Raw genomic sequence first — 72,089 nt, forward strand, 5'->3', positions numbered from 1 at the left:
TTGTTTGGGGATCAGAGTTATGTAGGCCTCCTTCCAGGAGTTTGGGATTTTCCCTTTCTCTTGTAAAATAGCATTCATTACTTCCCTTAGCTGCTCACCAAGTGATTTATAATACTTAGAGGTTAACCCATCCGGTCCTGGAGCTTTACCTTGTTTCATCTTTTATATTGACTTTTGGATTTCTTGATATATTATTGGGGCGTTTAATTGTTCTCTTTCCTCTGAAGATATCTGTTTACCTTTATGAATTTCCAAATATCTTTCTATCCTTTTTATATATTCTTTTTCTTTCTTGTAGAGTTCCTTATAATATCCTTGAAAGGCTCTTCTTATTTCTTTTGGATCTTCAGTCCCCTATCCTGATTTTATTAATTAAATTTTGACTTTGACGTTTTCTCAGCTGCCATGCCAATAACTTCCCAGTTTTGTTTGCTGATTCAAAAATTTTTTGTCTCATTAATTTTACTTTCCATTCCACTTCTTGATTTACCAACACAGAATACTGAATTTGTAGCATTTTAATAGTCTGTTTAATTTGTTCATCTTTTGCTTTTGTCAATTTTTTCTCATTTTTCATGAGTTGAACCAGAATTTCTCTTTTTTCTTTTCCCTTTCTTTTTTTTAAAGACTATTTTGCTGAATTAGGAAGCCTCTCATGACAGCCTTACTCGCATCCCACACAGTGTCTAAGTCAGTTTCTTTATGTAAATTCCATTTAAGATACTCCTTTATTGTCTCTTTCGCTTTCTCTACTGTTTTTGGGTTCTCAAGTAAAGTGTCATTCATCCTCCATCTAAATGAGGATAGTTCTTTCCCTTTTAATTCTATGTAAATTGAATTATGATCCAATAAAGTTTGCGGGGTAATCTTAATTTTGTTTACTGTGGAAATCAATTCTTTATAAACCCAGATATAGTCTGTCCGACTCGAACTTTGATGGGGCTATGAAAAAAAGTGAACTGTTTTGTAACTGGGTATTTCCACCTCCAGATATCTATTAGACCAAAATTCTCAGCCAATTCAAAAAAAGTCTTGGGGAGCTTACCCTCATTTATATATTTTCTTTTTGAAGTCCTGTCCATTTCTGGCCTTACCACTCCATTACAATCCCCCATCAAAATCATCTTCTGATCCATAAACTCCATCAGTCTTTCCTCTAATCTTCCAAAAAATTCATCTTTATTTCCATTAGGGGCATATATTCCCACAAGAATTATCTTCTCACCCTGTACTGTAATTTGCACCACAATCACTCTCCCCTCCTCATCTATGGAAATCAATTTGGGATCTAATCTCTCCTTAACATTAGGACCACCCCTCTTTTTTTTTAACATCAGAAGTTACAAACTCTTTTCCCAATCTTTTGTTAATCAAAATGTGTCTATGTTTTTTTACAACACGTGTTTCCTGTAAACAGATTACATCGACATTCTTTTTTTTTCCAAAACATGTTCAACTTTAGTTCGTTTTGATTTTTCATTAAGTCCACGAATGTTCCAAGTAATCAATTTCAACGTCATTTCTTTCTCTTATTTGTTAAAGATAGAGAAAGTTAAATTTGGGTGGTTTTGCTAGTGACCTGTTTGTCCCCTCCTCCTCCTCCTCCTCCTCCTCCTTCTTCTTTTTCTCCTCCTCCTCCTCCTCCTCCTGCAGCTTCCCCTTCTTCTCCCTCTCCTCCTCCTCCTCCTCCTCCTCCTCCTCCTTTATTTCGTTCTTTCTTTTTCTTTTTTTTGTTTTCGTCTTTCCCATGGAGGTCTGCTCTAGTGGCTCTGGGCCCGACAAGGTTTCCTTCTATTTTGCCTAATTTTTTCTCATATCTTCTGGATAATTTCTTTACCTCTTGCAGATCTGTCAATCTGAATCTTTTATCCTTATTGTAAAAAGAGATTCCTTCAAGAAACTCCCATCTATGTTGGATTCCGTTTCTCTTCAATAAAGTCACCAATTGTTTATATCCATCTCTTTTTCGTAGGAGTCTAATAGGAACCTCTTTAAATATAATAATTGGTCTGCCATCAATTAATAACCTGTTATTATAGCTCATCTTCAAAATTGCATTTCGCATCTCTAATGAATTAAAGATCATAAACAGTCTCCAGGTAATTTTTTGGTTTTGGCTTTTACAGATCTCACCTTAATTCTGAACACATTCTCTATTGTGTACTCAATTTCATCTTCCTTCATGTCCATCTACCTTGCCAACACCTTAATCGTTTTTTGTTTTAATGTCCTCATTTGGCTCTTCAATAATCCCTCTAAATTTTAAGTTTTTCTGTTTCTGCCTCATCTCCATCAGAGCCGTATTGTCCCAGATCTGTTCTTGCATTTTGCTAACCTCAACCAGATCTTCTTTTATTCTATCTGTCTCTTTTCTATTTTCCTTGACTTCTTTCTGAGTTCGTTTAGCTAACTCTTCTGTTGTTTTAGATCTAACTGTCAAATTTTACTTGACAATTCCCCCACCACTCCCTCTATTTTCTTATCCAGGGTTTCTTGCACTTCTGCCAATTTTTTTCTCCATGTGTTGTTCATTTTGTTTAAATTCTTCCTTTAATTTTAGCCAAAGGACATCCAAATCCTTAATTTATTCCTGTTTTGACTGTCTTCAGTCACCTGGGGTTCCTCCATTCCCCCCCCTTTTTCCCTGACATTTTTAAACAGATAACTCAATGTTATATACTTTCACCACTAGGCGGAGCAGTTACACCAGAGAGCCAGAAATTGTATTTGTCACCACTTATAGTTTAAACAGTGGCCCCTAGGAGTCCTTCTTTCCCTTCTCTTCACAGTGACTTTTAGTTCTTATCTTAACCACACACTTCAAAATTCACCCCTTTAAACATATATCAACTGTATATCAAATATTTTTCATACTGTATACTTTCACCACTAGGGGGAGCAGTTACACCAAAGAGCTAGAAATTGTATTTATCACCAATTATAAACAATGGCCCCTAGGGGTCCTTCTTTCCCTTCTCTTCACAATGGCTTTTAGTTCTTGTCTTAACCACACACTTCAAAATTCACCCCTTTGAACATATATCAACTGTATATCAAATATATTTTCAAACCGTATATCAAATATTCTTTCAAAGAAAAGGAAAAGGAGAAAAATAGGAAATGGCACACATCAAAAATATATAGACATTGTCCCAGATAACATCACAATTTAAATGTCCCCTTCCTCTTCTGTCCTCTTCTGCCCTCTTCTTCCGCCTCTTGTGGGCTCAATCCAACATATGAATCCAAATAAAAACCCATACAAGTCCATATAAATCCATATAAATCCAAATATAACTGTAATCCAATCAGGGAGCCAAATTGTTAATTTTCTAGCCACTTGAAGGCTTAAACCTCACAGAGTGTTTAAATATAGAAAGATTTTCCCCAGTTAATCTTTCTTTCTCCCTTCGTACTCCAATGGGGATATGAGAATAGTTACAATTTATTTTCAAGCCTCTTCTATATCCATTTAATCAAAGGGATGTGTGAAAACATAGGTATTCCTGCAGCACTTTAAAACTCTAGCTGCTCCACTTTCCTTTGTCAGTCTCTTCCGATGTTGCCTTCTCCCCCTTTGCTTTATATAAGGATTTATACAAAGTATAAAGCTCTGGGCTGAAGATTAAAACGTTACTGTTTCTCCAGCCAAGTCACCAAGTCTTTGCAAAAGAGGAGGAAAAACAAAGTTCCTTTTGAACTCTTATCTTTCTTCTAAAGTTGTAAAATGATAATTGCCTCAGAACACTGCCTCTGAGGACTTTCAGCTACACTTACTCAGCATGGAACTTTCACTTCCGTCTTGTTCTCATGTCTGTGTTCTCTGCACCATCTTAACACTGCGGCCAGGATGGACTCCCTTTTTACGTCCCTCAGCTGATCAAATTATTTGAACTCCTTCCAGTAGACAGATTTCAAATATATCTTGTTTCTTGGAATTCAAGTTCCTTGTGGAAGTTTAGCACTTTTCATCAGAACCCTTAGACTGCACAGCGTGCGGTAGGTGCTTCCCCTTTGTGCCTGCAGCTCTATCCCATCCTCAGATTCTTACTTAAAAACCCGAGAAGCAGGAGAGCACTTCTGGGCACCGCTGGGTGCTCTGCCCCCCAAGGTATTCCCCTTGAGGTTTTGAGGTCTGTAGAGCCCTTACAAACCTCTAAACCCCACGCTGCTCGGAATTACCAGAGCGGTTGTTCTGCGCTTCTCTTTTGATGTCCGTGCCAAACCGGAAGCTGGGAGGCACTCATGTTTAGTTCTTTTTCTAGAAAAATAGCACTGTGGCATAGGGTAACTGCCTGTTCACAATGCATCACCATGGTGTTAGCCAGGAAACCCAAATTCAAAGCTAGTGATACTTGGCTGTCAGATTGGTTGGTGAGTATGTATTGTCAGTGTGTTGGTTGAGCTTTAATAACCACAGTCATCCCTTTCCCCAAAGCCCCAATAAAGAACTCATGCAAAGGTTATTCTTTGTGTTACGCAGATCTTCCTTATTCATTTCAAAGGCTCACATTTAAAGGCTGTGCAACTGAAGACTTGTGTGCCCTTGATGGAAAAAACATAACATTCGGTGGCTTTGGACTGATTCAAATTGAAGCAAAATGCTGGAATGCTGAGATATCCACAAAGAAAATCGACCTTGAGGGGTAGATACAAGACAGCAAAGCTCTCCTCCTTGTTAATTCCACCATTCATGGTAGCTGCAGAAGAAACTGGGAGCCTAGTGGTGAGAAGAGGAGCTCAGGCCTCATGGGTTTTCTTTTTCACAATTAGTGAAATTCATCATAAAAAAATAAACTCATCTGGCACATTGAATGTGTATTCTATATCTCTATGTTTTATATAAGCAGAATGTGTAGCATGCTGATGTGATGGGATGATGAGCTGCTTGTGCGTAAAATCGTAGTCCCTCAGAGTCTGTGCAAGTTCACAAACCTCTGTCTGTGACAGAGCCCCTCAGACATGGCTGCTCTAGTCACTTGCAGATTCCGACAGTGGTTGCTTTCGGAATCGCTTCCAGCATAAAAGCTCCTTAACGGAAACACGTCTTCTGGACTCGTGGCGTGACAGTTTCCGGCGAGGAGTGGGTCTCCCTATGGGAGGTCCAGAAACCTCCCCACTGTTCTCGCTGGACGTGTCCCTGAGCCCTCCCTCTTGCTCGCTTTCCCTCAGAGATCCACCTCTCCCCCTGCTGGTTCCTGCTTCAGCTGCTGAGTCTCTCCCAGCCTCCGTGAGCCCTTCCACCAGAGACTCACCTCTCCCCCTGCTGGTTCCTGCTTCAGCTGCTGAGTCTCTCCCAGCCTCCGTGAGCCCTTCCACCACCTGTTCCTCCGATGGCAGTTCCCTGACATCCACCTCCCCTCCAGGACCCCCTTCACCCCCTCCCGTTCCCTCTCCTCTAGGCGGTGAGGAGGTAAAACCCCGAAAAGAATCCTCTTCATCTTCAGACGTCTCGAACATTTCCCTCCATCGGTCGCCATTCCGGCTCGCTGAATCCTCCTCCTCCTCGGAATCTGTGAATCCCTCCAACTCCTCTTCCTCATCGGTGGTAGCAAAGTATTCCCTCCGGAACCTCGCTATAGGCTGAGGTTTACGTGGGAACCTCTGATGGAAAGTTTCTATTAAAACCTCGTCATTGACGTCCTCTGCCATGACCCAGGTGTTTTCCGACTCCAGTTCCCCTTCCCACATTACCAAATACTCTACTTGATCTCCCTTCCACCTGGAATCGAGGATCTCCGCCACATGGTTGCTGTGTTCCCTGTCCTCCATTGCTGGTCCCCGAGTAACCCTCCCTTCTCTGTCCCCTTTATACGGTGACAGCAACGACCTATGGAAAACTGGGTGCAGCTTCATGTGGTTAGGTAACCGGAGTCTGAAAGCCACTGGTTGACCTGTTGCGTGACTTCAAATGGGCCCAATTTTTTGGGTCTTAACTTCTTACAACCCCCTTTGAATGGTAACCCTTGAGTGGACAGCCACACCTGGTCCCCCACCCTAATGGTTTCACCTTCCCTTCTGTTTTTGTCTGCCTGCTTCTTATATTCCTCCTTGGCCCTGTCTAAGTTAAGTTGGAGCTGACGATGGATCGCTTCCATTTCTTCCACGAACTGTTCGGCAGCTGGAACGCTCCATCTCTCCCCTTCCCCCCCTGGGAAAGCCCTGGGATGGCACCCGTAATTAGCCAAAAAGGGGCTCATCCCTGTGGACACGTTCTCCGCATTGTTGTAGGCAAATTCCGCCAACGCCAGCTTCTCCACCCAATCATTCTCTCTGTCATTGACATAACACCTCAAATATTGCTGGAGGATGCCATTGGTTCTTTCCGCCTGCCCGTTGGTTTCAGGACGCCGGGCAGTCGAAAAATTGACCTCTACATGCAGCAAGCTCATGAGCTTCCTCCAGAACCTGGAAGTAAATTGTTTCCCTCGGTCTGAAACCACCCTCAAGGGGGCGCCATGCAACCTAAACACATTTTCTACAAACAATTTAGCTGTTTCTTCTGCCGTGACAGCATGTGAGCAGGCTATAAAGTGGGCCATTTTGGTTAACAGGTCTACCACAACCATGATGGCTGTTTTCCCTCTGGCCTTTGGCAGATCAGTCATGAAATCTATTGCCACTGCTTCCCATGGTCTTTCAGGTGTGGGTAGCGGTTCTAATAACCCTGCCGGCGCCCGCCTCTCCCCTTTGGCTCGCTGGCATTGGTCACAACCTCTCACATACTCCCGCACATCTTCCCTGACCTTGGGCCACCAAAATTCCCTGGTAACCAGCCACATGGTTTTGTGTTGCCCAAAATGCCCTGCTGTGGGGCTATCGTGCAGCTGCTTGAGTACCTTCCCCCTCAACTCTCCGTCAGGTATATATAATGCTCCCTTGTAATACAACGCCCCGTTTCTCTCCTCAAAACCTCCGGGTTTATCTCCCTCCCTCCTGAGACCCCTGAGTTTGTCCTGGGCGTATTCATCATTCTCCATTCCCTCTACCAGTTCTCTTTGCCCCACCAATGCCGCCCCACACACCCAGCGGTCCTCTGGAATGACATGTCTTTCTTCGGGTGCTCCCTCCCCCTCCAAATATTCAGGTTTGCGTGAGAGAGCGTCCGCCCTAATGTTCTCTGGGCCTGGCACGTAACAAATCTCAAAGTTAAATTTGGAGAACTCCTGAGCCCATCTCAACTGCCGTTGGTTGAGCACTCATGCCGTTCTCCAATACTCTAGGTTCTTGTGGTCAGTGCACACTTGCACCTTATGTTGTGCGCCAATTAGCAGGTGCCTCCATCTCCGGAAAGCCTCATGAATGGCAAGTAGTTCTCGGTCATACACCGTGTAGTTCCTCTCGGATTTGTTCAGCTTTTACGAAAAAAAGGCACACGGTCTCCACTCTGACTCCTCCTTTCCTGGCTGCAGAAGAAGCACCGCCCCTATGGCTCTGTCTGATGCGTCTGTTTCGACTCTCATCTTTTTTTGTAAATCCACATGCAGAAGTTGTTCTTCAGAGGCGAAGGCCCTTTTTAGTTCCTCAAATGCTCGCTCCGCCTCCTCAGTCCAAACAAATTTCTTCTTACTGCTGAGACAGTCTGTAATTGGCGCCGTCAGGTGAGCAAAGTTTCGGATGAACTTACGATAAAAGTTCCCAAACCCTAGGAACCTCTGCACATCCTTCTTGGTTTTGGGTGTTTTCCATTCCAGCACTGCCTGGACCTTGCCGGGATCCATGGCCAATCCCTTGTCTGACAGGCGGTACCCCAGGAATTCCACCTCCTTAGTATGAAACTGACACTTCTCCAGTTTCACCCACAGCTGGTTGGCTTGCAGCCTGCTCAACACTTCTCTGACGTCTCTCACATGCTGCTCCTCATTCTCAGAATACACCAACACGTCATCTAGGAAGGCCACGCAATTCTTGTAAAGCAAAGACCCCAGTACGTGGTTCATAAACGATTGGAAGCACGCCGAGCCTGCTTGTAGACCGAAGGGCATAACTAAATATTCAAATGCCCCCAAAGGGGTGAACATGGTGGTTTTCCATTCATCCCCTTTCCTTATACGTATCAGGTTGTACGCCCCCCTTAGGTCCAGCTTTGTAAAAATCTTTCCCTTCTGCACCCTGGTCAAAATGTCGTCAATCCTGGGCATAGGGAAGGCCACTGGTTCTGACACTGCGTTTAAAGCCCTGAAGTCACACACAAGTCTCGGCTTGTCCGTATTTTTTTTTATCCACAAAAAACACTGGGCTACCTCCCACCGCTCTTGACTCTCTGATGAAACCTCTCTTCAGGTTCTTGTCAATGAACTCTCTTAGCTCCTGCATCTCTCTGTCTGACATGGCATACAACTTGTCTACAGGGAGCTGTGCCCCAGGGAGTAAATTGATTTGACAATCAAAGGGTCTATGCGGGGGTAGTTGGTCAGCTTCCCTTTCGCTGAACACGTCGCTGAGATCTGCGTATTGTCGTGGTACCTTCACTTTCTCCGTTACTTCCGTCCCTGCTAGGGTAGCTTGGGCTCCTGCTGAACCCTTTCCCTCCTTGCAGTGTTCTAAGCAATGTGCGGAACCAAAGGAAACCACTCTCTGATGCCAGCCCACCAGCGGATCATGTAACGCCAGCCAGCTCATCCCCAAAATAATGGGAGCCCCTCCCAAGGTGGCCACATTAAACGCTGTCAGTTCTGTGTGCCTTGCCACCTTCATTATCATTGGGACGCTCTGCAAGCTGACTTCTCCTCCCAACAGCTCCCTGCCATCGATCGTGGTCACCTGCAGGGGGTTGCTTAAAGGGATCGTCTGTATCTGGTGTTCAGCTGCAAACTCTTTGCTCATGAAATTGCAGGAGCTGCCTGAGTCCAACAGCGCCTTTATCTTTAGAGGGTATCCGTTTTGCAGCTCTAGTGACACTTCTATCACTAGGGCAGGTTTAGGAGGTTCTGGCGTGGGCACTTTCACTGCTCTTTGGCCTGGCTGCTGTGCCCCAACGGTGGCAGCCAGGCGTTGGCTTTTACTTGCTCCGGTATTTCCTCCACTCCTCCCTCAACAGCTCCCACCATCCCTTGCCATTCCTTCCTCTGGGGGCAGACTCTGGCAAAGTGACCTGGCTGTTGGCAGAGATAGCATTTCTGGGCGCCTTTTCCCTCCTTCTTTCCCCCCTCACTGGGCTTTGAAACTGCGCACGTGCGCGCTGTTCCGGTTTCCATCGGCTCTGCCGGCGGGAAAGTTGGCTCTGGAATGTCTGGAATGCGGAACTCCTTCCAACGTTCCCCCTTCCCTTCCCGCCTCTCCAAGGCTCTCGCCTCCTGGCACGCTCCTATGGTCAGCGCAGATTTGGTCAGCTGATCCATAAAAACCGCCCTGGGACTCCGGGAAAGTTCGTCTTTCACAGCCGAAGCAAGCCCTTCTTCAAATAGCATTTGAATGGGTTCCGCCGATAAATCCCACCCCAATCTGTGAACCAGCATGGTGAACTCAGTCCAGTACTCACGGACAGATCGGCTCCCCTGCTTGCAATCCATTAGCTGTCTGCGCACCACTCCCTGCTCAATATCGCTGGAAAACATGAGAGCCATTGCACAAAAGAACTTCATGGTGTCCTTTAGGACGTCATTATTCGTTGCCATCAGGGGTCTAACCCAGTCCCTCACCCCCCTTTCAAGATGCCCAATCACGAAAGCAACTCGCGATTCCTCGTCAGGGAATTCATCAAACTGCACATTGAGGGCATATTGCATCTCTGTTCTAAAGGCATGGTAGTCCTTGGGGTCCCCCCCAAACTTCTGCACCAATCCTGGTACCTTTCTGGTGAACTGGGTGGCTTTCCCCTTTTTGTCTCCATCCTGAGCCCTTCTCTCCTCAAGCCTCGCCGTCTGCAGCGCCAGTTGGATCTCCAACGCCCGGTACCTTTCTTCCAAGCTTGGACCAGCTCCAACTCCTGCTTCTCCGGTTCCGGCTGGGTCACTCATGATGCCTTCTCCTGCACAAACAGCTTACAGGGACTGTCGGAATGCTGTGATGGGATGATGAGCTGCTTGTGCGTAAACTCGTAGTCCCTCAGAGTCTGTGCAAGTTCACAAACCTCTGTCTGTGACAGAGCCCCTCAGACATGGCTGCTCTAGTCACTTGCAGATTCCGACAGTGGTTGCTTTCGGAAATGCTTCCAGCATAAAAGCTCCTTAACGGAAACACGTCTTCTGGAATCGCGGCGTGACAGTTTCCGGCGAGGAGTGGGTCTCCCTATGGGAGGTCCAGAAACCTCCCCACTGTTCTCGCTGGACGTGTCCCTGAGCCCTCCCTCTTGCTCGCTTTCCCTCAGAGATCCACCTCTCCCCCTGCTGGTTCCTGCTTCAGCTGCTGAGTCTCTCCCAGCCTCCGTGAGCCCTTCCACCACCTGTTCCTCCAATGGCAGTTCCCTGACAGCTGAGAAAGGCATTTGAAGTAAAATATGAGAATTTGCATGTTATTTTGTTCAGCCCCACTTGCATGCCAAGGCCCTGCGACCCTTACAGACAATAATTACACAGAAAGAATTATTTTCATTTATGGGTTCTAATAGGCCACAGCTTTATTGTTTACAGATGCGGGGGGTTTGGCTTAGGCACTGGGTGAAGCCAGACTATATCTTGACTACCACCCGCCTGCAGGGTAAACCACCAATAGGGGGAGCCCTATGATTTACATCAATTAGGGAACCTCTGAGGTCTCCCCATTGGGGGAGTGACATTCCAACAGCCCACGTCCAGGCACTGGACAGAATCCACACCCCCAGATTCCTTTAAGAGGATACCCTTAGTGAGGAGGGGCAGGCGAAGGCTACACCCTCCCATCCATCCAAACAAAGCCTTACCCAATGCATAACTTTACAAAGTTGTGTTGATTGCTTCCAGATAGGCAAAAAACAAATGGCTGGTGTCACCCAGCTGATCTTCTTTCCGTTGATCTTCTTTCCTGACCCAAATAAATTATTTCCTTTTCCTTTTTACACAAAAATTATAAAAGAAGCCAACTAATTTTTATTAATAATAAATGGCAATGGCAATCCAGATATTATAGAAAATGCAGACAAGCATCTATTGAAAGTGATACTACATTTACAAGCTCACCACAAGCAAGAATACTAGGGTGGGGGTCATAGCACAAGGGAGAACAAACAACAGCAAACAACACAGGGGGAGGTCCATTGTCAAGGATGTAGTCAAAGAAATAACTTTACCTACACCTTATCTCATAATAAAAGAAAAGGAATTAATTTAAATAAAAACAAAAACAAGACGGAGAAAAGAAAAAATCGAGGGGAAAAGGAAAAAGGAAAAGGAAAGGAAAGGAAAAAGAGAAATCAGCAATATATTTTCTCTAATCAAACACAATAACTTTACCTCCAATAACTCTCACAACCATTTCTCCATATTCAACAATAATAAATCTTCTCATCTTTATCCACAGTTGTTTCGCCACTGTGATAATATAGAAAAATCATATCCCATAGTTCTTTACTCTAATGTATTTAATGTATTCATTAATTCACACCCACTTTTGTCCCTTCCATTCCCATTTCATTCTCCATCTCATCAATCAATCCTCTAATTATTTTTCTTTGCTCATAAAGCAATTGCGAAAGGATGCCAACAGTGAATGGAATGTCAAGCAATGCATTTGGCATACTGAATATTCTTGATCTTAGTTACAATTCATTCTCCCTCTTAATATCTTCACAGTCTCCACCTTAATAATTTCAATATCACATTTCTATCTTCATTATTTCTCAACTTTATCTCTTATCATACCACATTCTTTTCTCACAGAGGAAATGTGTACTGTAGAATAAAAATTACTTTCATTTGAGAAGTGACACTTTGACCCTGCTGCCTGCAGATTGCGAAGCCCAATGAGCCTCAGTTCTCCTTCCTTTTTTTTAAAAAAAACATTTATTACTTTTCCAACAATTTAAACACTACAAAAAAGAACAATACAATACAATACAAAAACACTACATAACTCTAACACATTAAACTAACAAAACAAAAACCGTTTAAAACACATCAAACAATTTCAATATCTTATCTTTCATTCACTTATTTCAATGACCTCCTCACACCTCCCTTTTTGTATTCCACTTCTGTTAATTGTTTCAGCAATTGCTTTCCATCTTCCCCTGTTTTCTATCCTATAATTATCTTAACACATTCTAACATTATTTTTTCCATTAATACTCTATTAATCTATTTATACTTAATTCCTTATAACATTTCTACTAAAGCCATATAACTCCATTCCAACATTTTTCTAACATTCATTAATTTTACAGTATTTCTGTACAGTGGTGCCCTGCAAGACGAACGCCTCGCAAGACGGAAAACCCGCTAGACGAAAGGGTTTTCCGTTTTGGAGGTGCTTCGCAGAACGAATTTCCCTATGGGGTTGCTTCGCAAGACGAAAAAATCTTGCGCGTCCCCACGGGTTTTTTTCGCTCCCCCCCTTTTCCTAAGCCGCCTATCAGCTGTTCCGCTGAAAACCCGCTTAACAGCTGATCACGGAAAGCCGCTAGACCGCTGTAGCGCTAATCCACAAGGCTGTCAATGGGCTTGCTTCGCAAGACGAAAAAACCGCTAGACGAAGAGAATCGCGGAACGGATTCTTTTCGTCTTGCGAGGCACCACTGTAAATAGTCTTTAAACTTTTTCCAGTCTTCTTCCACCGACTCTTCTCCCTGGTCTCGGATTCTCCCAGTCATTTCCGCCAGTTCCATATAGTCCATCAACTTCATCTGCCATTCTTCCCGGGTGGGTAAATCTTGCGTCTTCCAATACTTCACGATAAGTATTCTTGCTGCTGTTGTTGCATACATTAAAAAAGTTCTAGCCTTCTTTGGCACCATTTGGCCGACCATGCCCAGGAGAAAGGCCTCTGGTTTCTTCAGAAAGGTATATTTGAATATCTTTTTCATTTCGTTATAAATCATCTCCCAGAATATCTTAATCCTTGGGCATGTCCACCAAAGGTGAAAGAATGTACCTTCAGTCTCATTACATTTCCAACATTTATTGTCGGGCAAATGGTAAATTTTTGCAAGCTTGACTGGTGTCATGTACCACCTATAAATCATTTTCATTAAATTTTCTCTTAAGGCATTACATGCCATGAATTTCATACCTGTGGTCCATAACTGTTCCCAGTCAGCCATCATTATGTTATGTCCAACATCTTGTGCCCATTTAATCATAGCTGATTTCACCATTTCATCCTGAGTGTTCCATTTCAACAGCAAGTTATACATTCTTGACAAATTCTTGATTTTTGGATCTAACAATTCTGTTTCCAATTTTGATTTTCCTACCTGGAAACCAACTTTTTTGTCCAAATTGTATGCCTCCATTATTTGGTAATAATGAAGCCAATCTCACACTTTGTTTTTCAATTTTTCAAAGCTCTGCAATTTTATTCTGTCTCCATCTTGTTCCAGAATTTCCCAATATTTCGGCCATTTGGCCTCCATATTGAGTTTTTTCTGTGCCTTCGCTTCCATTGGTGACAACCATCTTGGGGTTTTCTTTTCTAACAAATCCTTATATCTTATCCAAACATTAAACAATGCTTTTCTAACAATATGATTTTTAAACGCTTTATGTGCTTTTACCTTATCGTACCACAAATATGCATGCCAGCCAAATGCATTGTTGAAACCTTCTAAATCCAACACGTCAGTGTTTTCAAGAAGCAGCCATTCTCTCAGCCAGCAAAAAGCAGCTGATTCATAATAAAGTTTAAGGTCTGGCAGGGCAAATCCACCTCTTTCTTTGGCATCAGTTAATATATTAAATTTTATTCGAGGCTTCTTGCCCTGCCAAACAAATCTGGAAATATCTTTCTGCCACTTCTTGAAACAATCCATCTTATCCAAAATTTGCAATGTTTGAAACAAAAACAACATCCTTGGCAACACATTCATTTTTATCACAGCAATTCAGCCTAACAATGATAATTTCAAATTTGTCCATATTTCTAAGTCCTTTTTCACTTCAATCCGACATTTTTCATAATTATCCTTAAATAAATTCACATTTTTGGCAGTCATGTTAACCCCTAAATATTTCACTTTCTTAACCAATGTTAGTCCTGTCTCCTCCTGAAACTTCTCTCTCTCATTCACAGTTAAGTTTTTCTCTAAAACCTTAGTTTTCATCTTGTTCAACTTAAAACCTGCTACCTGTCCGAACTCTTGAATCAGTTCCAATACCCTTTTAGTACTAGATTCTGGCTCCTGTAAAGTCAATACTAAGTCATCAGCAAATGCTTTCAGTTTGTACTGTTTAGCTCCCACTTGTATACCTTTAACCTCTTGGTCCTTTCTAATCATATTTAACAAAACCTCGAGGACCGATATAAAAAGCAATGGAGAAATTGGGCAACCTTGTCGTGTCCCTTTCTCAATCTTAAACTCTTCTGTCACTACATTGTTCACAATTAATTTTGCCTTTTGTTCTGAATAAATTGCACCTATACCATTTTCAGAACCTTGACCTACCCCCATCCCCTGTAGATTCTTCTTCATAAAACTCCAAGAAATGTTGTCAAAGGCTTTCTCTGCATCCACAAATATCAAGACTGCCTTAGTATTGATATTCACTTGTAGTTTTTCTAGAATATTAATTATATTCCTCATATTGTCAGACAAATGTCTGCCCGGGAGAAAGCCCGCTTGGTCTTTATGAATTTCTTCTACTAATACCTTTTTTTTAATCTTTTAGCCAAAATATCTGCAAAAATTTTGTAATCCACATTAAGCAGCGATATGGGGTGGTAGTTCTTGAGCTGTGTCTTTTCAGTCTCTGTTTTCGGTATAAGTGTAATGTAAGCTTCCTTCCACGACTCTGGTGCCTTTCTCCCTTCCAATATTTCATAGAATCATAGAATCATAGAGTTGGAAGAGACCACAAGGGCCATCGAGTCCAACCCCCTGCCAAGCAGGAAACACCATCACAGCACTCCTGACATATGGTTGTCAAGCCTCTGCATAAAGACCTCCAAAAAAGGAGACTCCACCACACTCCTTGGCAGCAAATTCCACTGTCAAACAGCTCTTACTGTCAGGAAGTTCTTCCTAATGTTTAGGTGGAATCTTCTTTCTTTTAGTTTGGATCCATTGCTCCGTGTCCGCTTCTCTGGAGCAGCAGAAAACTGTTGGTTTCTGCTCTCTTCACTGTGCAGAGAAGTGCTTGTCACAGGACAATGTTTACATTCCACAGTCAGAGTACTGTTGGGTTTTCCCACGGGAATGGGAAGCTGGATGTGACGTACACTGGTTTCCTGTTTTTCACTTTTTTCTCTCTGTGTTCTTCATTCCGAGGAGAAGGACGGTTGCTTCTCTGCTCCCGCAGAGGCAAGATGCATGTTTGTAATTTATCAACTCTGAACTGAAAATAAAGCAACTTTAAGCATGTGGCACGTACTGTTCGTCATTCCGTTGTGCACAGGACTCTGCAATAACAACATTTTGGTTATCGGGCCCAGAAAGACGTAAATCAAACTGAGGAATGCCGGCAGAGGAACAGAGGAACGGATCGCGTTATCTGCTCTGCGCGTCAAGTTTGATTGATGAAGGTATGTGCTCATGCTCCGAGCAGCCTGCCAGTTTCTAGTTTATGCCTTTATGGCTGGAATTTGTACTTTTAAAGCCGTTTTGCCGCGATACAGGCTTTAAGGCACAAGCTCACAGGCTTGTGGTGGCTGAGAAAGCGAAAGTACTTTTTAAAAGTGCTTTTGGAAGAAGCTGCTGTACTGTGACGCAGCTTGTTTAAAGCAGCAATGATGGCTGAAGCAAAGCTGGTTGATGCTTTTGGGATTCCTAAGCTCAATAAGAAAAATTACACGGAGTGGGTGCAGTATGCAGAGGCAATTCTGCGGAAAGAAGGTCTGTTTAATGTTATTACAGACAACCCCCCAGCTCCAATTACAGCTGAATGGACTGCTAAGGATTCCAAAGCAAGGGGAACGCTTACGTTGATAGTATCCCCAGAAGAGCTCTGTCTGTTGCGTGGAAAGACCACAGCCAGAGAAATTTGGGAAACATTAAGAGAAGCGCACTTGAGGACAGAAGCAGGTTCCTCAATGTACTACTATGCCAAGCTGCATGGTATGGCTCTTGCTGAAGGTGGAGATGTGCGTAAACACCTGATGGAGATGCAGAATCTGAGACATGAGTTGCAACAGAGAGGACTCAACTTTCCAGAGGCTGTGTATTCCTTCATGATACTACATTCTTTGGGTCCAAGTTGGGAGTCCGTTGCCACTCAGATTGCTGTTCAGCCAACTGCTCAGCTCACAGTAGCCTATGTTACTGCCGTGATCCAGAATGAAGCAGATCGCCGGGGTGCTAGCTGCATGGAAATGGGGGAGACTTCACAGACGTCATCCCAGAGTGCAGTGGAACCACCAGAGGGCGCCAAAGCTTTGAAGGCAGTGAAATGCTACTCGTGTGGACGTCTAGGCCATATGAAGAGGGAATGCAAATATCCCAGGGCCAAGACAGAGCAGCGCAGCGGAAACTCATCGCGTGGAAAAGGCCAAAGCAAAGGCAAAGGTCCGGTGTCCAGGACAACGCAGCACAAGGCAATGGTCTCACGCTTCACTCCAAAGGTTGCAAAGGTCCAGAAGACGTCTAGATCTTTCTTCGTTGTTGATTCAGCAGCTACCCACCACATGTGCAACGATAAGAGACTGTTCGTGTCTTTTACACCGCAGGAAGGTGCGATTCACCAGGCGGATGACCACACGATCCCCAGTCAAGGCTACGGAACTGTTGTTCTTCACAGTTTGGACTTAAAGATACAGGATGTACTGTATGTTCCAGATGCCACACACAATCTTCTAAGTGTGATGCAGCTGAATGAATGGAACATTGACGTTTCCTTCAAGAACAAGAAATGCACCATCACAAAGAAAGACGATTATGTATTGCATGCTGAATGTCTTGATCGTTTGTTTGTTTTATATTATGATGATGTTGTGCAGAATGAGACTTGTTGCATTGCAGGTTCTAACAAAAGTTTGCATGCAGGATGTATTCATGATTTTCACAGGAAATTTGGTCATTTGCATTTTGAGGCAGTATCTAAAATGCCTACCTTGGTTGAAGGTATGACTATTAAACCCTGCAGGTACCACATGAAGTGCAAGGCATCCGCAGCAAACAAGGTGAAAATGGCTGCGAAAGGTAAGGTGTCTAGTAGGCAAGCTACAGAACCATACCAGATTGTTTATGCTGATTTAGTTGGTCCACTATCGCCCTCTTTGGGTGGCAATAGGTTCTTCATGGTTCTCATTGATGCATTTTCCAGGTATATTTACGTGTACAATCTCAAGCAGAAATCAGAGGCTTTTCCAAGGTTCAAGGAATTCTGTGCTTGGTTGAAAAATGTGCATGGTAAGAAGATAAAAATTCTTTTCACAGATCGCGGGGGAGAATTCACTTCTCAGCAGTTTGAAGCTTTTCTGACTGAGAAAGGAATTCAACACGATTTGTCCAGTCCTCGCTCGCCATGGCAGAATGGACTTTGCGAAAGGGCAAATCAGACATTGCTTCAAGGGTTAAAAACCTTGCTGCATGATGCCAATCTTCCAGAGAGTTATTGGGCCGAAGCTCTCTCGTGTTTTATTTACAGTTACAATCGCAGGTTATCTTCAGCGATTGGTTGTACCCCCTATGAGAAGATGTTTGGCAAGAAACCATACATCAAACACATGAAAATTTTTGGTTCTGACATGTGGATTCATTCACCACAAAGCTCCAAATTAGGCAAGCGTGGTTTGCATGGTATTTTTCTAGGTTATCAGAAAGGTTCTTACAGAATAATGATGACTGACTCTAAGACAATTAAGCTCACAAGAAGTGTTGAGTACAATGCCAAGTGGGGGGAGAACGTGGGAATTTTCCAATGTTATCCTGATGACAGTGATGAGTCTGAGGATAAGCAACAGCAACCCACACCCACTGATGAAGGTTCTGATTCTGAGTCTGAAACTGAATCGGATACTTCAGAGGATTTCAAGAGTGCGAAAGCCTCTATGCGACCCTCTGAAAGCTCTGATCAGGAATTGGAAGAACCATTGTTCACAATAGGTCACTTTTCTCCTAAGAAGGAAGAGGAGAGTGTTGAAGACCAAAGGCTAATTCGTAGGTCACAAAGAGCCACAAAAGGCAGACCTCCAAAGAGATTTGCTGATGAATATGCTAAGACAGCAGTAGCAGCTGTTAAAAGCTCCAAGAAGGTATTTGAACCTTCAAGTTTCCAAGAAATCCAGGATTTGGATTCTAAGGAAGCTGAGCCATGGTTAAATGCCATGAAGGCTGAGCTTGATTCCTTGGAAAGGAACAAAACTTGGGAGCTAGTTCCAGTAGTTCCAGGAATGAAACTGCTTGGAAGCAAATGGGTCTTCAAAGCGAAGACTGATCAAAATGGCAAGATAGTCAGACACAAAGCCAGATTGGTAGCCAGAGGTTTTGCACAGGTACCAGGTGAAGACTATCACGAGACCTACTCACCCACTGTGAGATATGAGAGCATTAGGCTTATGCTCAAGCTAGCTGCAGAGGAGAGTCTACACATTAGTCACCACGATGTGAATACAGCATTTTTGTACGGATCTCTAGGTGAATCACTTTATATGCTTCCACCTGATGGCGTACAGGTAAAACAGGGATTTGTTTGTGCTCTGAAAAAGTCCCTTTATGGTCTCAAACAAAGTGCACAGTGTTGGCACACAAAACTCACTGAAGCATTGTTTTCTCTAGGTTTTCAACAAGGGAAAGCTGATCCATGTGTATTTGTCAAAGAGGAAGGGCAAAAGAAGCTGTATTGTTTGTTTTATGTTGATGATATTTTATTCTTTTGGAAAGATGTCACAATGTACAATAACGCCCTAGCTCAACTGAAAGAGCACTTTGACATGAAAGATCTTGGTGAGGTAAACAACTACCTATCTCTGGAAATAGAAAGAGATCAAAGTGGTAACATTCTAGTACACCAGTCACGGAAAATTGCTGATGTGTTAAGCAAACTGAACCTGATGGATGCTAACCCTGTAGACACACCGATGACAACAGGTTATCAGGTAGAAGACACTGAAGAAGCATTTTCTGACACTACACTGTACAGAAGTGTGCTAGGCAAGCTAAACTTCATTGCCAGATGTTCAAGACCTGACATTGCTGTTAGCTGTAATTTGCTAAGCAGACAAGTCAACAATCCTACTGTTAAGGATTGGAAAGCTCTGAAACGCATAGCACGCTATTTGAAAGGCACTATGCATTACAGACTAAGATTTAACAATCAGAAGTCTGGTGGTCTTGAGATTTTTGCAGATGCAAATTTTGGAAGTGACACTACAGACAGGAAAAGTACGTCTGGAGTTTGCTACATGTACAATCAGGGTCTATTTGATTGGTCATGCAAGAAGCAAACAACAGTTAGCTTAAGTACTTGTGAAGCTGAACTGAATGCACTGTCTTATTCACTTAAGGATTGTGAATGGTTGTTACAATTGTGCAAAGACATGAAAATTCCTGTCAAATGTCCAATCCAGGTTTACCAGGACAACAAAGCATGTTTGGCTTTGCTGAATTCGGAAGGTTGTAAGCAAAGCACGAAGCACTTGCAATTGAAGTTGCAACATGCTAGGGAACATATTCAGAAGGGACTCGTAACGGTGTCCTATATGCCAGGTAATGAAATTCCTGCTGATGTATTGTCCAAGATTGTATCAAGGGATCAACACTGTACCTATGTACAGAAGTTGGGTTTGTACTGATATTGTACGAACACGCTGCCCAGTGATGTTCACGGAAAGGGGGAGGATGTTGGTTTCTGCTCTCTTCACTGTGCAGCGAAGTGCTTGTCACAGGACAATGTTTACATTCCACAGTCAGAGTACTGTTGGGTTTTCCCACGGGAATGGGAAGCTGGATGTGACGTACACTGGTTTCCTGTTTTTCACTTTTTTCTCTCTGTGTTCTTCATTCCGAGGAGAAGGACGGTTGCTTCTCTGCTCCCGCAGAGGCAAGATGCATGTTTGTAATTTATCAACTCTGAACTGAAAATAAAGCAACTTTAAGCATGTGGCACGTACTGTTCATCATTCCGTTGTGCACAGGACTCTGCAATAACAACAAAAACAACCTTTCTCCCTCCTCTATGTGACATCCTTTTATATATTTGAACATGGCTATCATATCACCCCTTAACCTCCTCTTCTCCAGGCTAAACATGCCCAGCTCCCTTAGCCGTTCCTCATAAGGCATCGTTTCCAGGCCTTGGACCATTTTGGTTGCCCTCCTCTGGACACACTCCAGTTTGTCAGTGTCCTTCTTGAATTGTGGTGCCCAGAACTGGACACAGTACTCCAGGTGAGGTCTGACCAGAGCAGAATACAGTGGCACTATTACTTCCCTTGATCTAGATGCTATACTCCTATTGATGCAGCCCAGAATTGCATTAGCTTTTTTAGCTGCCGCGTCACACTGTTGGCTCATGTCAAGTTTGTGGTCAACCAAGACTCCTAGATCCTTTTCACATGTACTGCTCTCAAGCCAGGTGTCACCCATCTTGTATTTGTGCCTCTCATTTTTTTTTTGCCCAAGTGCAATACTTTACATTTCTCCCTGTTAAAATACATCTTGTTTGTTTTTGCCCAGTTCTCTAATTTGTCAAGGTCATTTTGAAGTGTGATCCTGTCCTCTGGGGTGTTAGCCACCCCTCCCAGTTTGGTGTCATCTGCAAATTTGATCAGGATGCCCTTGAGCCCATCATCCAAGTCGTTGATAAAGATGTTGATGTTCAGTGATTGGATAGTTTTAGAAAGTTGTTACAATTATGTGTACTGGAGCTCTATATAAGCAGGCTGACTGAACCCTTCAGCTCAGTTCTGTTCTGGCCTCTGAATAAACAAGAGCTGTTTGAAGAATCGCTGTGTCGTCTGATATGTTCACCCACAACTTAACAGGGTAGATCAGGCAACCTAAGGTCCGAGGGCCGGATGCGGCCCAATCACCTTCTCAATCCGGCCCATGGACGGCTGGGGAATCAGCGTGTTGTGTCCTTTTATTTAGAATGCATCCCTGGGTTGTTTGTGGGGCCTGCCTGGTGTTTTTACATGAGTAGAATGTGTGCTTTATTTAAAATGCATCTCTGGATTATTTGTGGGGCATAGGAAAATGTTTTTGTTCTTTTCAAAATATAGTCCGGCCCACCACATGGTCTGAGGGACGGTGGACCAGACCACGGCTGAAAAGGTTGCTGACCCGGATGTAGATACTTTTTGAACCTCCCCCCGTACGCTGATTCATCTCCACCTGTAATTAGACCCATTACGGTAGTATCATCTGCAAACTTAATAATTACAGTGGGTGGATCAGATGAAATACAGTCATATGTCATATGTATACAACAAGTAGAGGTAGGGACTTGGCACACATCCCTGTGGGGTGCCAGTGCTGAGCTTCAGGGAGGTAGATGAAACAGGCCCAATCCTCACTGTTTGTGTCCGATCCCTCAATAAGTCTTTAATCCAGTCACAGATGGTAGAAGAAAGGTCTAGTTCCATAAGCTTTTTGATAAGAATGTCTGGAAGGATGGTATTAAAAGCCAAGCTTTAATCAATAAACAACATTCTAACATGAAATTCTAACATAATTCCCCAGTCTCTCCAGATGACTTGCTGCAAGGTGAAAGGCTTCATCTGTTGACCTATTTCTCCTATAGGCGAACTGATGTTTATCAAAATCCAGTGGCAAGCATATCCTAAGGTGTAGAAGGACCAATCTCTCAAAGCATTTCATCACTACAGATGTTAATGCAATAGGTCTGTAGTCATTTAGGCAGTTAGTTGCTGTTTTCTTTGGGACTGGTGCAACGGTGGCTGCATGATGGAATGGAACACAAGCCGTTTGCAGAGAGATGTTAAAAATCCTTGTCAGGACCCCTGCTAGCTGATTGGCACAATTTTTTACCAATATCCCCAGCACCCCATGTGGACCAGCAACTTTACTGGGATTCACCGCCCTCAATGCAGCTTTCACTTTATGGTCATATAGAATAAGTGGCTGAGAGTTTGTAGGCTGGTGGCAGGAGCTATGATACCTGATCTTTTTACCTCGTAGTGGGCGAAGAATATGTTCAGCTCCTCTGCCAACAAATCATTGGCCTTAACCGTGTTCCTCGTATTGCCCTTATAGTTGGTTAGATGCTGCAGTCCCTGCCACACTTGTTTCGTGTTGTTAACGGCTAGGCAATTCTCCACCTTAAGCTTATATTGTTGTTTTGCCACCTTAATGCCTTTCCTGAGCTTTGTTCTTGCCCCTCTGTATATATCTATGTCCCCTGCCTTGAAGGCAGTATCCCGAGCTTTCAGTATCCCAACCTTGCTTCAGGTTTGCAGTTCCCATAGACTCTAATGCACCTCTCCATTGTTACATTATCAGTGCACACTTTAACGTAAGAAAGTACAGCGTCTGTGTATCTGTGCAGATTTTGATGTTCAAACACGCTCCAATCGGTACTTTCAAAATAATCCTGGAGCTGACTGAAAGCGCCCTCTGGCCAGATTCTATCTGTTTTTTATAACTGGCTGAATTCTTCTCCTAAGAGGGATATACTTTGGACATAAAAAAGTGAAGAATGGTCAGATGAACCTACGTGGGGGAGGGAAATTGCCCTGTATGCCTGCTTCAGATTGGAATACACACAGTCCAAAATATTCTTCCCTCTAGTGGCAAAATTCACATACTGTTCAAACAGGAAAAACAGTCTTCAGGCAGGCCTGATTAAAATCCCCTGCCACAACAAGCACGCCCTCTGGATGGATTTGCTGCTGCCTAGGTATGACGTCTTAGGTATGACAACAACAACAAAGGTAAAACATCATATAGTTTAGAAAATGCTGCTCTGACATTAGCATCAGGTGGAATGCAGACTTCCTTCAATGGTTGTATTAACCATTCTTTCAAAGATCTGTAATATCTTGAAGTCAGACCATCTGGTCCTGGAGATTTACCTAACTGCATGTTCTGGATGGCCCCTTCCACCTCCTGATCCGTTATTTTGTAATTAAACATTAGCTGTTTTTCCTGTGAGATTTTGTGTAGTCCATTTATTTTCAAAAATCGATCAATGTCCATTTCTTTCTGCTTCTCCTGTGTATAAAGTTGTTTAAAATACCTCTGAAAACACTTCCTGATCTCCACTGGGTTCTGTATATTCTTTCCTTCCACTTCCAAATTCGTAATAGTATTGAGTTTTTGTCTTTTTTTCATTTGCCAGGCCAGCAATTTTCCACACTTATTTGCCGATTCAAATGTCTTTTGCCTCATCTGTTTAATCTTCCATTCTATTTCCCGATTCATCAACTTCGTATATTGTACTTGGTATAACTTTATCTCTTTCAGGATCTCCTGTGACTTTGGTTTTGCTCTCAGTTTCTTCTCTTCTTCCTTTGTTTTCCCCAGGATTTTATCCTTTTTTTTTCATTCTGAGTTCTCTTCTTAATTGCATTCTGTTGTATTAGGAATCCTCTCATAACCGCTTTGCTTGTGTCCCAAATTACTCTTTTTTCCCACTGTAGTATTCATGTTTATCTCGAAATAGTCTCTTAGAGTTTTTTGGGCCTTCTTGGTCACCTCTTCATTCCTGAACAAAGTATCATTCATCCTCCATCTAAAGGAACCAATTGGCGTCAATTTCATTTCCATCTTCACAGCATTATGGTCAGAACAAGTTTTGGGGCAAATCTCCACGTTGCTGATCTTCGGAGCCAATCCCCTGGTTACCCAAATTTGGTCAATTCTTGTCCATGTCATTTTAGCCTCAGAGAAAAAAGTTCCCTCTCTTCCCAGAGGATTCTTCATTCTCCAAATGTCAACTAAGTCCATATTTTCAGTCATGTCAAAAAAGGTTTCTGGTAGTCTACCATCTTTGGTGACTACCTGTCTCTGTGCCTTGTCCATATTTGTAGACACCACTCCATTCATATCTCCCATCAAAATCATATTATAGTCCATATAATCCATCAGAGTCTCATGTAGCTTCTTAAAGAACTCCGATTTTCATTTGGTGCGTAAATACCTACAATCAGGAATTTCTCTCCTTGTGATTGAATTTCAATTGCAACAAAGGATCATTAGGTGATCATGCTCTTCTGAAATTTACTATACAGCGGAAAGGAGCAGCCAAGCATACTAGGACTCAATTTCTTGACTTTAAGAAAGCCGACTTCATAAAACTTAGGGAAGTGCTGGGTGAGATCCCATGGACAGCAATGTTATTGGTTTCAGAACTCACAGGGTTAAGGAGTTCTGTGTGACGTCTTTTTCCTGAGGCGTGGTCACAAACACTCACGGCAGTGGTTTGACTCTGAGTGTGTCAGTCTGCCTCTGGTACGCAATGCGAGAGGGAGGATGGCCGAGCTTTCGCCAGGTCTGAATTTATGCTGTTAAACTTCATGATTAAAGGCTAAGAAGATAAGGAACGCCTTTGTGTTTGTTCTGAATTATTACCCACACGCTGCAATTGCTTTCTAACCGCTGTGATCGCTCTGCTACCGGCCAAGGAGAGGCAGAAGGACTTTTGGATCGGCACGGACAGGCAGCAGAGTTGCGCAAGGGAAGCGTGCCAGGCTCCATGTTTGGCCTCTCTTGGCACTCTTGGCCGGCATATTGGCATAGGTTATGGGCAGTTTGCCAACGCTTTGAAGCTTTGTAGAAATGTCCCATGTGTGGGGGAAGCCAGCAAGCCAGCTGAAAGGTTGCTGGGGCCAGCTGGAGCTTTGCTGTTTCTGAGGCTGGAAGGAGCTCGCTGGGAGGAGGAGCCGATCTGCCGGAGGCCGGAGGAAGTTGCTATCGTTCGTGAGTACGCTTACCCCGGGGGAGAAGGAGATGGCTCAGTCCCAGGAACATGGCTTTGAGCTTAAGCTGCCATGTGCGAAGTTAACCAGCCAAACGTGGCTGGAATGGAGTTATTTAGCAGAGTTGTCCCTAGTCGGAGCCAAGCTCTGGGAATTGGTCCAACCGATGTCTAAGTCAGCTGGGGCGGTTGCAGGCCAACGTGAAGCTGAGGAGCGTGTTCTGGCATTATTGGCTAAGAACGTGGCTGCTGATTTGAGGCCTGTTGTTCTGGATGCACAGAAGCCTGAGGCCGCTTGGCTAGCTCTCCAGGAAGCGTGTGAAGCTGGGGGCGGACGCAAGGGCCGGGAGATGGCTGCATCAGAACAGGGAAGGCAAGATGGCACTGACCACCTTCGTGGAAGCTGGTGCACAGCTGGGAAAGGCTGTGGGACCCCTGGAGGGGGTGAAGGGACTATTGCCACTGCTGCTGTTGCTGCCAGTTTTGCAGAGTCTGAAAGCTGCGCAGGTGCTGCATCGTGTCTGCGTGAGGAGCTTGGAAAGAGGCAAGCTGCTGGGGGCCCTTTACCCATCACAGGGGGTGCAGGAAAGCGTCCTGGGAGCCCTGTGAGAAGTGGGGGGGGGGCGGTGAGCAGTAAAAGCTCAGAAAAGCCTCTTTTTCCAAAGGCTGCCAAGAGTTGTTTACGTCGTAAGGAGAAGCCTGGGAAACAGGACAGAGCTAAAGGCTTCAAGGCCAGCCATCTGCTGCAGAGGGAGATAGCGGCTGCAGAGCTGTCTGGGAACGCTGAGATAAGTCCAGTCTTCAGAGCAACGGAAGAAGTTGCGGTTGCAGAGGCTGCCAAGGACAGGGGCAGCGGGACGTTTGTTGTTGCCATGGCAACGCTACAGAACAATTCCAGCAAGGACAGGATGTTGCAGTGGGTTGTTGATTCAGGAGCGAGTCATCACCTGATAGCGCCATCTGCTGGGGAGCTGCGGAATTGCAGGGCTGTTTCAGCTGGAACGACTGTTACGTTAGCTGATGGGACACAAAAACCAGTTTCTGCTGTTGCAAATATTTATATTTCCTTTTTGCAGGCGGAGCTAGAGGTCTACATTGTGCCAGGGATGAATTGTTGCCTGTTATCTGTACCAGCTCTTATGACACAAGGGTACAAAATTTGCTTTGAATATGATACCTGTTCCATTTTCAGAGGGGGGAGACAACTTGTCAACGTGGCATGCAGAAACAATCTCTTTGTTCTGGAAACACCTCTGGAGGGTGGGGGGAATGCCGGAAAAGCACAGGCGCAGTGTGCTAGTGTTCCCAGCCATGATTCATGTGTTCATATATGGCACAAGAGAATGTCTCATGCTTGTTTGGAAGATGTTAAGAGGTTGCCCAGCTGCACCAAAGGTTGCAAGATCACGCCATGTGAGGGATTCCTAAAGTGCAGGGCATGCAGGAAGGTTCAAAGGTGCGGTTTTCCCGGGGTAAAGAGGGTAACCACAAAACCTTTTGAGCTGGTTCACACAGACCTTGCAGGACCCATGAAGTGTGAGAGTCTGGGTGGGGCCAGGTATTTGCTAACGATGGCAGATGATTTTTCTCAGAATTTATGGTGTTTCTCTCTCAAATCGCAGGGGGAGGCAGCGCAACTTATCCAGGATTGGGTTGCGGAGGTGGAACTAAGGTTCTCCACCAAAGTGCAAGAGTTCAGGAGCGACCGTGGGTCACAGTTCACTGGGTCTGCTCTGAAGGAGTTTTTCAAGCAAAAGGGAATTCGTCACCAGGTGACGGGTGCTAAGTCTCCTCAAGAGAGAGGCGTGGCAGAGCACAGGAGTGAAACACTGGCTGAAGCTGTCAGGGTTTTGCTGTGTGACTCTGGGCTGCCTCAGAGCTTTTGGAGTGAAGCGTGGAAATTTGCTAGCTTTGTTTTTAACAGGTCCTACAATCACACTGTAGGTGACACACCGTTTTTTCTGTTGCACAAGAGGAAGCCACAGGTGCATTTCTTCCGTTCGTTTGGTTCCAAGGCTTCAGTGCCAATACCAACAGCGCAACGGAAGGAGGGTGGTCCAAGGTACCAGGACATGATCTTCTGTGGGTATGATCCTGCAACAAATGGGTGGAAGTTTGCATGCCCAGAGGGTGATCAGACCAAGCTGCTGGTCAGCAAGCATGCTGAGTCCTTTGAGCAGGGTGGTTGGTCACGGCCTAGGGTTGGTTCTGATGTTCTCTCAGAATGCTTGTCCGATTCTGAGGGGGAGGAAGGAGAGACAGAGGCGGAGCCTGTTGCTGAAAACCAGGTTGCTGATGATGGTCAAGCACAGGGGTGGGTTTCTCCACAGGTTAAGAGGGAACCCAAGAGCGAGCCTTCATCTCCTCTTAGCCAAGTGCAGAAGGCCCGAAGACGCACCAAACTGGGAGGGGTGGCTAACACCCCAGAGGACAGGATCACACTTCAAAACGACCTTGACAGATTAGATAACTGGGCCAAAACAAACAAGATGAACTTTAACAGGGAGAAATGTAAAGTATTGCACTTGGGCAAAAAAAAATATGAGAGGCACAAATACAAGATGGGGGACACCTGGCTTGAGAGCAGTACATGTGAAAAGGATCTAGGAGTCTTGGTTGACCACAAACTTGACATGAGCCAACAGTGTGACGCGGCAGCTAAAAAAGCCAATGCAATTCTGGGCTGCATCAATAGGAGTATAGCATCTAGATCAAGGGAAGTAATAGTGCCACTGTATTCTGCTCTGGTCAGACCTCACCTGGAGTACTGTGTCCAGTTCTGGGCACCACAGTTCAAGAAGGACACTGACAAACTGGAGTGTGTCCAGAGGAGGGCAACCAAAATGGTCCAAGGCCTGGAAACGATGCCTTATGAGGAACAGCTAAGGGAGCTGGGCATGTTTAGCCTGGAGAAGAGGAGCTTAAGGGGTGATATGATAGCCATGTTTAAATATATAAAAGGATGTCATATAGAGGAGGGAGAAAGGTTGTTTTCTGCTGCTCCAGAGAAGTGGACACGGAGCAATGGATCCAAACTACAAGAAAGAAGATTCCACATAAACATTAGGAAGAACTTCCTGACAGTAAGAGCTGTTTGACAGTGGAATTTGCTGCCAAGGAGTGTGGTGGAGTCTCCTACTTTGGAGGTCTTTAAGCAGAGGCTTGACAACCGTATGTCAGGAGTGCTCTGATGGTGTTTCCAGCTTGGCAGGGGGTTCGACTCGATTGCCCTTGTGGTGTATTCCAACTCTATGATTCTATGATTCTATGAAATCTTCCTTGGTCATCTTTGAATATAAATTTCAGTGATAGGGTCTCCTTTGCATAAAGGACCACTCCTCTTTTTTTAACTTTATCTGATGAGATAAATTCTTGGCCCAGTCTTTTATTACTCAACATCTTCCTGTGTACCCTTATCACATGTGTTTCTTGTAAACAAATCAAGTCCAAATGTTCTTTTTTCAATAAATGAAAGACTCTCCGCCTTTTTTCTGGAGAATTTAGTCCATTCACATTCCAACTCAAAACCTGCAACACCATCATGTAATTACGCTGATGTTCCTCCAACTGCACCCAATGCTTGCTCTTCTTCTGTTGGTGGTGGTGGTGACACAACTTCACTGGGAGATCCAATCCAAAGGATAATGCTGATATATCCAATATTCCCCTATTTGGTGATCTTCTATCCAATGCTCTTTGCTCTAGTCCTCTATCTATTGATCTTCTATCCGATGCTCTTGGCTCTTTTCCAGGTCCCTTCTGCAGATCTTCTTCGTATTTATACAAAAACTTTACTTTATCTTCTACTGATCTTATTTTTATTCTCCTTCCTTTGAAACTGAAGGATAGGCCTTGGGGAAACTCCCACCTAAAGATGATTTTATTCCTTCTCAGCAGGGCAACAATATCTCCATAGTTAGGCCTAAGATCCAAAAGATATATATATATATATATATATATATATATATATATATATATATATATGCAGGTATATATATATATATATATATATATATATATATATATATATATATGCATATATATATATGCAGGTTTTGGTGTCTTCGGGTGTCTTCCCGTGTAAGAGTCGGGGTGTCTGTGCGACGTTTCGACGAGGTCTCACTCGTCATCTTCAGGCTGGTGCTTTCGGCTTCTTGTTACTGGAACAGAGCAGAATTTTATTAAGTTTCCACAATAGACATTTCCACAATAGACACAATAGACAATAGACACCCTCCCTTCACAATATTTTATTAAGTTTCCACAATAGACAAGCATACATAGACAAAGAAAATCACAAAAAACAATACAATACAAAAAAGAATACAAACATTAAACACATCAAGAAAAAAGAAAAAAGATAAAAACACATATGATAACAAAGAACAAAAATTCCCTCTTTCTTAATTTCTCATTTTCAATTAGCTTATTTTCCCGACTTCCTCACGTCTCCCGTTCTTGTATCCCTTTTTAAAAAAATAATTCAGCAAATTCATATCCTATTAATTTATCTGTAGTTAGTCCAATCTTACATTTTACTTTGTTGCTAAAGCCCCTGCTATTCATTTCAATGTCCTTAACATTCATAAATTTTACAGTGTTTCTGCAAATAAATTTTAAATTTCTTCCAATCTTCCTCCACCTTCTCCTCTCCCTGGTCTCGGATTCTGCCAGTCATTTCCGCTATCTCCATGTAGTCCCCTCCTGTGGGCTTTTGCGGGAGATGGGGGAATTCCCCCACCTCCCGCAAAAGCATGCAGAAGCTGCGCGATCTTTAAAGGGTGAGCGGCTTCTGCTGGCTTTTCTACGAGGGGGGGAATTCCCCCACTTCGTAGAAAAGCCCGCAGGAGCCGCACACCCTTTAAAGAGTGCACCCCTCTTGTGGGGTTTTCCCCAAGGAGGGTCAAGGGACTGACTAGCTGTTTCAGTCCCTTCTCCCTCCTGGTCGAAAAGCCCGCAGGAGTCGTGCACAGCTCCTGTGAGCTTTGGCGGGAGGTGGGGGAATTCCGCCACCTCCCGCAAAAGCAGGGAGAAGGTCTTGGAGTAGCGCACAGGCTGCGTGCAGTCTGTCCGCTGCTCCTAGAGCTGGGGGGGAATCATATTTCCCCCCTTGATTTCACCCCCTGAAAACTAGGTGCGCCCTATGGGCCGGTGAGCCCTATAAAGTGAAAAATACAGTAATTTGTTTTGCCATTTTTTAAGTTTGTTGCTAAAAGCTGAAACAGGAAAAAGAATTTGGGCAGAATTGACATTTTTATAGCTGTAATACGACCTAGCCAGCTAAGGTTTTGTGCTTCCATTAAGACAGTTGTTTATTACCATTTTGAGCAAAGAATGATCATTTCTTCATTTTCATTGATTAAGATCAGCTGTAAAGATTATCCTGAGGTATTTAAACCCCACAAGGGCTATCTTTATCTTTGACATTTCTGCGAGCTGCTTTTGAACTGCTGCATATTTAATTTGTAGTGCTGAAATTAAATGGAAACTTTCAAAATGTTCTTTCAAAGATTAAAGCACAACAACTGGATCTTGCCCAATTACCAATGTATTATCCTCAAACAAATCTACTTTTTATTCAACATTTCCTATTTTCACTCCCTTCACAGAGGCACATAGTTGGATAGCTAAGATCTTTATTGCCACTGCAAAAAGCAGTGGTGACAGAGGGAATCCTTGGCAGGTGCCCCTGCTGAGGTTTCTTGGAGCATCATCATATCCATTTACCATGATTATAGCTGAAGATTTTGAGTAAATTTGTTGAATCATGTGCAGAATTTTTTCTCCAAATTCTAATTTAGAAAGTAAGAGTTTCAAATAGGTCCACTCAACTCTGTCAAACACTTTAAAGGCATTGAGTGAAATTAATGCCCCTGGAGCGTTTCATAGCTGCAGGTCATAGATTACATTAAGAACTCTCCTTATAGAGTCTGCTGTATTTCTTGAGGGCATGAATCCTTTTTGATCTGTGGTGATGTATTGACCTATGAAGGCATTTAATCTCTTGACCATCACAGCTGTGGTACCTCAGGTTACATACGCTTCAGGTTACAGAGCCCGCTAACCCAGAAATAGTACCTTGGGTTAAGAACTTTGCTTCAGGATGAAAACAGAAATCGTGCTCCGGCGGCGCGCAAGCAGCAGGAGGCCCCATTAGCTAAAGTGGTGCTTCAGGTTAAATGCAGATTAGACAAAGGGGAATAAGGATAGAAATTACTACTTTGATGACTATATTCTACGTTCATAACTGAAAGTAGTATGATTCCAAATGGTAGTTTCAGGATAACACAGGAGTGGAAAGTGCTGTTGTACTTACCATATTTTTTGCCCTATAGGATGCACTGTCCCATAAGGCGCACCTAGTTTTTTTTGGAGGAAATAAAGGGGGAATTTTTTTTCCCCTCAGGCACGGGGCTGGGGCGGGGAAAGCCCGAGCTTCCCCCGAACCCAGCCCCCAAACAGGCAGCTCTCTGCAAGCCGTGGGAGCCCAGCGCTGGCTCCCGCTGCTTGCGGAGAGGTCCCCAAAGCCTAGATGCACTGAGCTCAGCGCACACAGGCTTCAGCATGTGGGCAACTCTCCACAAGCAGTGAGAGCCCAGCGCCAGGCTCCCGCTGCTTGCGGAGAGTTGTGCGAAGCCTGGAGAGCGAGAGGGGTCGGTGCGCACTGACCCCTCTCACTCTCCAGGCTTCAGCGAAAGCCTGCATTCGCCCCATAGGACGCACACACATTTCCCCTTCATTTTTGGAGGGGGAAAAGTGCATCCTATAGGGCGAAAAATACGGTAAGTGTTGCTTATGTGCTTCCCATAGTCAACTAGTTGGCCATTGTGAGAACAAGATCCTGGACTAATTATAGGTGAATCTGTACATATCAGTTTCATTTAGTTTCTCATTTTTCAAATCTTAAGTCCAACTCTCCTGATGCCTGTATCATTCAATATATATGTTTTAGTGCTAGAGAGAAATAGCTTTTGCTACCCACTCTGCCTATGCCATGCATAATTTTATCAATGTCTATTATAAATTCTACACCCTTCCAATTCTTCCAGTCAAATGTATGTATTGGTGAGCTATGGGGAGGAAACATAAACAAAATCTTTGACTAGCTGATCCAGGAGAAGGAAAATTCTGATGCTGAACCTCCTTTGAGATGATGAATAGAATGCTAGTTAGGGGACGCGGGTGGCATTGTGGGTTAAACCACAGAGCCTAGGACTTGCTGATCAGAATGGTGGTGGTTCGAATCCCCGCGACAGGGTGAGCTCCTGTTGCTCGTGTTAAGGGTTTCAGAACTCACAGGGTTAAAGAGTTCTGAGTGACGTCTCACATCTTGAGGCGTGGTTACGTTACACATACGGGAGTGGCTTTCTGTGTGTGTTCATTCTCGTACGCTCTGCGAGAGGAAATATGTGCGAGCTTTCACCGGGTGAGATTTATGCTGTTATGCTACACGATTAAGGGCTTAGAAGATAAGAGAACGCCTTGTGTGTGTTCTGATTTATTACCCACACACTGCAATCGCTTCTGACCGCTGTATTCACTCTGCTAAACCGGCCACAGAGAGGTAGAGGACGTTTCCGTGATCGCCAAGGAGCCGAGGTGCGCAGTGAAAGGCTGCAGGGCTCCATGTTGGCCCTCTTTGGCCGCCATAGCTCGGTCCCTGCTCCTGTCAACCTAGTGGTTCGAAAGCAAGTCAAAGTGCAAGTAGATAAATAGGTACCGCTCTGGCAGGAAGGTAAATGGTGTTTCTGTGTGCTGCTCTGGTTCGCCAGAAGCGGCTTAGTGTAAAAAGAAAAAGGAATAAACGAATGCTAGTTGTCTGATTTCCACTCACCTGGGGAAAGGATGACCAGGAGGAGGGATGTGCCCAGGACTGCCTTCATGGCACTGTAATAAGCAAGAGCCAGGAAGAGCTGGACCACCAATGGCAACTGATACAGAAAAGAGTCCATTCAGATGAATTTAAAGGAGAAGGAAAGGGCCCTGAGGGTAACACATGGGAAACCTGGTTTCTTGGGATGTGGGAAGTAGTGTTAGGATTTTTATCCACCCAAGCTGCTCAGTAGTAGCTCTCTGGTAGCTTATATCATGTAAGTGTCTGAGAGTGTGAGACAGGAAGTCACAGTAATGTTGGAGTTTTGCTGGAGAGTTTAGTTTCACTTCTATGTGTTATGCTGTTCTGTACTGCTGCTGAGAGAGCACAGACATGCTAATGGATTCTTTGTATATAGACTGTTAATAAAGTAGTTGAAATATGCCTGCTTCTTGGGAGAAAAGCAATGACAAACCTAGACAGCATCTTAAAAAGCAGAGACATCACCTTGCCAACAAAGGTCTGGATGGTTAAAGCTATGGTTTTCCCAGTAGTGATGTATGGAAGTGACAGAAGAAGAAGAAGAAGAGTTTGGATTTGATATCCCGCCTTTCACTCCCTTTAAGGAGTCTCAAAGCAGCTAACATTCTCCTTTCCCTTCCTCCCCCACAACAAACACTCTGTGAGGTGAGTGGGGCTGAGAGACTTCAAAGAAGTGTGACTGGCCCAAGGTCACCCAGCAGCTGCATGTGGAGGAGCGGAGACGCGAACCCGGTTCCCCAGATTATGAGACTACCGCTCTTAACCACTACACCACACTGGCTCATAAAGAAGGCTGATCGCCGAAGAATTGATGCTTTTGAATTATGGTGCTGGAGGAGATTCTTGAGAGTCCCTTGGACTGCAAGAAGATCAAACCTATCAATTCTTAAGGAAATTAGCCCTGGGTGCTCACTGGAAGGACAGATCCTGAAGCTGAGACTCCAATACTTTGGCCACCTCATGAGAAGAAAAGATCCCCTGGAAACAACCCCCACACCAAAATATTAAAAGATCCCATTCCACCTTTTACACAACTTTTAAAAACACAGTTATGGTGTGACTGACTCTCTTGAATTCTTGGCATTGATTCTGTTGTCTGCTGGAACCCCAGTTGCCCCCATATAAAAGATTCCACAGAATTTGCGAATTTGCGTTTCTTCTAAAACTATGTGGAGGTCAATATGGGTTGAAAATCATGAATTACTTGTTATCAAAGGCTTGGAAGACCCTGAAAATTTCTTTGCTGTTCGGTGGGATTTTATCATATATCCAGCAAATACAGGTACCCAGGACTCCCTCTACAGTGGTACCTCAGGTTGGGTACTTAATTCGTTCTGGAGGTCCATACTTAACCTGAAACTGTTCTTAACCTACAGCACCACTTTGGGGCCTCCTGCTGCTGCCCCGCGGCCCGAGCACGATTTCTGTTGTCATCCTGAAGGAAAATTCTTAACCTGAAGCACTATATCTGGTTTAGCAGAGTCTGTAACCTGAAGCGCATGTAACCTGAAGCATATGTAACCCGAGGTATCACCGTGTATGTGAAATTTGGCTTTTGTATTGTTCTTAAGTACTTTTCCAAGTAAATATTACATCTCTCCTGGATATACTGCAATGCTGTTTTGTATATCTTTTGGTTTTTCATATTGATTTGTTTGATTTTATTTTAGTTCAATAAAATAAAAATAAAATTGAGGAGATATGTATGTTTGCCAGCATGAGCTCCTTGGAGAAAAATGCGAATGTGACGTGTTAGTGGAGGGGTAGGGCCTCACGGGTAGTTTTTCTTGGGTCGTTTGCCCCCCTTTGCTCCTCACCCAGCACTCAACTCTCCCCTGTGGGTCATAGAAGCTGTCAGCATTCGACAGCTGCCACATCCTGGGAACAGCTTGAACTGGCTGGCTAATCTAAGTGAGGGTAGCTGATGGGTCCCAAACCTTCAGCGAGTTCGGTCTTTCCTTACATGTGATAACAGGCTCCATCAGTTTGAGTGGGCAAAACCCATCATGTGTCCAGCAGGCAAGAAATTGATTCCTGAACATGTTGTAGAAGAAAGTGAGGGACTGATGGCTGTGGTTAAAACCTGAGAAGGTAGCTGATCCAGGAGAAGGAATCCTCTGATCCTAAACCTACTCTGCCAAGCTGGTGCCAGATGTCTTTCTCTGCTTTCTTTTGGACCATTTCAGTGAGTCTAAGAGAGGAGTCTTGTCATTTTTATTTTTATTTTTATTTTTATTATCCAAAATGTGTATTTATTTATTTAAACACAAATACCAAATTATACACAAATTACAAAAATAACCATAGACACATAATATTCTTAGCAAACAATAAAACATCTATTGGTCTTAACACTAAAGACCCAACCTCCCGTCTATTCCATACTTCAAATTCATATTACTTATTGCCAATACACATTTTTTTTCATAATTAAACTTATTCTCATTAAATCTAATTTCTTATATCTACCTTACAACTATTACTGAAGTTCCTCGAATGCTGCAACAGAATTTAAACTACTATATTTATTTTTCAGATATTCTTTAAAAACCTCCCATTTAGAAACAAATTCCTGTTTTGATTTATTCTTTATTTTTTCTGATAAACCATCTAATTCAGCATATTCTGTCAGCTTTTGGATCCAATCTTGAATAGAGGGGATTTCATTACTCTTCCATTTTGCTGGGATCAAAACTCTTGCTGCCACCGTCGCATATAAAAAGATACCCTTCCTCTTTTGTGAAATATCCAAATCTGTTAGGAGAGGAGTCTTGTCATTCAGGCAGCCCAGGACGTCCATCCTCACTCCACTGTTTGCGCCCTGGGGAAGTAATTTTGGTGCTGCTAATGAAGCTGCTAAGTCCAGGTGCACTCAATTGTCTCTTGAGATAGATAGATGCCAATCATCACCATCATCAGTGCTCTCTCTTTTTAAGAAAATTTGGTGCCAGTAGTCACCATGAAGTTGCTGCAGTAAGTGCCACAATTTTAACATTTGGGGGGAGGTGCTGGTACTGTGTAGCCTTGAGTATCCCTCCCCAAATCCAGAAGAAGAAGAAGAAGAAGAAGAAGAAGAAGAAGAAGAAGAAGAAGAAGAAGAAGAAGAAGAAAGATTTTTTTGTCACTCTTAATCTACAGATCAACTGTGGACACTTGGGAGTACATACCATGCAAATATCTCACATAGGCGCCATATGCCCAATTGTTTCAGTTGTATATCAATATTAACTCAGTTGTGGATTCAAAATTACATAGAAGATTAAATTACTCAAAGTATCATTTCATCTTCACAGTATAAGGGAGGGTGAGGGCATTGGAAGAAACAGGGAGAGACTCAAAGTGGCATCCAACACTTTACAACAACAAAAACACGCATATCAGTGTTTGGTACCATCACATCAAATTGTGTGATGATAACTTTAGAAGTGTGCAGTTTGGAAATATTCAGTCTGCCATATTGACTCAAAATGGCATCTGATGGTTTCCTAATGTATACCACAACACACTCCTCACTCCAGAAACCATCATGCCAAATTTTGCGATGAAGTAATCAGTGCAGTTTGGAAAAGCTTGGCATGACATTTTTATTTAAAATGGCATCTGATGGTAACCAAACATGAAGTAAATCTGGCTTCTTCACCTTGAAAACTGTCATGCCAAATTGACATCAGTGTCTCAGGAAGAGTTTAAACGCATAAGGAACAGATGGATGGAGAGATGGGCAGTACTTTAATCAGTCCTGAACTGTTTTCCAAAGAAGCAGGTGTTAGTAAAATGATGGCAGAATTGGTTTGACAAAATTTAAGAATAGTTACTAGAATAGTAGTGGCAGATTGACACTGAAATAATTCTCCTTGGGAGCTCTGGCCTTTTGCAAACATGTTGTGTGCTTCTACCTCTCTTTCCTATCAGGATAAGAAAACCTGCCTGGATGCTTTGTTTGGAGAGGTTCCCAGTTGCAGAGGTTGCAGATGTCACCAACGTTTAGTTAGAGAGACGTGGAACATATGAATTCTGTTGGCACTGAATATGGGATTTCAAGCACGTGCAAATAACAAGTTTGGTTCAATTGGAACAAGGAGAAATAATATTCCAGAAGGCAATTATAAAAGCTCACTCTAATGACTCTGGCTCCATTGCCCAATATTCAGTGCATACTGCTGTGTCTCTGGCACAGTTCAATATCCCTGAGCTATGTCCAGCTTTGCTACCTGTACCGGACCGTGGTTACTTTGATCTGGGGCCTGGAAGAGCAGGAAAAGTATATCATTCTTTGAACCAAGTTAGACCCAAACTGAGTTAGAGGAAACATAGGGGCACTGCGTCAGCATCAATATATTGCTCTATCTATCAATGTCTTAGCAACTTCCCATAGTTCCTTGGACATCAAGTTAATACATAGGTGGTGAAGAATAGCAGAGCAATTGTACAAATTACTTTTGGATAGCACCAATGTTTAGGAAAGGTTTTAGTTAGAGGCAGACATGCCATCACTTGTGGCAGGACTGTCCAAGAATAGAAGTTTATGGGTGGGTGGAAATACATTCAGAAATTTCTCATATTATATGAGAAAAATTAAACCCTGTCAAGTTTTTAAGTGCAGGAAAGTTATCAAGAGCTTGATGATGTTACATACTTGTTTGACAGTGTTTTGGTTTGGTGCACACATTTGGCACCACATCAGAAACGGAAAAGAGTGGCATAAAATCTATGTTGCACATACTCATAGTCCACCCAGATGATTTTGAATTACTGGGGTGAGCTCCTGTTGCTGCGTCCTAGCTCCTGCTAAGCTAGCAGTTCAAAAGCACGTCAAAGTACAAGTAGATAAAAAGGTAATGCTCTGGGGGGAAGGTAAACGGCATTTCCGTGAGCTGCTCTGGTTCAGCAGAAGTGGCTTAGTCATGCTGGCCACATGACCCGGAAGCTGTACGTCGGCTCCCTCTGCAAATAAAGCGAGATGAGCGGCATAATCCCTGAGTCAGTCATGACTGGACCTAATGGTCAGGGGTCCCTTTACCTTTACTATTACAATGGCAATTTTTTTGTGGATGTAGCCCTGCCCATGGGCTGCTCTATCTCATGTGCAACTTCTGAATGTATCATTTCATTTTTTTGACTGGACCGTAAGGAATAGAGTTTGGTGACATCAGATTTTCAACATCGTGATGTATCACCAGCCACACATTAGGATCTGGAGATACATCGCAGTTTTAAACACCAAGCTGCATTTGACCCAGCCTTGCAAGGAGCCTGGCTGAAACTGCCCCCACTCTCACTGAGGAAGTGGAGGTGGCTTCACCCCAGCACATCACTGAGTCAAGAATGACACAACTTTTTTTGCGCTGCTGAGCTGCAGGGTGCAAAGGCTCCCACCCCCAGCTGAGCAAGCCGCAATGTCCCTCTGGCTTGCACGCCAGCTGGAGTGATTTCATGCTCTTTATTGCTGCTTGGAAAACAGTGATTGAGTTGTCCCCCAAACCTCAGGCTATTGTATTCATTATTTACACAATGAGTCCTGTCTGATTGGCTGATTCTGCTTCCCTCCTGGAGCCTGATTGGTCTTTTCCTGCAAGCCAATCAGTTGTTTCATTCTAGGATCCTACTTGTCTGTTGTGCTACGACCCAAGCTTAGTACATAAATCCCTCCTCTCTAAGTTCCCATTGCTCCCAGATGGTTAGCATTCCTAGTCGTTGAAGTATGCTGGTCACCTACGTATGCGTTGTGGTCTCGGGTGTCTCTCGGTAGGGGTTCCTGGTTCTGGCTCTTGCTTTGGGGCTGCTGGCTGTGATGGAGCCGTTGGGTCCGGTGCTGCTGGTCCACGCAGTCATGGAACTGGTTCTTGTGGCTGCTAAGCCTCAGGGGTCACTTCTGGACTTGCTAGTTCTGCATCCCTTACCCCCTTCTCCTGCTCTATGGGCCTCACCCTTCTTACGGGAATCACCACCGTAATTGATCGCAGTGGCAGTCAAATGCAGCGAGGCGGTACTCCCAGTCCCCTTGGTGGACTAGTGTATACTGGTAGCTGGTGAGGAAAATCGACCACCTGAGGATGCGGGGTGACAGTACCTGAGGGATCTGCTTCTTGGGGGCAAATAGGCCAAGCAGTGGCTTGTGGTCTTTCACGACGGTAAAGGGGCACCATATTGGTGTTTTGCTACTTTCTGACCTGTTGCAGGACCTTAGTCAAACCTTAGCAGAGTATATACAGAGTTCACGAAAGCAATTGGTTGCAGGCAGGATAGACGAAACAGGAACAAGTAACTTCTTACATATAGGTGTTTAATATATACATTGGACTTCAAGTTACTATTCACATGAACAGAAAGGAGCATGGATCTTTAACTAGCTCTCTCACTACACGACTCTTACATTAGCACTCAACTCTTTACGCTCTACACTCTACTAACACATTCCAGTCAGAAGGCCATAAATCATTATTCCTGTGAGAGAGCTTGACCAATCCTGGAGCTGTCTCCAGGCCTTTATATCTCCAGGCAGATTTTACTCCTTTACATTGCCTTGGCTGTCGGCCAACTCCTAACTGACTCTGTGTAAAGCTGCACGTATTCAAAATCCCAACATGCCCATTCAAGAAATCGTGAAATTTCTTTATTCCCTTCACTATTGCCTGGCCCTCTTTGTCTATTTGCGAATAATTCCTCTGGAGTGGAGAGGGTCTGGGAAAAGTAAGCTACTGGCACCTCTCTTTCATTCAGAAGTTGCAACCTCTCTTCAAAGTGCTCCAGGATTGAGTTCGAGACGAGCAGATCTTTGACTGCTTGAAACACAGCCTCCTGGCACTGCCCCCACAAACAAGGGGCCCGCTTGTCAAGCAGTCTGTGTAGCGGATCCACTACAGCTGCCTTGTGGGGTAGGAAGGCATGGTCAAAGTTCAATTGTCCCAAGAAGGCCTGGAGTTCCACCTTACACTTAGTTGCTGGGGTGTCACGAATATCTTGCACCTTGTCCCCAGTTGGGTGCACTCTATCTGTGTCCACCATAAATCCTAGAAAATCCACCTGTTGCACTCCTAGCAGACACTTACCCCGCTTCACCTTGAGGCCGGCAGTCTGGAAACGGTGCAGGACGGTGCAGAGTCAGCCCCCGAACTCCCCCGGCATGGCCCCGGTGACCAACACATCATAGAAGAAGGGGGTGATGCTGGGAATTCCCTTGAGGAGAGAGTCCATTCAATTTTGGAATATGGCTGGCACCACGCTGACACAAAATTGCAGACCCTTGACACGGAACATGCCCCTGTGAATTACCATCGTCTGTGCCTCGGTAGTGCCCTAGTCCACTGGCAACTACTGATAGGCCTGGGCCAGGTCCAGCTTGCCAATAATCTTAGACCCCGCCAGGGTGTCGAGGACATGGATGACCACTGGCACCGGGTATGTATGAGCCGTAAGGGCATTGTTTGTGGTACATTTGTAGTCTGCACAGATGTGGACTGAGCCATTGAGCTTGACGGGTGTGACGATTGGCGTTTACCGGGGGTGTTAGGCACCAGCTCAAGCACTCCTTGCTCCACGAGCCAGTCTAATTCATCATTGATGCAGAGTTTAAGGGTGAACAGGACCTGGCAGGCCTTGAAGCTGATGGGCCGTACGGCAGGGTCTAGTTGTAGGCCAACGGGGTACCAGTATATCATCCCAGTGCTCTGTCAAAAACCTCTGGAAACTCTTTGCAGATGGCGTCCACATCCACATGGGAGCTGGTGTGGTTCACCCCAGTGATGGCTAGCCCCAGCGGCCCAAACCACGCCAACCCCAGTAAGCTAACATAGGGCCCCGTGAACACAATCAAGTCCAATCGCCGCTTCGGCCCTCAGTATTGTACATTGAAGGTTCCCACCCCCATCGTGGGGGCCTTTGCATTTTTGGAAGTCCCGGAGGGTGAATGGGTCAGGCCTAATCACTGGGAAACAATTTTCTTAATGTCCGTGCCGAGATTATGGACAGAGTTGAGTCTGTGTCAAGCTCCATGCGGCACGGGGCTCCCTCTATCTGTACATCGATGTAAAATGTTTCTGCATTAGAAAGAGGCAACTGGTATACCTGACAGTCTGTGATCTCCCTTGAGTTGCCTTGGTGTTTCGGACCACAGGGCCTGGGACTCTTGGTCAGCCATTTGGTTTGAAACGTCGGGCGGGGGGGGGCATGGCACACCCAGGCGATGTGCCCCACTTTTCTGCATTGTCGGCATTCTGAGTAGTGGAAATGGGAAGTCCTCCGTTCATGGCTCTCCCTGCAGCTTGCACATTTCCCCTCTTCTGAACGAGGCTGTCTTGGTGGGCATGCAGCTTGTGAGTGCTGCTGCACTTGGTGCACATCCTCCTGGTTGGATTCTGAGTCATCAGTGAGGTCCTCGTGGTGGACCCTCAGTTGGGATGACATGTTTGACTTGAATCCTTGCGCTGACCTCTCAGCAGCTTCAGATGCTAGAGCCTCCTCTAGGGTGACCTGGAACTTCAGGTCCTTCTTGGTGTAGAGGTGCCGCTGCAGCTTCTCGTCCATCAGGCCACCCACGAAGCTGTCTTGACTCAGGTTCTCCAGCTCTTTGAAGTTGCCGAGCCGGGCAGCCTGGCGGAGGGAGGTCACATACCCAGTTATGGTTTCTCTGGGGGCCTGCCGCTTTGCATAGAAGGCGTTGTGACATGCTACCACCGAGGGTTGTAGTGAGAAGTGCCCCTTCAGCCATTCCATTATCGTGTCATAGGGAACGGTCGTGATATTTATGGGGGCTCGGAGGGCTCGGGCGATCTTGAACGTTTCTTCTCCACAGATGCTGAAGAAGGTCGCCCTCTTCTTGGCTGCATCGGTGACATCCTTTGCCTCCAGGAGGAACTGGACCAGTGAAATATAATTGGAGTCTTTTTTTTAATATAATTTTTATTAACAAACCAATCAAACCACATTAATTCCAAATTACACAGCCAAATTTTTAAATTTTTGTTGGGGGTACCCATGCTTCGAGCTCAGAAAGGGATCCAAACATCTCTCTTGCTGCTGCTTTAATGTTCACAGTTCTGTCCAAATAGTATTCACAGTTCTGTTCTATCTTCTCTTTATTATTTTCCTCATCTTCTTGTTGTTGTCATATATTCCTTTCTTTGTGACCTCTGGTAGTCTCCACAAGCGGGTTGAAAACAGACGTTGTTATATCCTGTGTGGATTTTCTATTCCTCCAAGAGCCATAATCAAAGAGACAGACGCCATTTCTGCACTTCCGTACAAAACATTCTTAAATTCTGCCCATTAATCCTCGCAGGCCAGTCAGTTTCTCTTCAATCTTCTTAGGGGGTTCTGCCAGGTCAAACTCACAGTCTGATATAATAACAAGCCATGGTCTCCTCCCCCTCGATCATCAATCCTGTAGCCAGGCCTGCCCTAACGAGTCTCTTTTTATAACTGCATCATTCCAAAGGCCTTTCATTCCTTTCCAAATATTCCACAAGCCATGTCTTTGATTAGTAATTTATTTCCACACAGTTCTTAATCATCCTGCTTGTAATCAGTAATTGTAACGATTCTTCTTGGGGGGAGGATTGCTGGGTGCTCACATAAGATAAAAAAAGAAAAGTCCCCCCCCCTTTCAGTCCCGTTCCAACATACTGACCCTTTGATGTATCTTCTTCTTGATATATTGTTGAATCCAGCCCGTCGCCCCACTTCACAGAGGTCACTTCAATTAGCATTCTTAACTCCCGATCTTCACTCAAAATATGTGCATTTGCTTCTCTCTAATCGTTTATTTTGAGCTCCTGCAACCAGGCCGCGCAATCAGAGACAGCGTCCGGGAGAGCCGTCCAACACGAGGGCTGTGCGCCTAGTGCCCTCACCCCCTTCTTTCGAATCCGGGGGTGATTTATAGCAACCACAGGTGAGGCAGCATTCCCCATTCCCTTGGGGTAACAAGGGAGGCTGCATACTCCCATATCAGCCTCTTAATTACCACGTGTGAGCCAGAGAGATGGTATTGTTGGCCATTTTCCAATGTGCCTCTAGCGGCCCCCCAAAATATACTTGGAGTCTTGTAGTGATTTCATGCTCTTTATTGCAGCTTGTAAAACACTGATTGAATTGCTCCCCAAACCTCAGACTTTTATATACATTATTTACACAATGAGTCCCATCTGATTGGCTGATTCTGCTTCCCTCCTGCAGCCCTATTGATCTTTTCCTGCAAGCCAATCAGTTGTTGCATTCTAGGATCCTTCTTGCTTATTGTTCTAGGATCCAAGCTTAGTACATAACATGAGCATTATACTGCTCCTGCCCCCCCAGGTAAACAAGCCCTGATGCCTCACTGGCTCATGAATGAGGCACTGGGTTCTGCATAGCTGGGAGTCAGGAACAGTTTAACAAAGCCCCCACCCTGTCTCAGGCCTCACATGAGCCGAAGACAAGGTGGAGGCTTTTCAAAACTATGAAATTTATGAATTAAATAACAAATATATAAAACCGCATTGATGGGTATCTGGGATGGACCAAGGGAAAATGGAACAGAAAAGAAGCTTCTTTGGTTTTTCATAACTGTGCCACAGATAAATATAACTACAATTTTTGTGGGAGTGGTTAAAAAGGTTTGGTTTAACTATTCTAGTATCTGGGTAGCTGACACTGTTTTTTCCTTCTGTTTTCTTTTGGAACTCATACTTATTTTTTTTCTACATCTGTGTAACACAGAGAAATAGTGGATTATCATTTGTTTTGGCATGATAGGATGTGCTATTCTCAAGACCTCTATGTGGTATTTTATTTAGGTTTGTATTTCGTATTTGGGTAGTAGCAGTGTGTGCCTGTTGACGTGAAAGCAACCAAGCACCTTGGGGCATCTTAAGCATGAGAAGCTGAAAAGAGAGACCCAGTCTCAAAATGCTGAAAAATGTTGACCCAAAACAGTTGGTTGGACAGTGTTATCGAAGCTACAAACATGAGTCTGACCAAACTGCGGGAGGCAATGGACGACAGGAGTGCCTGGCGTGTTCTGGTCCATGGGGTCATGAAGAGTCGGGCACAACTAAATGACTAAACAACAACAACAACAACAGTTCAGCCTAAATTTCAGCCTAAAAATTTCTATATGCACAAATTAAGCTGTTATAAATGAATTTAGCCTCAGAGGTATGGGTACAATTAAGTTTCTGCAACGTGGACATTGTAGTTATTAAATACATATATTCAGTGTTGTAACCAGATCATTTGTCTTTCAGAAACACAAAGTAATTTTGACAGATAGTACACATCTTTCATATTCAACTTGGCATCAGGGCCACTTGAGCTTCGGGGCAATATGTAGGAACAATTGCATCAGTAAAGCATAGGAAGGTATCCAAATGAAGACTTGAATTTCTCAGAAACCTCACATATAACATGGGAATTCAAAGATTGTTCATACAATTGGATGGACATTCCATGTTGATTATCTGGACCCCTCTTCCACTCACTCCCAGCATTCATTTCACAACAATGAATGTCACTAAACACATTCACAGCCCTCCTGAAGATCAGTGCATAACTCAAACCATCTTCTTGTACCAGCTCTTGACTTCTCTGGGGCTTAACTTGTATCCCCACATTTGGGCTACTCTGCATGCACAATGTTTTCCTTACTATCAAAACGGCCATTCAGTGTGTCAATGCATGTCTAAGTTGTGCACAGTCATTTCCAGACTTGTGGTTGGCACTTCTGAATGATTTTCCCAGGGCCTCTTATTACTTGAGTATTTGCCATGGGTTGTTATATTTTAAGAAATATAACCTTACCACATAATTAATGGATACATCATATAAGACAGTGGAAAACAAGTTTTTCAAATAATTAAAATGATAATCAGAGAAAAACAAGGTGTTATCATATTGTTGAGAGACTGTCATAGAGAAGTCTATTGACTCAACATGTTGGAGGAATATTTAAACTAAATTATCTATGAAGATGGTCTCAGTCCAAATTCAAGAATCTGCATTCAAAAGCATTTCTGAGAAAAAATAATAACTTCCGCATGCTGCTTTGCATGCAGAAGACGCCAGATATGAATCCCCAAACCTCTGTACAGTATCGGGCTGGGAATGTCCCATTTCAGAAACATTCCAGTTCCAAAATTATACTGCAACCACTGAAGGTATCCAGCCCCTCACATCTAAGCACCTAGCATAGTTAATGGAACAGAGAGACTGTAAGCCTACAAAAAAAGTATAGTTGGCTAGAGAGATTCATATGGGGGTAAGCAGCCTCTGACATCAACTGGTCGTCATCCCCTCAATATTTTCGCAGGCTTAAAAGCTTCTCTGCCACTGCAGTAGATCTGTAGAAAGATGTCCTGCAACTACAAAAGGGCTTCCAATCTTCAAGTAACACTGAACTCTCTGTATGCTCTCTTCCATGAACAAACATAATCTAGGCGAAAACTGAGCTATTTAACCTTTAACGGTTGTGCAAAGCTGGGCATTTCCAGAGGTGTACCTTTCATGACAACCCACCCTATTCCCCTGGGACAGCCAGGAATTTGCATATGTTTGCAAGAAGCATGCTGTCATGTCTATATAGACACCAATGAGACCAGCAACAAAACGTTGACAGTGCTGCTCTTCCTCAGGAAGGCCATTCTCTCCCCCCACCCCACTGCCCACTTTACATCTTTCTAGTTCAACTGACACACAACATTCCGGGCCTACTGACATGCTCAGTCCTCATTGGGCTCTTTGGAGTTTGGGTGTTATTCTTTTCTATGCTCTTTCTTCTCCTTTGTTTTGTTTGCTTAAGATGTTTTGTACAGTGGTATCTCGGGTTACATACGCTTAAGGTTACATACGCTTCAGGTTACAGACTCCACTAACCCAGAAATAGTAAACTCGGGTTAAGAACTTTGCTTCAGGATGAAAAAGCGTGTTCTCACTAAAGGAGAGCACGTGTTGCGGATGGGTCAGACAAAGCACCCTGTAGTAATTAGGTGGATTGGTTTAAAGGGCCTACTTTTGGCTGGAGTTGGTGTTGCTGGGGCAAATTTGATGTTGCAAGTTTGGGGGAGGGGTCAGAGGTTATTTAAGGAAGGTCCACAGCAGAGTACTTTCTCTTTCGCTGTGGACATCGGATCTAGCTGGACACAGTGAAGGACTGGTTGTATTAATAATCCAATTTCTTCACTCTTATCCTTTTCTTCTCACCCCCCCTTTTTTTGTTTTTGTTTTAATCTCTTCCTTATTAATAATCATTTCCTTATCATCCTTAATTTAGTTTGCCTGGCTGCATTCCCCCTTGGCAGGGCTTTTGGGGGCTGGGGGGGGGGTTGGGGCGACCCTAACCGCCCGCGGCCTGGTCTGCGGCTGAGGCGCTGGTCCCCGGCCTTATCCCTGGCACCCGGGCTCCCCTTCTGGGTTGGGCAGCTGGGCAAAACGTTTAATTTTATGATTTGATTTGTTCCTCAATTATTTGTTTTGAACACGGGCGCCACGGCTCTTGCCTCGCTCGGGTCGGCCCTCCCCGCGGTGCGCTCCGGCGCGCTCTGTTTGGAAGGAGACGCCGGGGGAGCACCCTGGGCGGCAGCGCAGCCGCGCTGCCGGCTTGGCTTTGGGCCTTGCTTCGGCCCGGGGAGGCTTGGGGCTGCTGGGCCTTTCCCCTCCCTTTCATCCAGGAGGCCAGGATCGGCCGCTGGGACGGTCCCGCGGCGGGGTGGCTTACACCGGGGGGGGGGGGCGGCGGCCGGCGCTTGCCTGACCCCTTGCCGCCGCCGGCGGTCGCTGCTTCGCGCTCTGGCGCGCGCGCCACGGCCTAGCCGGCCTCGGGCGGCGGAGGCGCTGCGGCGGAGCCGCTGGTTGTCTGAGCGCCTGGTTTTGGCCTAGCCAGGGCCTGCAGGCCTTCTGTGCTGGGCCGGGTTGGGGGATCGTGAGCAGGCAGTTTGGCGGGAGCACCATTTTCTTTCTGCCTCATTTTGCGGTTGGTTGCCCCCAGTGGCCGAAGGTGGAAGTGCAGCCTGAATTGGGTTTGCTTGTTTACACTCCACTGATAGTGTTTTAACTTTGGTTCATTTGGCTGGTGGCAATTTTGGGTGTTTTACGTTTATTCTCCACCCCTTACCCTGCCCTGTGGGAAGATTCTCCCTGTATCTGTGGCTTGCCTTTCCCAATAGGGAGAGAGCCCCCATTAGGGGCTTTCTTTCACAAAAAGGTTTCCTCCATTTTGCTTGTTGAAATTGTGGGGCTAGTCAGGGCTGTTCCCAGCTTAGCTGGAATCACTTTCGTTTATAGTACCCCGAAGGTTGGCTTTATGTTGAGTGTGTGCAGCGCTGTTGGCCAAATTTTAAGCTAGCCTTCGGTGGGAGCACTAATTTGAGTTCTTTTAACATTGCTATGAGACTAAGATTCTCAAGAGCTGAAGCAGGGAGGCCTATTCGGCCTGCACATAACTTCCAAGCCTGAGTCTGCTACAGGTAGCAGTTAATGGTTAAGTCTCTGACACATGATTCATTCTCTCTATGTATCCGCTTCCAGGCCCAGTTGCTGCTAATGTATATCTGAGGCAGACAGAGGGCCCCAGAGGCTCCCTGTCCCTCCAAGGACTATGAGCACTCTGTATATGCTCTTGAACTATGCTGTTTCTGATCAAGTTTATTTTCTTTAAGTTTGTTTTGCTCTGATAGTGGCAACTGCCATTTTAGAGATGAGCCATTCATTGTGGCTTAGTGGCTAAGTGCAGGACTAGGACCTGGGAGACAGGGTTCATATACCCCTCTTAGCCATTGTTATAACAAAACAAAACAAACCGCTCCTTTTGAGCTATTCTGTTGCTGGGTAGTTCGGCCCATTTGTGATAAAATAATTTTGGGTTTCTTGAAGGGGTGCTTCCCTCTAAAAGGGCAAGCAGGGGTACCTGGACAAGCTGTGGGCTACCTCAACACTGCTATTTCACTGGAAACATGCCTGGCCTAGGTGACCCTAGGGCTTTGCCCTGGAATTCGATGGCCTGGAAGCGTTTCCGGCCTGAATAGTGTCCCCATGTGGTCCATGAAGCATTGGTTTTACTGGGTCAGCGCATAGTGCCGGTAATGCCTAGGTTGCAGGATTGGTCCCTGTATGGGACAGCTGCATGCTCCCCCATTGCTCTACCTGGACACTTAGGTCCTTTTGGTGGTTACCTCACTGCGAGGGATGTAACGGGTGCCACATTTGCAATATGCAACTGGGAGAAAGCACCTTTGCGTGCCCGCATTGCAGTTTGCTCTGTGCGTTGCAGAGCATGGCGCTGCACGGGCTGCAATTGCATTGCATTGCAAGGAGATTTGCAGTTGCATTGCACGGAGGGTGTGTAGTTGCATTGCATGGAGTGTGTTGTTGCATTGCACGGAGTGTGTTGTTGCATTGCACGGAGTGTGTTGTTGCATTGCACGGAGTGTGTTGTTGCATTGCACGGAGTGTGTTGTTGCATTGCACGGAGTGTGTTGTTGCATTGCACGGAGTGTGTTGTTGCAATGCACGGAGGGTGTGTTGTTGCATTGCACGGAGTGTGTTGTTGCATTGCACGGAGTGTGTTGTTGTAATGCACGGAGGGTGTGTTGTTGCATTGCACGGAGTGTGTTGTTGCAATGCACGGAGTGTGTTGTTGCAATGCACGGAGGGTGTGTTGTTGCATTGCACGGAGTGTGTTGTTGCATTGCACGGAGTGTGTTGTTGCAATGCACGGAGGGTGTGTAGTTGCATTGCACGGAGTGTGTTGTTGCATTGCACGGAGTGTGTTGTTGCATTGCATGGAGTGTGTTGCTGCATTGCACGGAGTGTGTTGTTGCATTGCACGGAGTGTGTTGTTGCATTGCACGGAGGGTGTAGTTGCATTGCACAGAGTGTGTTTTTTGCATTGCACGGAGTGTGTGTGCATTGCATGGAGTATGTAGTTGCATTGAACGGAGGGTGTGTGTGCAGGGCATGGAGTGTCTAGTTGCATTGCATGGAGTGTAGTTGCATTGCATGAAGGGTGTGTGCATTGCAGGGAGTGTGTTTTGCATTGAACGGAGTGTGTAGTTGCATTGCACGGAGGGTTTGTGTGTGCATTGCACAGAGTGTGTAGTTGCACTGCACAGAGCGTGTTTTTGCATTGCACGGAGTATGTAGTTGCATTGCATGGAGAGTGTGTGCACCGCACGGAGTGTGTTTTTGCATTGCACAGAGTGTGTGTCTGAAAAGGAAGCTGGCTCGGCGGCAGATTGGTTGGGACTCCTTCAGGAGTTCTGGCCAGCATCGGCCCTGTAAATTCACATATCATGATGGCAGCACAAGATGCCCCCTGCCCAAGCGGGGGCGGGAAGTTGGCAAGCAATAGCTCAATATCTTTTGCCCATATTCCCATTTTATTTAGGGATCCAGTTGGATATCGTTGCTAAACATGCCACTTGCATATGGAGAAGCTGTCTGCCTTGAAGGAAGTTATTTTGTAATACTTCCTCTGTAGCAAGTGATGCTTCATCAGATCCGATCTTGCTGGGTCACGTAATTAATCTTCCCACTAGGCCAGGCTGACTGCGGCCTGAGGTCCCCTTACCTTTGTGTACGCCTACCAAGCGTGGTGAAGGCAGATATCAAGTGATGGTAGCAATTCCTGACCTGAATGTATGCAATAGTAGTTCGCCATGGCAGGATACCTTGAACCTGCACAGGGATTTTCAGGTTCAGGCTGGTGCTGCTGGATCTTTGCCCTTTGGTTTTTATTTCAAGGGCGGCTGGTGAGCAAAGCTATGGCCTCAAGCCCGGTGTGGTGAGGCAATCATGTGACATAACTTTTCTTGATGCCTGATGCCTCTAGTCAGCCCCCGAGTTCACCTGAGCCTCCGGCCGTCATGTCTAGGGGCCGTAGAGGCACTAAGGGTACTGCCAGGAGAAGGGCGTCTGCCAGGGGGCGGGCAGCCCGCGCCACTGGTGCGCCACCTTCTCTAGTTGCAAGGGCGGCTTCTGGTCATTCACTGGTTGTCTCTTCTCAGCCTATCTTAATACAGATCAGCAAGGTGACGCTTCCGAGTCTTAGGTGGAGGACAGCCTGCTTCCCCCTCCGAAAGCTTCTTCTGGGGGTCGCTGCCGCCGAAGGAAATCCAGGAAGTGTGCCAAGAAGAGTCGGAGGGACACTTCATCCTCCCTTTCGGATGGAGCGGTTCAGATCCCTGGCGCCAGAGGCTCGAGAACGTCCGGAATTTTTCCCGGATCACTTCTGGAACCTTGGCAGCACTTAGTTTTACAGGGAGTAGCTGCATCTGTTGCCCCCTCCACTTTGCGGTCTTATGAGAAGGCTTGGTGTGATTTTTTAAAGTTCATTGGGCAGCCGGAGTTGGGAGGTGTGGGTAATCCCCACTCTACTTCTCAGGTGCTCCAGTATCTGGTGCACCTGTTTCAGAAGCGTCGGGCAAACAGGACGCTCAGACTGCATTCTGCAGCAATATCCTTCTTTAGTAAGGCATTCTTTAATAAGGACCCATGCGGGAAACTTGTGGTGAGAAAGGCACTTGAGGGCTGGGGTTGGCTTCGTCCCTCCAGGCCTATTTCCCGGCGGCCCATTACATTTCACCTGTTGTCTCGGATGCGTGGTAAACTGAGGAGCATCTGTTGGTCCAGGTTTGAGGCCCGGCTGTTCTCTGCAGCCTTTTCTTTAGCCTTCCCCGGGGCCCTGAGAGTGGGCGAAGTGGTGCTTGAACCTAACCGGGGTGGTGGTTCTAGGGGTCTATTACTAGAGGACGTGAGTCTGCTCCGTCTGAGGTGCAAGTCAACGTCAGGAGCTCAAAAACTGATCAGCGGGGTAGGGGAGCGGTGATTCGGCTCCCCGCCACTGGAGAGAAGGGCCCTTGTCCGGTCAAGGACCTCCAGAGGTATTTAGCCTTGCGTCCACCAGGCATGGGCCCCTTGTTTGTTCACAAGAATGGGCACCCGTTGGCTCGTCACCAGTTCTCAAAAGTGCTCCGCAATGCCATCGTGGCATGCGGCCTGGCTGCCGCTGAGTTTGCACCTCATTCCTTCAGAATTGGGGCCGCGACGACGACCGCTCATTGGGGTTTATCGGCAAGAAGGATAAAAGACCTGGGTCGTTGGAGGTCGGACGCATACAAGGGTTATGTACGTAAATGATGCAATTTCGTGTGCTTACGTATCTGTTTTACCCTAGGTCAAGCCCCTACACGTATCTGGATTGTGGGGCACAGTATTGTGCACTGGGCAGCTCGCAGAGCTCGACAGTCTGGCTTGGGTGACGATCTTGGCTTTCCGCAGGAAGTGAAAGTGTCCTGGATCGCCAGAAGGGGAATGCTGTGGAAGGAACTTCTGCCGCTTATCCAGAGGCGTGTTCTTTTGGAGGGCCCTCCTACGGCGATTGTCATTCAGCTTGGGGAGAATGATTTGGTGTCACATTTTTGTTTTGTTCTGCGTGCTATGATATTGGAAGATGTGAGGGATTTGGCGGCCATGGTGCCACCAACGAAAATAATTTGGTCAAAATTTTCAACACCGTAAGTGGAGGGGTAGCCCTTGTGTGGAAGCCACCGAGCGGTCCAGGAAACGGATTAATGCTGCAGTGAGCAAGTTGGTGGCTGATTTGGGTGGGTTTGTGATTCCACACCCCTTGATTAGGTTCAAAACCACTGAATTGTTTATGATGGATGGGGTTCATCTGTCGTCTGTTGGGAATGATGTGTGGTTGAGTTCAGTGGTGGATAAGTTGAGGGTGTGTTTGAGGCTGTGAGTGGTTGGCGGCGAGTGTAAGGGGCTCGATTGGCGGTTAGGCATTGGTTTAAATTGGTTGGTGGAGGGGTATGGATTGGCTGTGCCTGCCCCTCCAATGAGGTTGCTGCATGGGAATTCCGTTAAAGGAATTCAGGGGCTTACCATCCATTCGTCCAAACCCCTGGAATCGGGCTTGGGCCGTGTAAGTCCCTAGGAGCATGCGGGGAGAAGCTGAGGGTCTGTGTCGCAGCTCCGCCTATCCCTGAACTTGTTCCTCCACACTGGCTTCCGCTGGAATCCGGGAGTCAGTGCTGTCCCCAAGGCGGGAGGGACAGCTAGTCGTAACCAATGCCTAAGCAACCACTCACAATTTGTATGCAAATAAAGTTGTGGCCAAAATTATGCCAAAAACCTTAAACAAAAATTCATGTGTGATGTGTGAGTTATTGGGGTTAAGGGTGTTTTGGGGACCTCAGCACGCAAAGCGTGTTCTCACTAAAGGAGAGCACGTGTTGCGGATGGGTCAGACAAAGCACCCTGTAGTAATTAGGTGGATTGGTTTAAAGGGCCTACTTTTGGCTGGAGTTGGTGTTGCTGGGGCAAATTTGATGTTGCAAGTTTGGGGGAGGGGTCAGAGGTTATTTAAGGAAGGTCCACAGCAGAGTACTTTCTCTTTCGCTGTGGACATCGGATCTCCCGCCCGCCCTCCCTTGTTGGGCTTGCGCTTTGACCTTGCTTTGCCTGTCATGGGGTCGTTCGCCTTGGTGCGGGGGCCCAGTAGGAATTTACCATTTGGCTGATTAGTGCGTGCCTCTTGGGTTTTGCCTACTGCTTAGCAATACGTCACAACTTGTAAGGTTGGCGGTTAGGCATTGGTTTAAATTGGTTGGTGGAGGGGTATGGATTGGCTGTGCCTGCCCCTCCAATGAGGTTGCTGCATGGGAATTCCGTTAAAGGAATTCAGGGGCTTACCATCCATTCGTCCAAACCCCTGGAATCGGGCTTGGGCCGTGTAAGTCCCTAGGAGCATGCGGGGAGAAGCTGAGGGTCTGTGTCGCAGCTCCGCCTATCCCTGAACTTGTTCCTCCACACTGGCTTCCGCTGGAATCCGGGAGTCAGTGCTGTCCCCAAGGCGGGAGGGACAGCTAGTCGTAACCAATGCCTAAGCAACCACTCACAATTTGTATGCAAATAAAGTTGTGGCCAAAATTATGCCAAAAACCTTAAACAAAAATTCATGTGTGATGTGTGAGTTATTGGGGTTAAGGGTGTTTTGGGGACCTCAGCACGCAACAGAAATCGTGCTCTGGTGGTGGGGCAGCAGCAGGAGGCCCCATTAGCTAAAGTGGTGCTTCAGGTTAAGAACAGTTTCAGCTTAAGAACGGACCTCCAGAACGAATTAAGTACTTAACCCCAGATACCAGTGTACTTCTGCACAGCTGCCAATGGGACATGGAACAGTGTGGTGCATATCATCTGCTTTTATGTCATCTGCAACTGCACCACAACCCAGGACATTTCTTCAATCAGTTTTGAAATTGCAGCGTTCTCCTTAGGCAAGGGGACGTGATTGTTGCACATCTACAGCCATTTTAGAGTGGCAGCAAAGTGTTGCAATCACAACCCTTGTTATTTCATTTTCGTAATTTCATTTTAAGGCGTTTTTCTCACATGCTTGTGTTGTTGGTCTTTGCCTTCAAACATTTATCAATAACTCCACATTCCACCCATGTAGAACCATGTATGTTTTGTGTGTGAGATGGGATTCTGGGAGGTTGTCTAGTCTAACATCCTATCCAAGGCAGAAAAGCCAACATTAGAGGATCCCCAACAGATCACTGTGCAGCCTGTTCTTGAAAAGCTCCAGATTTTGGGCAAATGGATGAGATTCATAGCGAAGATGGGGTTCGAAGGAGCTGTAAGGCATTAGCTTGGTTCCATTCAAAACAGTCTGGCTAAGGGCAGCCACCACCAAATTAGTATAATTATATAATCTCACCAAACAGATCAAGTGTCACAAATTATCCTCTCTCTTTCACAACGATCTGATGCAGTTAGAACAAGTAGGGTCAAAGTTCCAGAAAATGATTTCATCAGGCCTCAGTAATGACTTTGGAGTCATTGTCCAATATTCATGACACAACACTGTGTCCCTGGCATCCTCCAGTACCCCTGAATTATGTCCAGCTTTAGCACATGAGCACTTAACCTGAGCTGTGCCTTTAGGCTTTAGCTACATTTTGATCTGGGCCCTTGAAGACCAGAACTTTGCCCTGGGAACTAACTTTGTACTTGCAAGTATGCTGGACCCCACACCAAGTGAGAGCAGAGATGGAGCCACTGGTTCACAGTCAACATATCTCTTAATCCCTCAATAAACTACTTCCCATGGACCTTGGATATTCAGGTAATGCATAGGTGGCATAGCAAACCGGTGAACTTCTCCCCCATTAATTTTGGAATAGTGTCAATGTGGTGGAGGTATTCCAGTTATATAGAGACATACCACCATTGGAGATGGGGATGCCACAGAATACATTTTTTGGTTTTGTGTGAATAATATATTCAATAATTTTAATATTCTGTGGCAGTGTTTCTCAACCTGTGGGTCCCCAGATGTTGTTGGACTACAACTCCCATCAGTCATAGCCAGCATGATCAGTGGTCAGGGATGATGGGAGTTGTAGTCCAATGACATCTGGGGACCCACAGGTTGAGAACCGCTGTTGTACAGGAACAAATTGATTTTACCCCACAGTTGTGTTTCCTTTCATACTTTACATGGTTTAAGAAGTCTCTTAAGAGAACAGATCACTTTCTATACTTGCATGATGCATCAAGATTATTGGTTGTCCAAATGTTGAGTTAATTACATGTTTAGGGAAGAGAGCAAAGGTATGAAAATGTATGAATATTGAATATAACTGAGAAAATAAACCATAATGTAACAGTGCTGAAAAGAAAGAAACAACAGGTGCGTTTTATGCCATCCTGTGGCCATTTACTTCGTAACCTAGCTAAAAGCATCTAAGCAATGTGCTATCAGCAGAATCATCACAAAACTGGATGTCGTCACCTGTTTGATGCTTTAGTTGAAGATGACCACACTCTGGATGGATGCTTCCATACAAGACTGATGAAATAACATAGAAGAATTTCGTTGAAAATTTAAAAGAAGAACAAATGTTTGAAAAATATGGATACTTATGTGGTAGCTGGAGAGATTGCAGAAAGGGTGTTGTATTCTGCTTTTGTGTAGCTGCTTAGTGTTGTTGTTTCTTTGTTATACATTTATAAAAGCCAATAAAATATACATTGTTAAAAATGGTTCAGGTATCAGAAAATAAAGAAGGTTTCCAGTTAACAGAGAAATATAATGCATATAGATGACGTTGTTACTGAAAATGGGTAGTTAAAGGCAACGTGGCTAAAGGCAAGCAGATCAGATGACTTCAAGTATCTTCACTCTTTGCCAGCAATGTGATGCAATTGGAACAAGGAGGAATGAAATGGCAGAACTCTGGTACCTGTCTATAACCCTGAGCAATGCCTAGTTTTACCACCTCAGCAGAGCTTTTTTCTGGGGCCTGGAAGATGATAAAAAAAAAAGCTCTTTCCAACCAAGTTAGAAAACACGTAAAACAAAAGCAAAGGCAAAGGCAATGGCTCATGCACCTAATTTCCAATAGAAACCCATCATCCAATAAAATGAAAGACCTTTAGGAGTCCTGCTGCATGAAACAATAATGTCTGAAAGCAGCGGCGTAGAGTGGGTTGTCAGCACCCGGGGCAAGGCAAGTAATTTGCACCTCCTAACTTGTGGATTGCGCCCTCTAACCACACGCCTGGCACCCCCCCCTCCACAGTGGGCGGCGACCCGGCGGCTCGAATCGGATTCGCACAGCCAGCACTGCAGTGAGAGAGAGTGAGTGAGCCAGGTAGGGGCAGAGAGCTGCGAGTGCGAGCGCCCCCCCCCCAGATGTTGCGCCCGGTACAGCCGGGCCCCCCTGCACCCCCCGCTCTACGCCACTGTTTGAAAGGAGCAGACTGTAAGTTTCTATACCCATTGCATTAGGAGAATAGAAATGGGGCAAGATAAAAAAAGGGGGGATTTCGGTAGGGCATCTTTTTATTTTATAATTTAGGAACCATGAATTTCATCAGAGGAAACAAATTGTATGTGGAAAATGTAGTCTAAGGTTTCTAATTCTGATGTTACTGGGGAAGCCTAGCTTGTGAGGAGTAAAGTAGGCTTTAAGTTGGCCTTCTATCCACCTCCTGAAGGAACTACACACCAAAATAAATTTAATTAAGAAACCACAGGAGCCCACTTATCTTCCCTTTTTCCCTATGGGAGGATTACCACTTCCCTGACAGGAGAATCAGTCTTCCTTGTTGAAGCCGCCAGTACCTTCAGGCGCTATGAAGCCATGATGGGTTAAGGGTTTTCTTAGATGCTGAAGGCTGAGGGCTACTCTTCTCAGCTGAGGGCTACTCCCTTCCTTACAGTCTTACCAAGAACTATCTGATATCCAGACCTATCTCTTTCTCAGAAGACGAATCCTTTGGAGGAGGATATTTGGGGGGTTTCTTTGCAGGTTGCATCTTGGTTTTGCCCTTGCCTTCGTAATCCCTCGATTCTTTCTTTCGTGCCATTACAATTTAAATTGTACATTAATAATAGAGAGAGAAAAATGCTTAGAGGTTTCTGACAAGAACTAATGAAATAAAACAATTAAGCCAATTTCAACACCGAGCTTTGAATTTCGCTATGTCCCTCTGCGTCTTCTTGGCAAACACACAGCCCCCACTCCCAAACCTCACGGAACCATTTGTTCCCAGGTGTTGCCCACAGCATGAATCCTTGGCCTACAAATATCTCCAAGTAAAAGCTCTCCCTGTATCAGTTCTCTTGCCTGATCCATCTCTGAGTTTCCTGATCTTTCAAAAATGATGAAAATACTTCTGAGCCTCCTCTTGGCCCTGCCTTCTTCAGGTAAGTAGGAACCAATAGAATGAGATTCCTTTTCTCATCTTTTGATGACTCCAGAAATGTTTGTTGCTTGGGTGGGAATGTGAGTGAAGACAGGATATTGGTATAATAGAGAATAAGGACTGCTGGCTTACCAAGGAGAGTAAACTCAAGAGTTTAAGCACTTAAACCCTGATGACCATGTATAGTCAGTTGCAAACATGTATTTCTGTGACGGAGGAATCTGATTAAGTGTACGAAGAAGTGAAGGCTACAGTTTCCAGGATACTTAGGAAAACCGTTCTATCTAGAATATATTATTATTTATTCATTAATATATGCATTGCTTCATTCCCAAATGGCTTCTGTCCTATTTAGAAAAAACAACAACAAAAGAAATCTGCATCTTTTTTAAAATCCAGAATGATTAAACTATACATCATAGTTAAAATATCCATATATACCACCCTGATTAAAAGGTAATTCTCTGTGTGTGTGTGTGTGTGTGTGTGTGTTTGGGTGTGTATATATACATTCACACCAACCATTACCTGCTTCTGTAAGTGTTCTCTATGTTGGGAAACTGCCAGGGAGATATTGTCCATCATGGCCCCAAGCCGGCTGCCGGACGTCCATCGATCTCCCGTAGACAGGCAGATCCAGCAGTTAGCGACACGAAGCCTCAGAAATAGATTGCCACATTCTAGGCTTGTGCACACTTGATTATCAGCAGAAAACACAGCCAGAAAGCTTGCACCGCAGAAGAGCATATTTACAGTTTATTTAGCGTTGAACAGAACAAAGAAATCATGACCGTTCTGTGTCAGCGTCTCTGACCAACTGGGAAAACGAAAGGAACATCAGAACATAAACATCCTGTGAACAGGACATGCGCAGACTCTGTGACTCTGTGACTCACAAAGCCTGCTCCCTTTTAAGGTGGAACGGAAATATCCCAACACTCTAAGCCAGGCTTCCTTCGAAGACAAGAGTCAGGTAATGGGGAAATGCTGTGTGAGTGAGAAAATCTCAAGTACTGAAGCAGCAGTGAGCATTTCACGTATAGTTCCTAACTTTATTGCACTAGCCAAACTTGTAGGAATGGTATTAATAAAATAATACAGAGCAGACATCCATAATATAAGCCAACATCCATAATGTATGGGAGAGAAGATACCAGAGAAACCAACAAGCTTAATTTTACCTTGATTTCACATTAAACCTTACAATCACCAAAACAATTTATAGCAATCTTATCTAATTCCTTTTCCTATTAATTTTTTCAGTCGGTGCATAGAGGGGCATTCTAAAAAACCATTATTGCCTTACAAAAGAAACCTAACTATTTCTTCTGGGGGGGTGCTTTTACAAACAAAGGTTTCAGAAAGTGATCTCTTAGTTTCTATTTAAGGAGCACATTATTATTATTATTATTATTATTATTATTATTATTATTATTATTATATTTATACCCCACCCTTCCCGGTTCAAACAACCAGGCTCAGGGAGGCTAACAACAAATTTAAAACACTTAATTGATGCAACAAAAACAGCATAAAATACATTATAAAACGTGAATAACAATAAATTCAGAATTCAAAAATCAATTTAGGGGGAAAATCCTTCCAATAAACATTAGAAGATCACCAGGGCTCGCTGGCTAAATTAGTCCTATTTGAGCCAGCCAGGAGACAGGGGGGAATTAGCTGTGGGATCCCAGAGTGGGTAATCTTCATAAAAAGGGGAGGGGGAGGGAAGGAAGGAGAATGAAAGATCAGACCAAGTTCAAATTGAAAGCCAGGTGGAATAGCTCTGTCTTACAGGCCCTGCGGAAGTTAAATCCTGCAGGACCCTGGTCTCATGGGACAGAGCATTCCACCAGGTCGGAGCCATCACTGAGAAGGCCCTAGCCCTGGTGGAGGATAATCTGACTTCCTTAGGGCCTGGGACCTCTAAACTATGATTATTCATGGACCTTAAGGTCCTCTGCAGGGCATACCAAGAGATGGTATGAGTCATGAATTCCACCTGAGGTGAATCAGAAATGCAAAGCCTCTGCATACAGGACCTTGTTATAGCAGACATCCAAGGCTGTCCTGGGCTTCACTTGGAAAAGGAGATTGGCAAACCTTTGATGTGATAACTATCTCTAGAAAGCTTTGTTCTCAGGAGTGGATACCAAGGGGAAAACTTGGCATTTCTAAGTAGTTGCAGGTCCCTTAGCTAACACTTATTTAAAGTCAAAGGCCATAACAAAAATGTAGCAATAGTATACAAAAATAACACAGAACAAACATCCCTAATCTATACCAACACCAATGATGTAAGAGAGAGAAGATATCAGAGACACCAACAAACTTAATTCTAGCTTGATTTCAGATCAAACCTAACAATCACCAAAACCAACTTGGCCCCCAATTCCATACAGGAAAATGTTGCATTGGCATAGAAGCAATTTAAAACACACACACACACACACACACACACACACACACACACACACACTTTAACTGAGGACATCTCACTCTTGCCTTACTTGTGGGCCACCTAGATTCTGTAGGAATAAAAGTTCCTGATATTACTTGTAGTAGGTTGTATACTTTCAAAATCATTTTTATTCTGCACAGCGTCAAAATCTTTAAGGAGGTTTGACTCAGACCCCCAGATTTCAGTGCCATAGAGCATTTCAGTAAGCACTTTGCTACAAAGTATCTTTAGGGCAGCTTCATTCAGCTGACCTCCCTTATTGTAATAGAATTTCATCAATGTGCCTTTGGTTTTTGGTGCTTTGACTTTCACTGCCTCAATATGATTCTTCCCAGAGAGGGTTTCACTAACAAATACACCTAGGTATATAAATGAGCGGGTTTCTTCTGTAGTTTCTTGATTTAAGCACATTTTTTTTTTTTTTTTTTACTTTTGACTGTGTTCTGCTTTTACATCATGAAGCAGGGCTGTTCACAGTGTAAAATCATTGGCATGCATCAGGATTGAGATATTTCAGTTCCTTTTCCTATTTTTTCAACTGGTGCATAGAGGGGTACTCTAAGAAGCCATTCTATGGAAAGGAAGGTTGCATTGACTAAATATGGCACCCAATAATTAATATGAACATTACAGCTAACAGACATCTTCCCTTCTGCATGACACCTGCTTAAGAAGAAGGACACCTTCTGCCACATTATAGTTCTTTACCATCTCAAGAAATCTCTTGCACCAACCTCTATCTTCTTTCTGCAGCGGCACATCTTACATGTGACTACTGTTTTGAAAGGAGTACCTCATGCGAAGAGAGCAAGAGCCAAGCCTGCAATCAAACTGACACCTGTTCCTCTGGTTCTCAGAGTAACAACATAGGTGAGCTGAATCTTCTCACTTACTCTTGGTCACCCCAAGGAATGACTTTCTTGTGTAAATTAGCATAATTTATTGCCTTTATAGCCCACAATTTCTCTAAGGAAATGGTTCTTCTTTTATGCATTTAACCATGTCAGGTTTATTATGCTGAGAGGCAGGGACTCCCCAAGGTCACCCAGTGAGCTTCATGGCTGAGTGGGGATTTGAACCCTGGCATCTCAGATTCCAGTCCAACACTCAGCACCCATACTCAGCCACATAAGGCGGAAAGGCATTCCCTTTACCTTTCCATCATATGCATCACATCAGAGAGATCCTGGCATGCATCAGTCTGGGGTTGATTAACCTTTGGCCCTTGAGACATTTCTGGACTACTGCTCCCATCCACCTCAGCCAGCATGGTAAATGGCTAGAGATGATGCAAGCTGTCGTTCAGTAAATTCTTTAGGGCCACAAATTAGCCAATGCTGTCTTAACTAGAAGTCCACACTACACCAGAAGAGGTGAACTCTGGTTTGGTTTTGGTTTGCCTTCAATCATAAGGCAAAGTATTCAGTTAAATATATTATTACAATTTCAATGCATGCATCATTTTGGGCACCTACAAGTTCTTTCTCTCTTTGCTGTTACACCAGCTGTTCCAGATGAGATATTATAATGGAAAAATGGTTTCTAGCAACACTATCTCTCCTTCTTGCATTACTTGAATGAACATCCTGTGAAAGAAGAGGTGTGATATGATGTCATGCTCAGAGACCCTCTGTTGCCTTCAAATTCTTGAGGGTGGTGGGAAACTCAGAGTGCAATGACACTAAGACTAAGTCACGCATCTAAACTGTCTGTGAATTTTGGAGCGATTCATGGGATTCTTGGCTCAAGAGCTTTTTATCCTGAGCAACGATGGGCTATATGGCCCCTTGGCCTCACAATGATTCCTGGAACATTGGTCATTCTAGGTTTCAGCTTCCAGATCTCTCTTCATCTGCATGCCCATAGCTGAGTGGCATTCAACTAATTCCTACTCAGAGTATACAATTGAAATACCACCCAGTGTTTCTATGCTATTTTTTTCTTAATGTTTGCATATTTGTATGCACTGTTTGGTTGGAGCATTATGGATTTTGAAGGAGAATTGTGTTTTGGTTCATTTCTTGGTTCAAGAACTCTGCATTATGTAGTTTCTCAACGAAAAAAAATGTAGTTAAAGAGAAGTATCATTAAAAATAAATATATTTGGAGGGGAGGGAATAAACCAATTTTTATTTTTATTTTGCGTATCTTGTGATTTATTTCCTTTTGTTCTTTTCAGTTCCAGATTATGAAGTGGTAACTTACCGGGGATGTTCGTTTTCCCGTTATTGCCACTCAGGTGATTACAGCTTCAGTGCAGCTCAAGGTAAATTCCTTCAGCTGAAGGAGGTCTGCTGCCAAACAGAAGAGTGCAATAAGGAACCCGTCCACCGTGAGTATCTGCATCTCTGAAGGTCAAGGGCTTATAAAAACAGTGTGTTTTTCTGGCAGAACATGCTGGAACATAGTTCTGCCACATTTTGGGGGGAAGGATGCAGGAGGCCCTGGGGAACCCAATCAGACCACCTCCTTTCTTGATCAAATTCTTCCCAAGCTTGGGAAAGCAGGTATGACTCTGAGACAGGATCTTGGAACCCTGCTGCCTCCAACCCAAATCCAGGTGGGCTTTGGGAAGGTGATGGGAGCACTCTCAGACCCTGTCAGAGCATCATGCTTCCTTACCAAAATTGAGCAAATGCTACCTGGGCTTGGGGAAGGAGGCACTAGGCTATGGCAGGAGCCAGGAATGCTACTGCCTCCTACCCAAAGCCCCCCCCCATCTCCAACAGAGGGGGCTCGGTGTCAGAGCATTTGGGCGAGTAAGCCAATGGCAGGGGTTTCCCTGCGGGGTTGATAATCAGTTTGCCACCCTTGAAGTGAGCAACGTAATTGTGCCATCCCAAGTCCAATTCACTTAGTCCAATTCTTAGTAGACATATGTAGAAGTGTTAGAAATCCTTTGGCATATCACTTTATTTTTTTATTTAAATTTATACAATCCTGGATTGTAAAAAAAAAAAAAATTCCAAAAAGTTAAAATTACAATAGAATAAAAGCATATTAAAACTTGCATCTACTGCCTAAACATATGGATAGGCTAGTCTCAGTGTTTATAGCAGGTGCCAAGCACAATTCCAGCCCCCTTTTTTCTAGAAAAAACAACACACTGTATGAACCAATTATATAAGTGCCACTGAGTTACAAGAAAAGTATAGAAATCTTTCTTTTGGTCCATTCTAAGAAGTACTGGTGGTTCATCCTTGACTCTGTAATGGGTGGAGTAGATGATCACCTCCTTACATACATCTGTCACATTTCAAACAAGCAGTTGGTGGGACTGAAGGAAGAGAAGTAGAAATCCGGAAAATCTGGGAATCACTCTCCCCCATGTGGATTCTGGACATGCCCACTCCTTGCCCACACACCAACACACACACACCAACACACACACACACACACACACACACACACACACACAGAGAGAGAGAGAGAGAGAGAGAGAGAGAGAGAGAGATTACCTCCAAGAGAATGCAGCTGTCTGTACATTCAGATACAGAGAGTTAGAATCAGAAAGCAGAGAGCTTGCCTGATACACTGCTACCAAGTGAGAACTCCATGATAAAAGGTGTGCATGATAAAAGGTGAAACACAACAATATTTTTTATAAATATATATATTTATATATATATTATATAACAATATTTTTTTATAAATATTGTTTTTATAAATAAGCAGATATGTCTGTTCTTCAAAGTTGATGGCAAATGAGGGTTAGGGCTGCCTGGGAGTGGGCCCTAGCCAACTGAATGTCTGGGGCAGGTTTCACAGGGGAGGATTCTCTGGGATGCCCGATCTCTGTGATCACGGGTAGGAGGAGGAGTTACGCTAAGGCCAGACCATGTCAATACCGAAGAGGCTTTGAAGACTACCTATGCCTCCAGGTCTGGTCTTCACCGGAAGAATATTGGAATCAGCAAGGGAGACCCACATGACCTGAAGGTGCTGCTGTGCAATGCCCTGTCAAAGATTCATAACACCACTGCCATCCATGACTTGATCATGGATGAGGGATTTGACCTGGCATGTGTGACAGAGACTTGGTTGGATGAAGCAGATGGGCCTCTGCTTGCTGCTGCTTGTCCACCAGGTTTCCTTTAGGCACAGCAACCTAGGTCATGTGGGCGGGGAGAGGGGGTTGCAGTGATTTTTAGGAAGTCATTAGTTTGGACCAGGCATTCTGTTGGGAAGACCCAGTTTTATGAGTGCATATTCTGAAAGCTGGGCAATAGGGGGAGATAAAGTTGCTCGGATTCAGAAAGAGGTAGACTCCAACCATGTGAGTAGAGCTGGGGTGGGAGAGTGCAGGAGTCCTGTTTAGTCTAGTTGAATGGGTTAAATTCCAATCTGTTACCTCCGAGGATGTGGACAGGATGCTTGGACGAGTGAAACCAACCACCTGTCTCCTTAAAATTGAGCCGGGAAGGGCTGGGCGATGGGCTCTGCAGGGTGGTTAATACTTCCCTCTGTAAGGGAGTCTTCCCAGCCCCACTGAAAGAGGTGGTCATTAGACCGCTTCTTAAAAACAAATCTCTGGACCCAGCTGATATGGCCAACTATTGCCCAGTCTCAAATCTTCTAGGGCAAGGTGATTGAGCGGATGATTGCTGAACAACTCCATGCATGTCCAAAGGATGTGGACCATTTGGATCCCTTCCAATTGGAATTCAGGCCTCATCATGGGATGGTAACCGCCTTGGTCAAGCTGGTCGATGATCTCCAGCAGGTTAGGAACAAGGGTGAACGTTGTTGCCTAGTTGGATCTCTTAGCGGCTTTTGACACCATTGACCATAACATCCTTCTGGACAATATAGAGGGGATCTCACTTGTGGGGTGCCTCAGGGTTCTGTCCTCTCCCCCATGCCTATATTATCTATATGAAGCCGCTGGGATAGATCATCAGGGAGTTTAGGCTGAGTGTTCATCAGTATGCAGATGATACCCAGCTCTACCTCTCTCTTAAAATCTGACCAGGTGAAGGTCCTGTGTGAGCGCCTGGAAGTGGTTTGAGGATAGATGATGGCTAATAGATTGAGGTTGAATCCTGACAAGACAGAAGTACTGTTTTGGAGAAACAGGGGGAAGGCGGGTGTGGAGTTCTGAATGCGGTAACTGTGCCCCTGAAGGACCAGGTGCGCATCCTGGGATTCATTTTGGACTCCCAGCTGTCCATGGAGGCACAGGTCAAATCTGGCATGCAGGCTGAGACCCTACCTGCCCGCAGACTGTCTCGCCAGAGTGGTGCATGCTCTACTTATCTTCCGCTTAGATTACTGCAACACGCTCTATGTGGTCCTACCCAGAAACTGCAACTAATACAGAATGCAGCAGCTAGACTGGTGACTGGGAGTGGCCACTGAGAACATATAACACTTGAAACACCTACATTGGCTCCCAGTACGTTTCCAAGCACAATTTAAAGTTTTGGTGCTGACCTTTAAAGTCCTATACGGCATCGGCCCAGTATACCTGAAGTAGTGTCTCCACCTCCATCCTTCAGCCCGGACACTGAGGTCCAGCATCGATGGCCTTCTGGGGTTTTTTTTATAAAAATTTTTTATTGGTTTTACAAATTTTATAGACAATACAAACAAATAAAAAGAAAGAAAACACAAACAAACATGTATAATTTCATACCCTTTTTTCATAACCTCACTTCTCCGACTCCCCCAAGCCTCCCCTTTCTACATCCCAATTTCCAAAATTATTTCAGCAAATCCTTAACTTATTTTTATCAAATTTGTCCCTTATTTATTCTTTTCTTTTACTTAATCTTCTGCCGCTGTAATCTCCTCTTTTTCAAAAACCTCAACATTTTAACATTCATCAATATTATAGTATTTCTTGAGATAAATTTTAAATTTTTTCCAATCTTCATCCACCGTCTCTTTCCCCTGATCACGTATTCTGCCAGTCATTTCAGCCAATGCCATATAGTCTATCACCTTCATCTGCCATTCTTCCAGAGTGGGTAGATCTTGAGTCTTCCAATGCTTTGCGATAAGTATACTTGCTGCTGTGGTAGCATACATAAAAAAAAGTTCTGTCTTTCTTTGACACCAATTGGCCGACAATGCCCAAGAGAAAGGCCTCTGGTTTCTTAGGGAAAGTACATTTAAGTACCTTTTTCATTTCATTATATATCATTTTCCAGAAAGCCTTAATCTTTGGGCACGTCCACCAAAGGTGGTAGAAAGTTCCTCCATTTTCTTTACACTTCCAACACTTATTATCAGGCAAATGATAGATTTTTGCTAGCTTGACTGGGGTCATGTACCACCTACAGATCATTTTCATAATATTTTCTTTTAGGGCATTACATGCCGTAAATTTTAAACCGGTGGTCCACAACTGTTCCCAGTCAGTAACATAATGTTATGACCAATGTCCTGTGCCCACTTAATCATAGCTGATTTAACAATTTCATCTTGTGTATTCCATTTCAGCAACAAGTTATACATTCTTGACAAATTCTTAGCATTGGGTTCTAACAATTCTGTTTCTAATTTTGATTTCTCCACCTGGAAGCCAATTTTCCTGTCTTGTTTATAAACCTCCATTATTTGATAATAATGGAGCCAATCTCGTACTTTGGTCTTCAATTTCTCATAACTCTGTCTGTAGAGACTTCCGGTTGGCGCCATCGGTTAATGGCGGATTTCCCTCCGAGCTTCGGAGGGAGTCTGCTTTGCGAGTTCGGGTCCTGCCGCTACGGCGAAGCGGGGACCCTAAAAAATTACAGGCGCGGAAGCCTGTGAACAAGGAGACTCGGTGGGCACCATCGCGCCCCCCCCGAAATCGCAAGGGAGCCTTTTTAAAGGCTCCGGAACGGCAGCGGGGGTGAGGTGCGGTGCTGAGAGTCGTCACCCAGCTCGTGAAGCGAAGCCGCATCGCCATAGCTGGAGAGCGCCGATTCCTTCCTGAAATTTGGATTACAAATTTAAACCTGTGAGTAGGACTGAAAATTAATTCGGGATTTACAATTACCTTAAAGAAATTTGGCTGAAAACGGGATTGGCTTTAAAAGGAAGTCAGCCTCTCCCGGACTGCAAAAGCATACAGCAAAGAAGGTTAAAAGCTGCAACCTTTGAAAAACTTTTAAGAACTAAGTGAGCTAGACATTGGACTTAAAAATTCCCCCTTTGGGTTGGCAGGAGCAAAAGGGGGTTGAAGTTGCACCTTAAACCTGCTGGAAAAGGGGTTCAAATTATTTTACCGCTGTGTCAAACACCCCTGAAACGGACTGCTGAAGTGAGAATGCCGGAAAGAGAACTGTCAGTGAGTTAAATGGTTACTTGGAAAGCTACTTTGTATTAAAGCTACTGGGCTCTGGAGAGTTACTAAAATTACTGGCTTGCTAAATTCTGAAAATATAGGAAACTGTTGCAATTGATTCTTTGGAAACTCTAGGGGGGATTGTTTATAAGACATTTTGTTTCAGAAACTTTGGAAACTTTTCCCCCCCTAGAGGACATTGTGTAATTGTTGCAAATTGAACTGTAACTATTAAGGCAGTGGAAATTTCCTTTTAAAAACAACTTGCAGACGTGAGAGTGACCTTGGCTGGGACATGAGTGGTGCACCAGAAGAGACAACAACTAGATCTGGTAGACCATACAAGACAAAATCTTTACAACAACGTAGAGTTCCAGCCTCAGGCATCCCAGTGGCACCAGCTGCAACTGGCCAGATAAAAACAACAATGACATCAGATGCTGTAACACAAGCCTTAGTTAAGATAAACGAGTCTTTGGAATCTCTGACAAAGCAGGGAGCAGAAAATAGCAAAAAATTGACAGAGCTCTCAATAAAACTTGATCAGAACACACAAAGCGTTAATGAATTAGGGAAAAGAGTGACTACCAATACAGAATCTATTAATAAAATCTTAGAGGACTCTGCCAATATACGCAAAATTGCAGAAGAAGCTAAAGTCTCTGCTGAGGAGGCCAAAGTCTCTGCAGATGCCACACAGGAAAAAATAGTACCAGTCTGCAAAAAGTTAGAGGATCATGCACTAGCCCTGTCCATGCTTGAATTACAGAGAAAGGAAAGGAATTTAAGATTGAGAGCAGTCCCTGAAAGCGAAGGAGATAATTTGGCGGACTTCCTTTCTAAAGAATTTGTGGATTTTTGGAAACAGGAGTTGGAGAAGGAAGAAATTAAGATAGTGACTGCCTTCAGATTGGGCAGAGCGCAAGGCAGGAAAAAACCAAGGGACTGCCTGATAACTTTAAGATCAAAAGAGGAAAGAGATAAAATACTGAATTTGCATTACCAAAGAACCCTCGAGATTGAAGATTCTTTTGTGGAGATTTTTAAAGATATACCAAAACAGATTTTGGACGCAAGAACACTATATAGAGAATTGGTTGGTCTGCTGAAGAAGAACGAAATACCTTTCAGGTGGGAATTCCCTCAAGGCCTATCCTTTAAATTTAAAGGTAGGAAAATCAGGATAAGAACAACTCAAGATCGGGACCAATTTTTGAATGACCACGGGGAAGACCTCCTGAAAGGAGCAGCGGGAGTGGAATTAACATCAGAGACGAAAGAAGCAACGGACATCTTAAATTTGACGTTTGGACTAAAATCACCAACAGAAGAAGAACAACTACTCGGAGCAACAGGAGGCAAATAGTTTCAATATGACTCTGCAACTTTTAAGTTGGAATTGTAATGGTCTGAAAATCCCTCGAAAAAGAGGAAATGTGTTTCATTTATTGAAAAAAGAACATTTGGACTTGATTTGCTTACAGGAAACTCATGTGACAAGACAGCATAGGAAACTACTCATCAACAAGAGATTAGGCCAAGAATTTATTTCATCAGATAAAGTTAAGAAAAGAGGAGTAGTGATCTATGCAAAGGAAAAACTTTCCCCGAAATTTATGTTTAAGGATGAACAAGGGAGATATTTGGCAATTGAAATTCAAGTCCAAGGTGAAAATTTTTTGATATTAGGGATTTATGCACCTAATAAAGGGAAGTCAGAATTCTTTAAGAAGTTGCAAGAGACATTACTGGACTATTTGGATTATAATCTAATTATGATGGGAGACATGAATGGAGTAGTATCTACAAATATGGACAAAGCACAAAGACAGGTAATTTCCAAAGATGGGAGATTGCCAAAGACCTTTTTTGAAATGACTGAAAATATGGACTTGATTGATATTTGGAGAACAAAGAACCCTCTTGAGAGAGAGGGAACTTTCTTTTCTGAAGCTATGATGACCTGGACTAGAATCAATCAAATTTGGATTACTAGTGGGATGGCTCCAAAGATTAAGAAAGTGGAAATCTGCCCAAAGGCTTGCTCTGACCATAACGCCAGAAAGATGGAGATGAAATTTACAACAGCTGGTTCATTTAGATGGAGGATGAATGACACCCTATTTAGAGATGAGGAGATCCACAAAAAGGCCCAAAAAACTTTGAAGGACTATTTTGAAATAAATCTAAAAGCAGATGTGGAAAAAAGAGTAATCTGGGACGCAAGTAAAGCGGTGATGCGAGGATTCCTAATACAACAAAATTCAATAAAAAGGAAAAATCAAAGTGAAAAGAAGGATAAGATTTTAGAAAAGATAAAAGGAGAGAAGAAATTGAGATCTAAACCAAAGTCCCAGGAGATCTTGAGAGAGATTAAGTTATACCAGACACAATATATGGAATTGATGAATCAAGAGATTGAATGGAAGATAAAGCAAATGAGACAAAAGACATTTGAATCCGCAGATAAATGTGGCAAGCTTCTGGCCTGGCAATTGAAGAAAAGACAGAAACTGAACACAGTTACAAGCCTAGAAGTTGATGGAAAGAATATATATAAATCTAATGAGATTAGAAATTGCTTTTTGAGCTACTTTAAAAAATTATATTCACAAGGGCCGCAGAAGGAAGAAGATATAGATGAGTTTCTTAAACAATATGGATTACAAAAAATCTCTTACCAAAGTAAAGTGGATCTAAATCAGAAAATAACAGAACAAGAGATAGAGGGTGCCATCCAAAACATGCAACTGGGCAAATCTCCAGGACCAGATGGGCTGACTTCCAGATACTACAAAGACTTGAAGGAGTGGTTGGTACAACCGCTAAAGGAAGTCTGCAATGAGATTTTGGAGGGGAAAAGGGCACCAGAATCGTGGAAAGAAGCGTATATTACACTCATACCAAAAACAGAGACTGAAAAGACTCAGCTTAAGAACTACCGCCCTATATCATTACTTAATGTGGATTATAAAATTTTTGCAGACATTTTGGCAAAAAGATTGAAAAGAGTGTTGATGGAAGAGATTCATAAGGACCAAGCAGGCTTTCTCCCAAAAAGACATTTATCAGATAATGTGAGGAACATAATAGATATTTTGGAATTACTAGAGGTGAATATAAACACTAAAGCAGTTCTGATATTTGTGGATGCGGAGAAAGCCTTTGACAATATTTCTTGGAGTTTTATGAAAAAGAATCTTCATGGGATGGGGGTAGGCCAAGGATTTGAAAACGGTATGGGTGCTATATACTCTGAACAAAAGGCTAAGTTGATTGTAAATAATGTGATAACTGAAGAATTTAAAATTGAAAAAGGGACACGACAGGGGTGCCCAATCTCCCCATTACTTTTTATTTCAGTTCTGGAGGTGTTGCTAAACATGATTAGAGGAGACCAGCTGGTTAAAGGGGTACAGGTCGGAGCTAAACAATACAAGTTAAGGGCCTTCGCAGATGATTTAGTACTTACGTTACAAGAGCCAGACACTAGTACAAAAAGGGTTTTAGAGTTAATTCAATAATTTGGTCAAGTTGCCGGATTTAAATTGAATAAACAAAAGACTAAGATTCTGGAAAAAAATTTAACAGTCATGGAAAAGGAGAAGTTCCAGAATGAAACAGGCTTGACGGTGGTTAAGAAGGTGAAATATCTAGGGGTTCATATGATATCTAAGAATTTGAATTTGTTTAAAGATAACTATGAAAAATGTTGGTCAGAAGTTAAAAAAGATCTAGAAATATGGTCAAACTTGAAGCTTTCAGTGTTAGGCCGAATTGCAGCTATAAAGATGAATGTATTGCCTAGAATGTTATTTTTGTTTCAAACATTGCAAATTCTTGATAAGATGGACTGTTTCAAGAGGTGGCAGAAGGACATTTCGAAATTTGTCTGGCAGGGCGAAAAGCCCAGAATAAAATTTAAGATATTAACGGATGCAAAGGAAAGAGGGGGATTTGCCCTGCCGGACTTAAAATTGTATTATGAATCAGCAGCGTTCTGCTGGATGAAAGAGTGGATGCTCCTCGAGAATACAGATATCTTGGACTTAGAAGGTTTTAATAATGTATTTGGATGGCATGCATATTTATGGTATGACAAAGTTAAGGTGCATAAGGCCTTTAAAAATCACATTGTCAGAAAAGCATTATATAATGTTTGGACTAGATATAAAGACTTGATGGAAAATAAGACTCCTAGATGGTTGTCGCCCTTGGAGGCTAAAGCTGTGAAAAAACTCAATATGGAGGCCAATTGGCCAAAGTATTGGGAAATTTTGGAACAAGAGGGTGACAAATTGAAACTACAGAGTCATGAGAAACTGAAGGCCTTCTGATGGTTCCTTCACTGTGAGAAGTAAGGTTACAGAGAACAAGACAGAGGGCCTTCTCTGTAATGGCGCCCTGTGGAATGCCCTCCCATAAGATGTGAAGTTTTATTCTGTTTTTAATGTTCTTTTGAAAGCCACCCAGAGTGGCTAGGGAAACCCAGCCAGATGAGCAGGATGGAAATAAATAATAATTATTATTGATATCATCATCATCATTAATGCAGGACATAATGTGGAGGTAGCCTGTCCAGCTTGTGTCAGCAGCTACTAGAAGGCATGAAAGAAATCAAAATAAAAGTACAATAAAGAGAATGAGGAATGAGGTGTATCCATATGCTGACTGTAGCTTTTTATTTTGGTAGTTCCACCACGTGAAGATCTTTCCCCCAATGGTCTACAGTGCCCAGCCTGCTTCAAGACCACCGATATTTATAAACCAAAGGATAAAAGTTGCCCACGTGAGGGATATGTCAGCTGCCTTGCCAATGAGACCAAGTGCATTTACTATTATAGTCTTATTGGAGGTGAGTAATATTGCCTGCTCCTGTCTCTTTCTCATTTCCAGAAAAGCAATGACTGAAATTTGTGTATAGCTTTGATTTCTTTCTCGAAGGGAAAGGGCAATGCTCTAGTCCTGTTTTGGATTCCAAACTATCCCCACATGAAGTGCATAACAACAAGAGGGGACAGGCTCACTCAACCTTGTGTGAGACTGGGGGGCCTACAAAGCACAGCAGATTCCTTACAGCACAACTTTGTCCTCTAATCCACAAGGAGGAGCAAATGAGAGGGATACAGGGGAAGGTGAGGGACTAGCCAGCACATCACAGCTTCTCCTCAGAGCAGTATGCACCATTTGGTGCTGGTACAGAAGGACAGAACCACACACTTTGCCCAAAAATTCAACAGTAAAGAAGTCTGGAAGAAAGAACGGTCCTACCATGTACACCTCTGTTCATATTCCCTAGGAAATAAATAAAAAAAATCCTTCCAGTAGCACCTTAAAGACCAACTAAGTTAGTTCTTGGTATGAGCTTTCGTGTGCGTGCACACTTCTTCAGATACACTGAGGAAAATACAATCTTTAAATAATCTTCCCAACAATACTATACTAGCTACTATGGACACTGACAGTTCTCTTTCTCAAGCTCTGGGAGGAAGACCTTTCATTACCTACAGACAGCCACCCAATCTTAAACAACTCCTAACCCACAATAATACTACAACCAGACTTAACACGGACACTGGCACCAGAGCCTGCAACAAACCCAGATGCCAACTTTGCTGCCACATACACCTGGACAACACCATTACTGGCCCCAACAACATCACACATACCATCTCGGGACTATTTAATTGCTCATCATCTAACATTGTGTATGCCATCAAATGCCAACAGTGTCCTTCAGCTCTCTATATTGGACAAACAGGCCAAACCTTACGCCAAAGAATAAACGGACATAAATCTGACATCAAGAATCACAAAACAGAGAAACCAGTAGGAGAACACTTCAATCTCCCAGGACATTCTATACAAGATCTCAAAGTAGCTGTTTTACTACAAAGGAATTTCAGAAATAGACTGGAAAGAGAA

The sequence above is a fragment of the Podarcis vaucheri genome, assembly GCF_965113315.1.
Source record: "Podarcis vaucheri genome assembly, chromosome: 7".
Classification (NCBI taxonomy): domain Eukaryota; kingdom Metazoa; phylum Chordata; class Lepidosauria; order Squamata; family Lacertidae; genus Podarcis; species Podarcis vaucheri.